Genomic DNA, 72089 nt, shown 5'->3' with positions numbered 1-72089 from the left:
ATTGATTATATATCCTATTCACTATATATCCTATTGATTATATATCCTATTGATTATATATCCTACTGATTATATATCCTATTGATTATATACCCTATTCACTATATATCCTATTCACTATATATCCTATTGATTATATTTCCTATTCACTATATATCCTATTGATTATATATCCTATTGATTATATATCCTATTCACTATATATCCTATTGATTATATATCCTATTGATTATATATCCTATTGATTATATATCCTATTGATTATATATCATATTGATTATATATCCTATTCACTATATATCCTATTGATTATATATCCTATTCACTATATATCCTATTCACTATATATCCTATTCACTATATATCCTATTGATTATATATCCTATTCACTATATATCCCATTCACTATATATCCTATTGATTATATATCCTATTCACTATATATCCTATTCACTATATATATATCCTATTGATTATATATCCTATCCACTATATATCCTATTCACTATATATCCTATTGATTATATATCCTATTCACTATATATCCTATTCACTATATATCCTATTCACTATATATCCTATTCACTATATATCCTATTGATTATATATCCTGTTGATTATACATCCTATTGATTATATATCCTATTGATTATATATCATATTGATTATATATCCTATTCACTATATATCCTATTGATTATATATCCTATTCACTATATATCATATTCACTATATATCCTATTGATTATATATCCTATTGATTATACATCCTATTGATTATATATCCTATTGATTATGTATCATATTGATTATATATCCTATTCACTATATATCCTATTGATTATATATCCTATTCACTATATATCCTATTCACTATATATCCTATTGATTATATATCCTATCCACTATATATCCTATTCACTATATATCCTATTGATTATATATCCTATTCACTATATATCCTATTCACTATATATCCTATTCACTATATATCCTATTGATTATATATCCTATTCACTATATATCCCATTCACTATATATCCTATTCACTATATATCCTATTGATTATATATCCTATTCACTATATATCCTATTCACTATATATCCTATTCACTATATATCCTATTGATTATATATCCTATTCACTATATATCCTATTCACTATATATCCTATTGATTATATATCCTATCCACTATATATCCTATTCACTATATATCCTATTGATTATATATCCTATTCACTATATATCCTATTCACTATATATCCTATTCACTATATATCCTATTCACTATATATCCTATTCACTATATTTCCTATTCACTATATATCCCATTCACTATATATCCTATAGATTATATATCCTATTCACTATATATCCTATAGATTATATATCCTATTCACTATATATCCTATTGATTATATATCCTATTCACTATATATCCTATTCACTATATATCCTATAGATTATATTTCCTATTCACTATATATCCCATTCACTATATATCCTATAGATTATATATCCTATTCACTATATATCCTATTGATTATATTTCCTATTCACTATATATCCTATTCACTATATATCCTATAGATTATATATCCTATTCACTATATATCCTATTGATTATATATCCTATTCACTATATATCCTATTCACTATATATCCTATTGATTATATATCCTATTCACTATATATCCTATTGATTATATATCCTATTTATTATATATCCTATTCACTATATATCCTATTGATTATATATCCTATTGATTATATATCCTATTCACTATATATCCTATTCACTATATATCCTATTGATTATATATCCTATTGATTATTAGTCTGTCTGAAGAGAAGTTGCACTGACTCAACACACAGTCAACACGGAGAGGTAGTGTAGATGAATGGCAGTAAACTAGTTGTTGTCAACTTGGAGAGGCAGTATAGATGAATGGCATTAAACTAGTTGTTGTCAACTTGGAGAGGCAGTATAGATGAATGGCAGTAAACTAGTTGTCAACATGGAGAGGCAGTATAGATGAACAGCAGTAAACTAGTTGTCAACTTGGAGAGGCTGTATAGATGAGGCTGTATAGATGAATGGCAGTAAACTAGTTGTTGTCAACTTGGAGAGGCAGTGTAGATGAACGGCAGTAAACTAGTTGTTGTCAACTTGGAGAGGCAGTATAGATGAACGGCAGTAAACTAGTTGTTGTCAACTTGGAGAGGCTGTATAGATTAACAGCAGTAAACTAGTTGTTGTCAACTTGGAGAGGCAGTATAGATGAATGGCAGTAAACTAGTTGTCAACTTGGAGAGGCAGTATAGATGAACAGCAGTAAACTAGTTGTTGTCAACTTGGAGAGGCAGTATAGATGAATGGCAGTAAACTAGTTGTTGTCAACTTGGAGAGGCAGTATAGATGAATGGCAGTAAACTAGTTGTCAACTTGGAGAGGCAGAGTAGATGAACAGCAGTAAACTAGTTGTTGTCAACTTGGAGAGGCAGTATAGATGAACGGCAGTAAACTAGTTGTTGTCAACTTGGAGAGGCAGTATAGATGAACAGCAGTAAACTAGTTGTTGTCAACTTGGAAAGGAAGTATAGATGAACAGCAGTAAACTAGTTGTTGTCAACTTGGAGAGGCAGTATAGATGAATGGCAGTAAACTAGTTGTCAACTTGGAGAGGCAGTATAGATGAATGGCAGTAAACTAGTTGTCAACTTGGAGAGGCAGTATAGATGAACAGCAGTAAACTAGTTGTCAACTTGGAGAGGCAGTATAGATGAATGGCAGTAAACTAGTTGTTGTCAACTTGGAGAGGCAGTATATATGAATGGCAGTAAACTAGTTGTCAACTTGGAGAGGCAGTATAGATGAATGGCAGTAAACTAGTTGTCAACTTGGAGAGGCAGTATAGATGAATGGCAGTAAACTAGTTGTCAACTTGGAGAGGCAGTATAGATGAATGGCAGTAAACTAGTTGTCAACTTGGAGAGGCAGTATAGATGAATGGCAGTAAACTAGTTGTCAACTTGGAGAGGCAGTAGAGATGAACAGCAGTAAACTAGTTGTCAACTTGGAGAGGCAGTATAGATGAATGGCAGTAAACTAGTTGTCAACTTGGAGAGGCAGTATAGATGAACAGCAGTAAACTAGTTGTTGTCAACTTGGAGAGGCAGTATAGATGAATGGCAGTAAACTAGTTGTTGTCAACTTGGAGAGGCAGTATAGATGAATGGCAGTAAACTAGTTGTCAACTTGGAGAGGCAGAGTAGATGAACAGCAGTAAACTAGTTGTTGTCAACTTGGAGAGGCAGTATAGATGAACGGCAGTAAACTAGTTGTTGTCAACTTGGAGAGGCAGTATAGATGAACAGCAGTAAACTAGTTGTTGTCAACTTGGAAAGGAAGTATAGATGAACAGCAGTAAACTAGTTGTTGTCAACTTGGAGAGGCAGTATAGATGAATGGCAGTAAACTAGTTGTCAACTTGGAGAGGCAGTATAGATGAATGGCAGTAAACTAGTTGTCAACTTGGAGAGGCAGTATAGATGAACAGCAGTAAACTAGTTGTCAACTTGGAGAGGCAGTATAGATGAATGGCAGTAAACTAGTTGTTGTCAACTTGGAGAGGCAGTATATATGAATGGCAGTAAACTAGTTGTCAACTTGGAGAGGCAGTATAGATGAATGGCAGTAAACTAGTTGTCAACTTGGAGAGGCAGTATAGATGAATGGCAGTAAACTAGTTGTCAACTTGGAGAGGCAGTATAGATGAATGGCAGTGAACTAGTTGTCAACTTGGAGAGGCAGTATAGATGAATGGCAGTAAACTAGTTGTCAACTTGGAGAGGCAGTATAGATGAATGGCAGTAAACTAGTTGTCAACTTGGAGAGGCAGTATAGATGAATGGCAGTAAACTAGTTGTCAACTTGGAGAGGCAGTAGAGATGAACAGCAGTAAACTAGTTGTCAACTTGGAGAGGCAGTATAGATGAATGGCAGTAAACTAGTTGTCAACTTGGAGAGGCAGTATAGATGAATGGCAGTAAACTAGTTGTCAACTTGGAGAGGCAGTATAGATGAATGGCAGTAAGCTAGTTGTCAACTTGGAGAGGCAGTATAGATGAATGGCAGTAAACTAGTTGTTGTCAACTTGGAGAGGCAGTATATATGAATGGCAGTAAACTAGTTGTCAACTTGGAGAGGCAGTATAGATGAATGGCAGTAAACTAGTTGTCAACTTGGAGAGGCAGTATAGATGAACAGCAGTAAACTAGTTGTTGTCAACTTGGAGAGGCAGTATAGATGAACAGCAGTAAACTAGTTGTCAACTTGGAGAGGCAGTATAGATGAACGGCAGTAAACTAGTTGTCAACTTGGAGAGGCAGTATAGATGAATGGCAGTAAACTAGTTGTTGTCAACTTGGAGAGGCAGTATAGATGAATGGCAGTAAACTAGTTGTCAACTTGGAGAGGCAGTATAGATGAACGGCAGTAAACTAGTTGTCAACTTGGAGAGGCAGTATAGATGAACAGCAGTAAACTAGTTGTTGTCAACTTGGAGAGGCAGTATAGATGAACAGCAGTAAACTAGTTGTCAACTTGGAGAGGCAGTATAGATGAACGGCAGTAAACTAGTTGTCAACTTGGAGAGGCAGTATAGATGAATGGCAGTAAACTAGTTGTTGTCAACTTGGAGAGGCAGTATAGATGAACGGCAGTAAACTAGTTGTCAACTTGGAGAGGCAGTATAGATGAATGGCAGTAAACTAGTTGTTGTCAACTTGGAGAGGCAGTATAGATGAATGGCAGTAAACTAGTTGTTGTCAACTTGGAGAGGCAGTATAGATGAACAGCAGTAAACTAGTTGTCAACTTGGAGAGGCAGTATAGATGAACAGCAGTAAACTAGTTGTCAACTTGGAGAGGCAGTATAGATGAACGGCAGTAAACTAGTTGTTGTCAACTTGGAGAGGCAGTATAGATGAACAGCAGTAAACTAGTTGTCAACTTGGAGAGGCAGTATGGATGAACAGCAGTAAACTAGTTGTTGTCAACTTGGAGAGGCAGTGTAGATGAACAGCAGTAAACTAGTTGTCAACTTGGAGAGGCAGTATAGATGAACGGCAGTAAACTAGTTGTCAACTTGGAGAGGCAGTATAGATGAACAGCAGTAAACTAGTTGTTGTCAACTTGGAGAGGCAGTATAGATGAACAGCAGTAAACTAGTTGTCAACTTGGAGAGGCAGTATAGATGAACGGCAGTAAACTAGTTGTCAACTTGGAGAGGCAGTATATATGATCGGCAGTAAACTAGTTGTCAACTTGGAGAGGCAGTATGGATGAACAGCAGTAAACTAGTTGTTGTCCCACACAGTCAACTAGAAGAGAATGACCGTAGCCAGAACCTCCACATGGTGTGAAACCGGAACAGGGTTGGAGTGCAGCAGATTGGGTAACAGAAGACCAATAGAATTCAGGTGATGCTGGACCCAGCAGCACCTCGTTAAAGTGGAGTGGGCTGAACCATCCATCTGCACGACTTGCTTTTCCACTCCAGCACCAGTCTGATCTGGAAACACCTAACAGTGTCACAATTGACGCAATCAGACCCACCAGCCAGATAGACACCGACACACCAGACACACCGGAGACACCAGAAAAAACGGAGAGACCAGAAACACCGGAGACACCAGGAACACCGGAGACACCAGACACAAGGACACACCGGAGACACCAGACACACGGACACACCGGAGACACCAGACACACGGACACACAGACACACCAGACACACGGACACACTGGAGACACCAGACACACTGGAGACAGCAGACACATCAGAGACACCAGACACACCGGAGACAGCAGACACACAGGAGACACCAGACACACAGACACACCGGAGACACCAGACACACAGACACACTGGAGACACTAGACACACCAGACACACCAGACACACCAGGCACACCAGAGACACCAGACACACCGGAGACACCAGACACACCAGACACACCAGACACACAGACACACCAGACACACCAGACATATGGACACACCAACACACCAGACATATGGACACACCAGACATATGGACACACCAGACAGAGGCAGTATAGATGAACAGCAGTAAACTAGTTGTCAACTTGGAGAGGCAGTATAGATGAACAGCAGTAAACTAGTTGTTGTCAACTTGGAGAGGCAGTATAGATGAATGGCAGTAAACTAGTTGTTGTCAACTTGGAGAGGCAGTATAGATGAATGGCAGTAAACTAGTTGTCAACTTGGAGAGGCAGAGTAGATGAACAGCAGTAAACTAGTTGTTGTCAACTTGGAGAGGCAGTATAGATGAACGGCAGTAAACTAGTTGTTGTCAACTTGGAGAGGCAGTATAGATGAACAGCAGTAAACTAGTTGTTGTCAACTTGGAAAGGAAGTATAGATGAACAGCAGTAAACTAGTTGTTGTCAACTTGGAGAGGCAGTATAGATGAATGGCAGTAAACTAGTTGTCAACTTGGAGAGGCAGTATAGATGAATGGCAGTAAACTAGTTGTCAACTTGGAGAGGCAGTATAGATGAACAGCAGTAAACTAGTTGTCAACTTGGAGAGGCAGTATAGATGAATGGCAGTAAACTAGTTGTTGTCAACTTGGAGAGGCAGTATATATGAATGGCAGTAAACTAGTTGTCAACTTGGAGAGGCAGTATAGATGAATGGCAGTAAACTAGTTGTCAACTTGGAGAGGCAGTATAGATGAATGGCAGTAAACTAGTTGTCAACTTGGAGAGGCAGTATAGATGAATGGCAGTGAACTAGTTGTCAACTTGGAGAGGCAGTATAGATGAATGGCAGTAAACTAGTTGTCAACTTGGAGAGGCAGTATAGATGAATGGCAGTAAACTAGTTGTCAACTTGGAGAGGCAGTATAGATGAATGGCAGTAAACTAGTTGTCAACTTGGAGAGGCAGTAGAGATGAACAGCAGTAAACTAGTTGTCAACTTGGAGAGGCAGTATAGATGAATGGCAGTAAACTAGTTGTCAACTTGGAGAGGCAGTATAGATGAATGGCAGTAAACTAGTTGTCAACTTGGAGAGGCAGTATAGATGAATGGCAGTAAGCTAGTTGTCAACTTGGAGAGGCAGTATAGATGAATGGCAGTAAACTAGTTGTTGTCAACTTGGAGAGGCAGTATATATGAATGGCAGTAAACTAGTTGTCAACTTGGAGAGGCAGTATAGATGAATGGCAGTAAACTAGTTGTCAACTTGGAGAGGCAGTATAGATGAACAGCAGTAAACTAGTTGTTGTCAACTTGGAGAGGCAGTATAGATGAACAGCAGTAAACTAGTTGTCAACTTGGAGAGGCAGTATAGATGAACGGCAGTAAACTAGTTGTCAACTTGGAGAGGCAGTATAGATGAATGGCAGTAAACTAGTTGTTGTCAACTTGGAGAGGCAGTATAGATGAATGGCAGTAAACTAGTTGTCAACTTGGAGAGGCAGTATAGATGAACGGCAGTAAACTAGTTGTCAACTTGGAGAGGCAGTATAGATGAACAGCAGTAAACTAGTTGTTGTCAACTTGGAGAGGCAGTATAGATGAACAGCAGTAAACTAGTTGTCAACTTGGAGAGGCAGTATAGATGAACGGCAGTAAACTAGTTGTCAACTTGGAGAGGCAGTATAGATGAATGGCAGTAAACTAGTTGTTGTCAACTTGGAGAGGCAGTATAGATGAACGGCAGTAAACTAGTTGTCAACTTGGAGAGGCAGTATAGATGAATGGCAGTAAACTAGTTGTTGTCAACTTGGAGAGGCAGTATAGATGAATGGCAGTAAACTAGTTGTTGTCAACTTGGAGAGGCAGTATAGATGAACAGCAGTAAACTAGTTGTCAACTTGGAGAGGCAGTATAGATGAACAGCAGTAAACTAGTTGTCAACTTGGAGAGGCAGTATAGATGAACGGCAGTAAACTAGTTGTTGTCAACTTGGAGAGGCAGTATAGATGAACAGCAGTAAACTAGTTGTCAACTTGGAGAGGCAGTATGGATGAACAGCAGTAAACTAGTTGTTGTCAACTTGGAGAGGCAGTGTAGATGAACAGCAGTAAACTAGTTGTCAACTTGGAGAGGCAGTATAGATGAACGGCAGTAAACTAGTTGTCAACTTGGAGAGGCAGTATAGATGAACGGCAGTAAACTAGTTGTTGTCAACTTGGAGAGGCAGTATAGATGAACAGCAGTAAACTAGTTGTCAACTTGGAGAGGCAGTATGGATGAACAGCAGTAAACTAGTTGTTGTCAACTTGGAGAGGCAGTGTAGATGAACAGCAGTAAACTAGTTGTCAACTTGGAGAGGCAGTATAGATGAACGGCAGTAAACTAGTTGTCAACTTGGAGAGGCAGTATAGATGAACAGCAGTAAACTAGTTGTTGTCAACTTGGAGAGGCAGTATAGATGAACAGCAGTAAACTAGTTGTCAACTTGGAGAGGCAGTATAGATGAACGGCAGTAAACTAGTTGTCAACTTGGAGAGGCAGTATATATGATCGGCAGTAAACTAGTTGTCAACTTGGAGAGGCAGTATGGATGAACAGCAGTAAACTAGTTGTTGTCCCACACAGTCAACTAGAAGAGAATGACCGTAGCCAGAACCTCCACATGGTGTGAAACCGGAACAGGGTTGGAGTGCAGCAGATTGGGTAACAGAAGACCAATAGAATTCAGGTGATGCTGGACCCAGCAGCACCTCGTTAAAGTGGAGTGGGCTGAACCATCCATCTGCACGACTTGCTTTTCCACTCCAGCACCAGTCTGATCTGGAAACACCTAACAGTGTCACAATTGACGCAATCAGACCCACCAGCCAGATAGACACCGACACACCAGACACACCGGAGACACCAGAAAAAACGGAGAGACCAGAAACACCGGAGACACCAGGAACACCGGAGACACCAGACACAAGGACACACCGGAGACACCAGACACACGGACACACCGGAGACACCAGACACACGGACACACAGACACACCAGACACACGGACACACTGGAGACACCAGACACACTGGAGACAGCAGACACATCAGAGACACCAGACACACCGGAGACAGCAGACACACAGGAGACACCAGACACACAGACACACCGGAGACACCAGACACACAGACACACTGGAGACACTAGACACACCAGACACTCCATATACTGCCTCTCCAAGTTGACAACAACTAGTTTACTGCCATTCATCTATACTGCCTCTCCAAGTTGACAACTAGTTTATAGAGGTAGTTTATAGAGGTAGTTTATAGAGGTTTACTAGAGGTAGTTTATAGAGGTAGTTTAGAGAGGTAGGTTATAGAGGTAGGATATAGAGGTAGGTTATAGAGGTAGATTATAGAGGTAGATTAGAGAGGTAGCAAATAGAGGTAGGATATAGAGGTAGGATATAGATTTAGGAAATAGAGGTAGGTTATAGAGGTAGTTTAGAGAGGTAGGTTATAGAGGTAGGATATAGAGCTAGGTTATAGAGGTAGGATATAGAGGTAGTTTAGAGAGGTAGGTTATAGAGGTAGGTTATAGAGGTAGGATATAGAGGTAGGTTATAGAGGTAGATTAGAGAGGTAGCAAATAGAGGTAGGATATAGAGGTAGGATATATAGGTAGGTTAGGAGGTAGGTTATAGAGGTAGGATATAGAGGTAGTTTAGAGAGGTAGGTTATAGAGGTAGGTTATAGAGGTAGGTTATAGAGGTAGTTTAGAGAGGTAGGTTATAGAGGTAGTTTATAGAGCTAGGTTATAGAGGTAGGATATAGAGGTAGTTTAGAGAGGTAGGTTATAGAGGTAGGTTATAGAGGTAGGTTATAGAGGTAGTTTAGAGAGGTAGGTTATAGAGGTAGGTGATAGAGGTAGTTTAGAAAGGTTATAGAGGTAGGTTATGGAGGTAGGTTAGAGAGGTAAGTTATATAGGTATGTTATAGAGGTAGTTTAGAAAGGTTATAGAGGTAGGTTATAGAGGAAGGTCTGGTGTCTCCGGTGTGTCGGTGTGTCGGTGTGTGTGTGTGTCTGGTGTGTCTGGTGTGTCGGTGCCTGGTGTGTTGGTGTGTTGGTGTGTCGGTGTGTCTGGTATGTCGGTGTGTCTGGTGTGTCGGTGTCTGGTGTGTCTGGTGTGTCTGGTGTGTCGGCTTCTGGTGTGTCTGGTGTGTCGGTGTGTCCATATGTCTGGTGTGTTGGTGTGTCCATATGTCTGGTGTGTCTGGTGTGTCTGGTGTGTCTGGTGTGTCCATATGTCTGGTGTGTCTGGTGTGTCCATATGTCTGGTGTGTCTGGTGTGTCCATATGTCTGGTGTGTCCATATGTCTGGTGTGTTGGTGTGTCCATATGTCTGGTGTGTCTGGTGTGTCTGTGTGTCTGGTGTGTCTGGTGTGTCTGGTGTCTCCGGTGTGTCTGGTGTCTCTGGTGTGCCTGGTGTGTCTGGTGTGTCTGGTGTGTCTAGTGTCTCCAGTGTGTCTGTGTGTCTGGTGTCTCCGGTGTGATAAATGAAATGGAAATGACACTCTCTAGTTGTTTTATATTTTTGACATCTTGTCAGGAAATGCAGCTCCGTCTCAGGTTCTGCTGTGGTGCAGTGGTTGCACAGCCTTTCCTCTACAGGGAGCCAGGTTTTCCTGTGTCTACCCTTCTCAATGGCAAGACTGTGCTCACTGAGCCTGTACTTTGTCAAGGTTTTTCTAAGGTTTTGATCAGTAACCATGGCCAAATAGTTAGCCACGGTGTACTGTTGATTTAGGGCCAGATAGCACTGCATTTTGTTTTGTGTTTGTACTTGTGTTTCCCAATAAGTAATGTAGTTTTGTTTTGACTGTGTTGTAATTTGTTTTATTCTAGTTGATTGGATGTTCTGGTCCTGAGGCTTCAGTGTGTTAGTAGAGCAGGTTTGTGAACTCAGCCCCAGGACCAGCTGGATGAGGGGACTCTTTTCTTTGCTCTCTCTCTCTCTCTCTCTCTCTCTCTTTCTCCCTCTCTCTCTCTCTCTCTCTCACTCTCTCTCCCTCTCTCTCTCTCTCTCTGATACAGCTTAGTGTAGTAGGCAAAGAGATGGAATACAAACTGGTATAAATAGACTGAGGAGACGTAGAGGGGCTGCTAGCGTTTACAGGCTCAGCTCACCTAAACAAATGACGTCTAGAAAACTGTGAAAGTGTTTGAGTTGATGGAAAAATAGACACTTAAACATCTGTCATGTTCACTTATCCCTGATAGATCCAAGACCACAAGGATTTACAGGAACGTCTGATTCCCAGTACCTCTACTTGAAGTCTGTTATTTGTCCTCCTTTCTGATTGAGGGAACATGGCGTTCCCAGCGGTCAACTGTCAGGAACACATCAGATGGAAAATGTACTGCAACATGCATTATGAGCAGAGATAGTTAGTAGTTATGTTGGCCAGACTGTCCGTGTGTCCTAAACAGCACTCTATTCCCTGTGTCGTGCACTACTTTAGACCCGGGAATCTGATCAGATGTAGTGCACTACTTTAGACCCGGGAATTTGATCAGATGTAGTGCACTACTTTAGACCCGGGAATCTGATCAGATGTAGTGCACTACTTTAGACCCGGGAATCTGATCAGATGTAGCGCACTACTTTAGACCCGGGAATTTGATCAGATGTAGCGCACTACTTTAGACCCGGGAATCTGATCAGATGTAGTGCACTACTTTAGACCCGAGAATCTGATCAGATGTAGTGCACTACTTTAGACCCGGGAATCTGATCAGATGTAGTGCACTACTTTAGACCCGGGAATCTGATCAGATGTAGTGCACTACTTTAGACCCGGGAATCTGATCAGATGTAGTGCACTACTTTAGACCCGGGAATCTGATCAGATGTAGTGCACTACTTTAGACCCGGGAATCTGATCAGATGTAGTGCACTACTTTAGACCCGGGAATCTGATCAGATGTAGTGCACTATATAAAGAATCGGATGGTATTTAGGACCAATCCTGTTTCTACTATCGAGGGACTCTGTAAACATTTGGGTATCCCTGCGAGGGGTCGGAGGTCAGCTTTCAGGACGTAGCAACAACAACATTTGTAAAGTGGTTAACGTTACGCAACGCCCTGTTGTCAAGGAGACAACAGGACGTCTCCTCACAACTTCTAAAAGGACAACACATAGAAACACGAGAAATAGAGCATGGGTAAACTGTACAGTGTGTTTCCTAGACTGTTGAAGGCTGAAGGAGCTGTGTGGTGTGTTTCCTAGACTGTTGAAGGCTGAAGGAGCTGTGTAGTGTGTTTCCTAGACTGTTGAAGGCTGAAGGAGCTGTGTGGTGTGTTTCCTAGACTGTTGAAGGCTGAAGGAGCTGTGCAGTGTGTTTCCTAGACTGTTGAAGGCTGAAGGAGCTGTGTAGTGTGTTTCCTAGACTGTTGAAGGCTGAAGGAGCTGTGTAGTGTGTTTCCTAGACTGTTGAAGGCTGAAGGAGCTGTGTAGTGTGTTTCCTAGACTGTTGAAGGCTGAAGGAGCTGTGCAGTGTGTTTCCTAGACTGTTGAAGGCTGAAGGAGCTGTGCAGTGTGTTTCCTAGACTGTTGAAGGCTGAAGGAGCTGTGTGGTGATCCAACATGATATCATAGGAAAACGTCCTCATGGTACGTTTTTGCATAAAAGGTGTTTGTCACAGTAGCTGACGTTTTTCTCAATTTATTGTATACAACGGGAAAATATATATGTCACAGGGTTGACGATTATGTCAATACATTGTATTCAATGGGAAAAGATGCCACAGACCTTTTTTCTAATTTATCTCATCTTCCTCTCCATCTCCCTCCTCTAATCTCTCTCCCTCTCCTCTCTCCCTCCTCTCCCTCCCTCTTCTCTCTCCCTCCTCTCCCTCCTCTAATCTCTCTCTCCCTCTCCTCCCTCCCTCTTCTCTCTCCCTCCTCTCCCTCCTCTAATCTCTCTCCCTCTCCTCTCTCTCTCCCTCCTCTCCCTCCCTCTTCTCTCTCCCTCCTCTCCCTCCTCTAATCTCTCTCTCCCTCTCCTCTCTCCCTCCTCTCCCTCCCTCCCTCTTCTCTCTCCCTCCTCTCCCTCCTCTTATCTCTCTCTCCCTCTCCTCCCTCCCTCTTCTCTCTCCCTCCTCTCTCTCTCTCCTCCCTCCCTCTTCTCTCTTCCTCCTCTCTCTCCCTCTTCTCTATCCCTCTTCCCTCACCCTCCTCTAATCTCTCTCCCTCTCCTCTCTCCCTCCTCTCCCTCCTTCTTCTCTCTCCCTCCTCTAATCTCTCTCTCCCTCTCCTCCCTCCCTCTTCTCTCTCCCTCCTCTCTCTCCCTCTTCTCTCTCACCTCTGTCTGTCTGCCTGTCAGTTTCAAGTCAATATAAAGAAATGTGATCAATATCCTCTTCAGAATTCATTCAAGAATTCATAACAAGGCTCTTAATATCTAAAACTGCAAGACCATTGTGTTCAATGGGGGGTCAAAACTGCAAGACCATTGTGTTCAATGGGGGGTCAAAACTGCAAGACCATTGTGTTCAATGGGGGGTCAAAACTGCAAGACCATTGTGTTCAATGGGGGGTCAAAACTGCAAGACCATTGTGTTCATTGGGTGGTCAAAACTGCTTTTAGGTTGACTGACGTCAAATTACATATGCCAGGTCATGACGGTCCCCAGGTCACAAATATGTACAATTTGGGAACACCTTTTAAACCCTTCAAAACCCCCCATTTAAGTCAGTTCCTGAAAAGGCAGGAAGATGAAATCCCACGTATAGCCTCCAGGGGACACTCTTTAATGATGTCCTGAGTTTCAATGTTTAAGAATTAACTTTTTTTCACAGAGGATGGAAGACTGTGTTTTTTGTGTAACTGCAGGGAGAGAATGAAGCACCACTTTGAGGATGAATTAAAAACACTTCCTGTTGCCACAGGAAGCTCAACCTCAACACAGGGCTATTCCTATAAGGTCACGATCGGTTGTGAGCAAGGCCCGGTTAGCTAACTCAATCCCAGTTAACGGGGGTCGTCATGAGAGCGCGAGAGACCCTCTCCAATTCGCATACCGCCCTGACAGATCCACTGCCAATCGCCACGGCCATTGCACACTGCCCTCACCCACCTGGACAAAAGGATTACATATGTGAGGATGTTGTTCATCGACTACAGCTCGGCCTTCAATACCATAGTGTCCTCTAAGCTCGCAACAAAGCTCACGGCCCCGGGATCTGAACTCCTTCCTATGCACCTAGGTGGTGAAGGTAGGCAACAACAACAACAACAAGGTAGGCAACAATTCTATCCTCTACACTGATTCTCAACACGGGGGTTCCACAAGGCTGCGTCCTCAGTCCCCTCCCGAAGTCCCTGTATACCCACGACTGCGTGGCTTCACACAGTTCCCCGACTACTTCGTCAAGTTCGCTGACGACACGATAGTAGTAGGTCAGATACAGGTTTACACTGTGAAGAGTTCACTCCACATGGTCAGATGCAGGTTTACACTGTGAAGAGTTCACTCCACATGGTCAGATGCAGGTTTACACTGTGAAGAGTTCACTCCACATGGTCAGAAACAGGTTTACACTGTGAAGAGTTCACTCCACATGGTCAGATGCAGGTTTACACTGTGAAGAGTTCACTCCACATGGTCAGATGCAGGTTTACACTGTGAAGAGTTCACTCCACATGGTCAGATGCAGGTTTACACTGTGAAGAGTTCACTTCACATGGTCAGATGCAGGTTTACACTGTGAAGAGTTCACTCCACATGGTCAGATGCGGGTTTACACTGTGAAGAGTTCACTCCACATGGTCAGATGCGGGTTTACACTGTGAAGAGTTCACTCCACATGGTCAGATGCAGGTTTACACTGTGAAGAGTTCACGTCACATGGTCAGATGCAGGTTTACACTGTGAAGAGTTCACTCCACATGGTCAGATGCAGGTTTACACTGTGAAGAGTTCACTCCACATGGTCAGAAACAGGTTTACACTGTGAAGAGTTCACTCCACATCGTCAGATGCAGGTTTACACTGTGAAGAGTTCACTCCACATGGTCAGATGCAGGTTTGCACTGTGAAGAGTTCACTTTACATCGTCAGATACAGGTTTACACTGTGAAGAGTTCACGTCACATGGTCAGATACAGGTTTGCGGTTATTGGGAGCGTCTGTTGAACAATCCCATACCTGAATTTTGTTTCTAGCCTCAGCCGTCCTGCCGATGTCACTCAAAAGCACATTAACTCTAGGTCAGGCTGCAAGTGAGGCCTACCTTTCTGCCATGTAATGGGAGGAGGAGCATGTTCATTAATTTGTATATTGGATTGAGGTTAGGGTTGTGTCTAGTGTTGAGACCCTAAACCCACACTCAACTCTGACCCTGACCCTAACCCCACACTTCATGTCCACTCTCAGCTCAACTCTGACCCTGACCCTAACCCCACACTTCATGTCCACTCCCAGCTCAACTCTGACCCTAACCCCACACTTCATGTTCACTCCCAGCTCAACTCTGACTCTGACCCTGACCCCACACTTCATGTCCACTCCCAGCTCAACTCTGACCCTGACCCTAACCCCACGCTTCATGTCCACTCCCAGCTCACCTCTGACCCTGACCCCACACTTCATGTCCACTCCCTGCTCAACTCTGACCCTGACCCTGACCCCACGCTTCATGTCCACTCCCTGCTCAACTCTGACCCTAACCCCAAGCTTAATGTCCACTCCCAGCTCAACTCTGACCCTGACCCTAACCCCACACTTCATGTCCACTCCCAGCTCAACTCTGACCCTGACCCTAACCCCACGCTTCATGTCCACTCCCAGCTCAACTCTGACCCTGACCCTAACCCCACACTTCATGTCCACTCCCAGCTTTACTCTGACCCTAACCCTAACCCCACGCTTCATGTCCACTCCCAGCTCAACTCTGACCCTAAACCCAAGCTTCATGTCCACTCCCAGCTCAACTCTGACCCTAACCCTAACCACACGCTTCATGTCCACTCCCAGCTCAACTCTGACATTAACCCCACACTTCATGTCCACTCCCTGTTCAACTCTGACCCTGACCCCACGCTTCATGTCCACTCCCAGCTCAACTCTGACCCTGACCCCACGCTTCATGTCCACTCCCAGCTCAACTCTGACCCTAACCCTAACCCTAACCCCACACTTCATGTCCACTCCCAGCTCACTTCTGACCCTGACCCCACGCTTCATGTCCACTCCCAGCTCACCTCTGACCCTAACCCCAACCCCACGCGTCATGTCCACTCCCAGCTCAACTCTGACCCTAACCCTGACCCTAACCCCAAGCGTCATGTCCACTCCCAGCTCAACTCTGACCCTGACCCTAACCCCACGCTTCATGTCCACTCCCAACTCACCTCTGACCCTAACCCCAACCCCACGCGTCATGTCCACTCCCAGCTCAACTCTGACCCTAACCCTGACCCTAACCCCAAGCGTCATGTCCACTCCCAGCTCAACTCTGACCCTGACCCTGACCCTAACCCCACGCTTCATGTCCACTCCCAGCTCAACTCTGACCCTAACCCTAACCCCACGCTTCATGTCCACTCCCAGCTCTGAACCGTTGTTTGATGATGTTGTCGGTCTGATACTGGGCTGGGTGATGAAGGGTGAGGACTGGAGGACAGCTGAACTGTTGTTTGCTGTGGGAACGCATCGTGACAGAGAGAGAGAGAAAGACAGAGAGAGAGAGAGAGGGAGAGAGAGAGGGAGAGAGAGAGTGAGAGAGAGAGAGAGAGGGTGACTGGCTGGACTCACAAATCACCAGGGAAAGCTGATTGTATAAGACTCTCTGACCCTCAAACTCTCTGAAATCCCCCCCCCCCCCCCCCCTGTCCTCCTCGTCCGCTGGGCCACACATGGCATCGCACATCGCCAATACTCTAGGAAACACGAGGCTGCCCAGCACTGGGCCCTGGCTCGGTATGGGTCCCATTATGCCCTGGCTCGGCATGGGTCCCATTATGCCCTGGCTCGGTATGGGTCACATTATGCTCTGGCTCGGTATGGGTCCCATTATGCCCTGGTTCGGTATGGGTCCCATTATGCCCTGGCTCGGAATGGGTCCCATTATGCCCTGGTTCGGTATGGGTCCCATTATGCCCTGGCTCGGTATGGGTCCCATTATGCCCTGGCTCGGTATGGGTCACATTATGCTCTGGCTCGGTATGGGTCCCATTATGCCCTGGTTCGGTGTGGGTCCCATTATGCCCTGGTTCGTTATGGGTCCCATTATGCCCTGGCTCGGTATGGGTCCCATCATGCCCTGGTTCGTTATGGGTCCCATTATGCCCTGGCTCGGTATGGGTCCCATTATTTCCTGGCTCGGTATGGGTCACATTATGCCCTGGCTCGGTATGGGTCTCATTATGCCCCGGCTCGGTATGGGTCCCATTATGCCCTGGCTCGGTATGGGTCCCATTATGCCCTGGCTCGGTATGGGTCCCATTATGCCCTGGCTCGGTATGGGTCCCATCATGCCCTGGCTCGGAATGGGTCCCATTATGCCCTGGCTCGGTATGGGTCACATTATGCCCTGGGCCCTGGTTCGGTATGGGTCACATTATGCCCTGGGCCCTGGCTCGGTATGGGTCACATTATGCCCTGGACCTGGCTCGGTATGGATCACATTATGCCCTGGCTCGGTATGGGTCACATTATGCCCTGGGCCCTGGTTCGGTATGGGTCACATTATGCCCTGGGACCTGGCTCGGTATGGGTCCATTATGCCCTGGCTCGGTATGGGTCCATTATGCCTGGTTTGGTATGGGTCCCATTATGCCCTGGCTCGGTATGGGTCCATTATACCCTGGGCCCTGGTTCGGTATGGGTCCCATTATGCCCAGGTTTGGTATGGGTCCCATTATGCCCTGGCTCGGTATGGGTCCCATTATGCCCTGGCTCAGTATGGGTCCCATTATGCCCTGGCTCGGTATGGGTCCATTATGCCCTGGGCCCTGGCTCGGTATGGGTCACATTATGCCCTGGGCCCTGGCTCGGTATGGGTCACATTATGCCCTAGGCCCTGGCTCGGTATGGGTCCCATTATGGGCACATCGCCAACACCCTAGGAAACACGAAGCTGCCCAGCACTGGGCCCTGGTTCAGTATGGGTCCCATTATGCCCTGGCTCGGTATGGGTCCCATCATGCCCTGGTTCGTTATGGGTCCCATTATGCCCTGGCTTGGTATGGGTCCCATTATGCCCTGGTTCGTTATGGGTCCCATTATGCCCTGGCTCGGTATGGGTCCCATTATGCCCTGGCTCGGTATGGGTCCCATTATGCCCTGGTTTGGTATGGGTCCCATCATGCCCTGGCTCGGTATGGGTCCCATTATGCCCTGGCTCGGTATGGGTCCCATTATGCCCTGGCTCGGTATGGGTCCCATTATGCCCTGGCTCGGTATGGGTCACATTATGCCCTGGCTCGGTATGGGTCACATTATGCCCTGGGACCTGGTTCGTTATGGATCCCATTATGCCCTGGTTCGGTATGGGTCCCATTATGCCCTGGCTCGGTATGGGTCACATTATGCCCTGGGACCTGGTTCGTTATGGGTCCCATTATGCCCTGGCTCGGTATGGGTCCCATTATGCCCTGGGCCCTGGTTCGGTATGGGTCACATTATGCCCTGGGACCTGGTTCGTTATGGGTCCCATTATGCCCTGGCTCGGTATGGGTCCCATTATGCCCTGGGCCCTGGTTCGGTATGGGTCACATTATGCCCTGGGACCTGGTTCGTTATGGGTCCCATTATGCCCTGGCTCGGTATGGGTCCCATTATGCCCTGGTTCGGTATGGGTCCCATTATGCCCTGGTTCGTTATGGGTCCCATTATGCCCTGGTTGAAAACCAAACACTGCATTCTACAGTAAGAACCTTAGAACTACGGTAAAGCATGGTGGTGGTGGTAGTGGGATGGTTTAGGTATGCTTTGCTGCCTCAGACCCTGGACGACTTGCCTTAATTGAAGAAACCATGAATTCTGCTCTGTGTCAGTGTGTTGTACAGGAGAATGTCGGGCCCATCTGTCTGTGAGCTGACGCTGAACAGCAGCTGGGTCATGCAGCAAGACAATGATCCAAAACATACAATCAAGTCTACATGAAAATGGCAACAACATGTTTTTTTTTTATTGCGATGTTGTGGCGGGACTTGAAAAGCTCAGCTCATGTTTTGAAAACCCACTAAATGTTTCTGAGTTAAAGCAGCTCTGCATGGAAGTGTGGGCCAAAATTCCTTCACAGCGACTTGAGAGACGGATCAACAACTACAGGAAGTGTTTGTTTTTGAGTCATTGCAGCTAAAGGTTAGTTAGTGTAAGGGGGGAAATTACTTTTTCACACAGGGGCATTTGGTGTCGCATAACTTTGTTTATAAAATAAATGAAATAAGTATGTCATTGTTGTGGTATTTGTTCACTCAGGTTCCCTTTATCTAATATTAGGCTTTAGTTGAAGATCTGATAACATTTAGTCTCAAAAATATGGAAAAGTAGAGAAAATTATAAAGGGGAAAATACTTTTTCACAGTACTGTATATACATGTAACTATGGTAACCTACTGTAAATACATGTAACTACTGTATCCTACTGTAAATACATGTAACTACTGTATCCTACTGTAAATACATGTAACTACTGTAACCTACTGTAAATACATGTAACTATGGTAACCTACTGTAAATACATGTAACTACTGTATCCTACTGTACATACATGTAACTACGGTAACCTATATACATGTAACTACGGTAACCTACTGTAAATACATGTAACTACTGTAACCTACTGTAAATACATGTAACTACTGAAACCTACTGTAAATACATGTAAATACTCTAACCTACTGTAAATATATGTAAAAACTGTAACCTACTGTAAATACATGTAAATACTGTAACCTACTGTAAATACATGTAACTACGGTAACCTACTATAAATACATGTAACTACGGTAACCTATATTCATGTAACTACAGTAACCTACTGTATATACACATAACTACTGTAACCTATATACATGTAACTACGGTAACCTACTGTAAATACATGTAACTACGGTAACCTACTATAAATACATGTAACTACTGTAACCTATATACATGTAACTACTGTAACCTACTGTAAATACATGTAACTACCGTAACCTACTGTAAATACATGTAACTACGGTAACCTACTGTATATACATGTAACTACTGTGACCTATATACATGTAACTACTGTGACCTATATACACGTAACTACGGTAACCTACTGTATAACTACTGGTAACTACTGTAACCTACAGCTTAATATACATGTAACTACGGTAACCTATATACATGTAACTATGGTAACCTATATAAAATGTTTGGATAGAACAGTGAGTAGAGCACAGTAGAGTACACCACAATAGATTACACCACAGTAGATTATACCACAGTAGAGTACACCACAGTAGATTACACCACAGTAGATTACACCACAGTAGAGTACACCACAGTAGATTACACCACAATAGATTACACCACAGTAGATTACACCACAATAGATTACACCACAGTAGATTACACCACAGTAGATTACACCACAGCAGATTACACCACAGTAGATTACACCACAGTAGATTACACCACAGCAGATTACACCACAGTAGATTACACCACAGTAGATTACAGCACAGTAGATTACACCACAGTAGAGTACACCACAGTAGATTACACCACAGTAGATTACACCACAGTAGATTACACCACAGTAGATTACACCACAGTAAATTACACCACAGTAGATTACACCACAGTAGATTACACCACAGTAGAGTACACCACAATAGAGTACACCACAATATATTACACCACAGTAGATTACATCACAGTAGATTACATCACAGTAGATTACACCACAGCAGATTACACCACAGTAGAGTACACCACAATAGATTACAAAACAGTAAAGTACACCACAATAGATTACATCACAGTAGATTACATCACAGTAGATTACACCACAGTAGATTACACCACAGTAGATTACACCACAGTAGCTCAGTACAGTAAAGTCAAGTACAGTATATTCTACTGTACTCTGCTATGTTGTACTCTACTGTTCTGTACTCTACTGTATTCTACTCTACTGTGTTCTACTCTACTGAGCTCTACTCTACTATGTTCGACTCTACTGCATTCTACTCTACTGTGTCCTACTATACTGTGTTCTACTCTACTGTGTTCTACTCTACTGTGTTCTACTCTACTCTACTGAACTCTACTGTGCTCTAATCTACTCTACTCTACTGTTCTCTACTCTACTGAACTATACTGTGTTCTACTCTACTGTGTTCTCTAATCTACTGATTTCTACTCTACTGTGTTCTACTCTACTGTGTTCTACTCTACTCTACTGTGTTCTACTGTACTCTGTGTTCTACTCTACTTAACTCTACTGTGTTCTACTCTACTGTTCTCTACTCTACTCTACTGTGTTCTCCTCTACTATGTTCTACTCTACTCTACTGAACTCTACTGTTTCTACTCTACTGTGTTCTCCTCTACTATGTTCTACTCTACTCTACTGAACTCTACTGATTTCTACTCTACTGTGTTCTACTTTGTTCTACTGTACTCTGCTGTGTTCTACTTTGTTCTACTCTACTCTACTGTGTTCTACTCTACTCTACTGTGTTCTACTCTACTGGAATTAAGAGAATGGAATTATTATCTGTGCTCTACTGTGTTCTACTCAACTCTACTGTGTTCTGCTCTACTCTGTTCTGCTCTACTGTGTTCTGCTCTACTCTGTTCTGCTCTACTGTGTTCTACTCTACTCTACTGTGATCTGCTCTACTCTGTTCTGCTCTACTGTGTTCTCCTCTACTATGTTCTACTCTACTCTACTGAACTCTACTGTGTTCTACTCTACTGTGTTCTACTCTACTGTTCTCTAACCTACTCTACTGATTTCTACTCTACAGTGTTCTACTCTACTGTGTTATAATGTGTTCTACTCTACTCTACTGTGTTCTACTGTACTCTGCTGTGTTCTACTTTGTTCTACTCTACTCTACTGTGTTCTACTCTACTCTACTGTGTTCTACTCTACTGGAATTAAGATAATGGAATTATTATCTGTGCTCTACTGTGTTCTACTCTACTCTACTGTGTTCTGCTCTCCTCTGTTCTGCTCTACTGTGTTCTGCTCTACTCTACTGTGTTCTGCTCTACTCTGTTCTGCTCTACTGTGTTCTACTCTACTCCACTGTGTTCTGCTCTACTCTGTTCTGCTCTACTGTGTTCTGCTCTACTGTGCTGCACTGAGATGTCCAAAGTTGTGAAACATGAGGATGACATTCATATCCATAATTATGCATTTCTGTGTAGTGCAGATTAGGGACCCATGATGTAATTCCGTTAGCGGGTGTAATCTAATTCACTTATCGTAGTTCAACAACCTAAACAGATTGTTTCTAACTCAAGGTTCCGTGTCATATTTCACATACCATTCTTTCTGCAGACAGCTTAGAATCTTAATTTGGAGCAGATATTTAATTAAGAGATTTTTTGGGAGAAAACGTGGTCGCATTAAAAACGTGAGAGAGATTTGATCGTAATTGCATCTGCACAGTTCTTCCACAATTTTCTTTTTTTTTCAATTTTCTGTGGAATTTCTCAGAAGTACTCCTTGTCTATAGAACTATCTCCAAATATATACAGTATTTCCATCATTTAAAAAACAATACTGGTCCCGTGGACCTTCAGACGAGTCTTGTGAGGCTTGTGGTTGTCCCACAAGAAGAACATCATGGTGAGAGTGTCACCACTCCACAGAGGGGTCGTATTAGTTTGTAGCCCAAACTGTTCGGACGTTACAGACAGAAGTTGGCAGATCAGCTGTATTCTGAGGCTTGTGGGCATCCTGGTGCAAAACGGAGAACAACATCGAGTTCGTGAGAGTCTCATTTTTTTCCATAGAGTAAAAATAATAGTTTGTAGATAAAAAAAAAACCTTTGGACTCAACAGACTTTTTTCGTGAGAACATACATTTTCTGGATATCTCATGGTCTGACAAAACACCGCTCTGGTTCTAACACCTTTCACCGCAATGAGGAAGGGAGATATCAAAGGATACGGTGGATTGAGATACAGCCCACCGCAATGAGGAAGGGAGATATCAAAGGATACAGTGGATTGAGATACAGCCCATGTAAATATCTCCAGCTTAAACAGACGCATCTCCAGGGGATTTTTTTATTACGTCACTTAGATGTCCGCTTAGGTGTCCACACAGACAGACAGCATTCTGGGTACAGGACTGAGAAACACTGTCAGTAAGGCTTCACCACACAGACAGACAGCATTCTGGGTACAGGACTGAGGAACACTGTCCGTAAGGCTTGACAACACAGACAGACAGCATTCTGGGTACAGGACTGAGAAACACTGTCTGTTAAGACTTCACCACACACACAGACATACAGACAGACAGACAGCATTCTGGGTACAGGACTGAGGAACACATCTTCATGTGGCTTCACCACACAGACAGACAGCATTCTGGGTACAGGACTGAGGAACACATCTTCATGTGGCTTCACCACACAGACAGACAGCATTCTGGGTACAGGACTGAGGAACACATCTTCATATGGCTTCACCACACAGACAGACAGCATTCTGGGTACAGGACTGAGGAACACATCTTCATGTGGCTTCACCACACAGACAGACAGCATTCTGGGTACAGGACTGAGGAACACATCTTCATATGGCTTCACCACACAGACAGACAGCATTCTGGGTACAGGACTGAGGAACACATCTTCATGTGGCTTCACCACACAGACAGACAGCATTCTGGGTACAGGACTGAGGAACACATCTTCATATGGCTTCACCACACAGACAGACAGCATTCTGGGTACAGGACTGAGGAACACATCTTCATGTGGCTTCACCACACAGACAGACAGCATTCTGGGTACAGGACTGAGGAACACATCTTCATATGGCTTCACCACACAGACAGACAGCATTCTGGGTACAGGACTGAGGAACACATCTTCATGTGGCTTCACCACACAGACAGACAGCATTCTGGGTACAGGACTGAGGAACACATCTTCATGTGGCTTCACCACACAGACAGACAGCATTCTGGGTACAGGACTGAGGAACACATCTTCATATGGCTTCACCACACAGACAGACAGCATTCTGGGTACAGGACTGAGGAACACATCTTCATATGGCTTCACCACACAGACAGACAGCATTCTGGGTACAGGACTGAGGAACACATCTTCATATGGCTTCACCACACAGACAGACAGACAGACAGACAGCATTCTGGGTACAGGACTGAGGAACACATCTTCATATGGCTTCACCACACAGACAGACAGACAGACAGACAGCATTCTGGGTACAGGACTGAGGAACACATCTTCATATGGCTTCACCACACAGACAGACAGCATTCTGGGTACAGGACTGAGGAACACATCTTCATGTGGCTTCACCACACAGACAGACAGCATTCTGGGTACAGGACTGAGGAACACATCTTCATGTGGCTTCACCACACAGACAGACAGCATTCTGGGTACAGGACTGAGGAACACATCTTCATGTGGCTTCACCACACAGACAGACAGCATTCTGGGTACAGGACTGAGAAACACATCTTCATATGGCTTCACCACACAGACAGACAGCATTCTGGGTACAGGACTGAGAAACACTGTCTGTTAAGACTTCACCACACACACAGACAGACAGACAGACAGACAGCATTCTGGGTACAGGACTGAGGAACACTGTCAGTAAGGCTTGACCACACAGACAGACAGCATTCTGGGTACAGGACTGAGGAACACATCTTCATGTGGCTTCACCACACAGACAGACAGCATTCTGGGTACAGGACTGAGGAACACTGTCCGTAAGGCTTGACCACACAGACAGACAGCATTCTGGGTACAGGACTGAGAAACACTGTCAGTAAAGCTTCACCACAGACAGACAGCATTCTGGGTACAGGACTGAGGAACACATATTCATAAGGCTTCACCACAGACAGACAGCATTCTGGGTACAGGACTGAGGAACACATATTCATGTGGCTTCACCACACAGACAGACAGCATTCTGGGTACAGGACTGAGGAACACTGTCCGTAAGGCTTGACCACACAGACAGACAGCATTCTGGGTACAGGACTGAGGAACACATCTTCATATGGCTTCACCACACAGACAGACAGCATTCTGGGTACAGGACTGAGAAACACTGTCTGTTAAGACTTCACCACACACACAGACAGACAGACAGACAGACAGCATTCTGGGTACAGGACTGAGGAACACATCTTCATGTGGCTTCACCACACAGACAGACAGCATTCTAGGTACAGGACTGAGAAACACTGTCTGTTAAGACTTCACCACACACACAGACAGACAGACAGACAGACAGCATTCTGGGTACAGGACTGAGGAACACATCTTCATATGGCTTCACCACACAGACAGACAGCATTCTGGGTACAGGACTGAGGAACACATCTTCATGTGGCTTCACCACACAGACAGACAGCATTCTGGGTACAGGACTGAGGAACACATCTTCATGTGGCTTCACCACACAGACAGACAGCATTCTAGGTACAGGACTGAGAAACACTGTCTGTTAAGACTTCACCACACACACAGACAGACAGACAGACAGACAGCATTCTGGGTACAGGACTGAGGAACACATCTTCATGTGGCTTCACCACACAGACAGACAGCATTCTGGGTACAGGACTGAGGAACACTGTCCGTAAGGCTTGACCACACAGACAGACAGCATTCTGGGTACAGGACTGAGGAACACATCTTCATATGGCTTCACCACACAGACAGACAGCATTCTGGGTACAGGACTGAGGAACACTGTCCGTAAGGCTTCACCACACAGACAGACAGCATTCTGGGTACAGGACTGAGAAACACTGTCAGTAAAGCTTCACCACAGACAGACAGCATTCTGGGTACAGGACTGAGGAACACATATTCATAAGGCTTCACCACAGACAGACAGCATTCTGGGTACAGGACTGAGGAACACATATTCATGTGGCTTCACCACACAGACAGACAGCATTCTGGGTACAGGACTGAGGAACACTGTCCGTAAGGCTTGACCACACAGACAGACAGCATTCTGGGTACAGGACTGAGGAACACTGTCCGTAAGGCTTGACCACACAGACAGACAGCATTCTGGGTACAGGACTGAGGAACACATCTTCATATGGCTTCACCACACAGACAGACAGCATTCTGGGTACAGGACTGAGGAACACTGTCCGTAAGGCTTGACCACACAGACAGACAGCATTCTGGGAACAGGACCTGCTGGAACCGCGTTTCCCAGTATCACCATGCAAACCAAAGGCATGTGTCTGACTCAGCCCTGTATCCTTCCTTAACCACTAATTGGTGGGATTTGTAGTCCTAACTGGCAGAATCCTGGATTCCATTACATATCAGCATCGGGCCTCTTTAAAACGTCTGTTTCTGAAATGTAGATGACATTCCATAATAAAAACCCAGGGTTGGCGGAAACTGCTCTGGCAGACGTATCAAATGGCACCCTTATTCCCTATTTAGTGCCCTATTTTTTTTTACCTCACCGGTCTAGAGTAGTGCACTATGTAGGGAATAGGGTTCCGTTTGGGACATGCGGCCTCTGTTTCACATAAACTTAGAGGCCTGGCTCTTGTATGGAACCTTGCGGTGCTGGGGGTTATGTTTTTTTAGGTTGTTTTTTTTTTTGCCGTTGCGCAGGAAATACTGATAGAGACGCTAACTCAAAGTGATCCTTTGCTATAACTGCATCCTCATTGTATTTTTATTTTGCTATTTCAATCTACCAATATAGAACTCTGGATGGTTGTAAAACATAATGTGGGACATGCGTTCTGTAGCTGAATGTTTTGCTATTCCTTATTGGGCCTTATGCACAGATACATGTTTAACTCAGGGCAAACTGTAACTAAGAATTCATTTGATGTCGGTGAATGAGCGGTTTGATGCTGGCAAGCAGCTTGGTGAGAAGGCAACAACTGTTGGTGCAATTATTAGAAAAAGGAAGAAGTTCAAGATGACGGTCAATCACAGCCAGCTCTAATCAACCCAGAACTTGTAACCAGTCATGGTGATGTGTCCCCCACCCAGAACTTGTAACCAGTCATGGTGATGTGTCCCCCCCTGCCCCCCCAAATGTCCCACAGCCAGCTCTAATCAACCCATAACTTGTAACCAGTCATGGTGATGTGTCCCCCACCCAGAACTTGTAACCAGTCATGGTGATGTGTCCCCCCCTGCCCCCCCAAATGTCCCACAGCCAGCTCTAATCAACCCAGAACTTGTAACCAGTCATGGTGATGTGTGTCCCCCCCCCCCCCCCCCCACCAAATGTCCCACAGCCAGCTCTAATCAACCCAGAACTTGTAACCAGTCATGGTGATGTGTCCCCCCCCTCCCCACCAAATGTCCCACAGCCAGCTCTAATCAACCCAGAACTTGTAACCAGTCATGGTGATGTGTCCCCCCCCCCCCCCCACCAAATGTCCCACAGCCAGCTCTAATCAACCCAGAACTTGTAACCAGTCATGGTGATGTGTCCCCCCCTGCCCCCCCAAATGTCCCACAGCCAGCTCTAATCAACCCAGAACTTGTAACCAGTCATGGTGATGTGTGTCCCCCCCCCCCCCCACCAAATGTCCCACAGCCAGCTCTAATCAACCCAGAACTTGTAACCAGTCATGGTGATGTGTGTCCCCCCCCCCCCACCAAATGTCCCACAGCCAGCTCTAATCAACCCAGAACTTGTAACCAGTCATGGTGATGTGTCCCCCCCCCCCCCACCAAATGTCCCACAGCCAGCTCTAATCAACCCAGAACTTGTAACCAGTCATGGTGATGTGTGTCCCCCCCCCCCACCAAATGTCCCACAGCCAACTCTAATCAACCCAGAACTTGTAACCAGTCATGGTGATATGTCCCCCCCCCCCCAAATGTCCCACAGCCAGCTCTAATCAACCCAGAACTTGTAACCAGTCATGGTGATATGTCCCCCCCCCCCAAATGTCCCACAGCCAGCTCTAATCAACCCAGAACTTGTAACCAGTCATGGTGATATGTCCCCCCCCCCCCAAATGTCCCACAGCCAGCTCTAATCAACCCAGAACTTGTAACCAGTCATGGTGATATGTCCCCCCCTCCCCACCACCAAATGTACATAATGTACATATTCTTTATCCCCTTACACTTGTGTGTATAAGGTAGTAGTTTTGGAATTGTTAGGGTAGATTACTCGTTGGCTATTACTGCACTGCCGGAACTAGAAGCACAAGCATTTCGCTACACTCGCATTAACATCTGCTAACCATGTGTATGTGACCAATAACATTTGATTTGGTTTCATCAACCCAGGCCTTCACCTCAGCCAAATGATAATTGCACCAAGAATTTGGCCAAGGAAAACAAGGCCTTTGGTCCTTTCGAGGCCCAGCCAACTGAGAAACGGTATCGTCGTGACTCTTAATTCATATCATTCCTACCAGACCCGGTTCGGAGGCCATTGTGACCATGTCAATCTAAATGGGTGGAGCCTGTTGGTTCCCAGTAATTAAACTGTTTTAATGAGGACACACTTTATTCTCTATGACATCACAAAGGAGGAAAGATCCGACTGCAGGGTGCTGACGGGACGAGGGGGAAAAAGGGCTACGGGGGTGTGTCCTAAATCGCACCCTATTTCTTTATTTGGGCCCTGAACAAAAGGAGTGCACTACATAGGGAATAGGGTTCTGGTCTAAAGTAGTGCACTACATAGGGAATAGGGTTCTGGTCTAAAGTTGTGCACTATATAGGGAATAGGGTTCCATGGGGTCCTGGTCTAAAGTAGTGCACTACATAGGGAATAGGGTTCTGGTCTAAAGTAGTGCACTATATAGGGAATAGGGTGTCATAGGGCTCTGGCCTAAAGTAGTGCACTATATAGGGAATAGGGTGCCATAGGGCTCTGGCCTAAAGTAGTGCACTATATAGGGAATAGGGTTCTGGTCTATAGTAGTACCACTATATAGGGAATAGGGCTCTGGTGTAAAGTAGTACCACTATATAGGGAATAGGGCTCTGGTCTATAGTAGTACCACTATATAGGGAACAGGACCCTGGTCTATAGTAGTACCACTATATAGGGAATAGGGCTCTGGTCTATAGTAGTGTACTATATAGGGAACAGGGCTCTGGTATATAGTAGTGCACTATATAGGGAATAGGGCTCTGGTGTAAAGTAGTACCACTATATAGGGAATAGGGTTCTGGTCTATAGTAGTACCACTATATAGGGAATAGGGCTCTGGTGTAAAGTAGTACCACTATATAGGGAATAGGGCTCTGGTCTATAGTAGTACCACTATATAGGGAACAGGACCCTGGTCTATAGTAGTACCACTATATAGGGAATAGGGCTCTGGTCTATAGTAGTGTACTATATAGGGAACAGGGCTCTGGTATATAGTAGTGCACTATATAGGGAATAGGGCTCTGGTCTATAGTAGTACCACTATATAGGGAATAGGGCTCTGGTCTATAGTAGTACCACTATATAGGGAATAGGGCTCTGGTCTATAGTAGTACCACTATATAGGGAATAGGGCTCTGGTCTATAGTAGTGTACTATATAGGGAACAGGGCTCTGGTATATAGTAGTACCACTATATAGGGAATAGGGAGCCATAGGGCTCTGGTGTAAAGTAGTACCACTATATAGGGAATAGGGCTCTGGTCTATAGTAGTACCACTATATAGGGAACAGGGCTCTGGTATATAGTAGTACCACTATATAGGGAATAGGGAGCCATAGGGCTCTGGTGTAAAGTAGTACCACTATATAGGGAATAGGGCTCTGGTCTATAGTAGTACCACTATATAGGGAACAGGGCTCTGGTATATAGTAGTACCACTATATAGGGAATAGGGCTCTGGTCTATAGTAGTACCACTATATAGGGAATAGGGAGCCATAGGGCTCTGGTGTAAAGTAGTACCACTATATAGGGAATAGGGAGCCATAGGGCTCTGGTGTAAAGTAGTACCACTATATAGGGAATAGGGAGCCATAGGGCTCTGGTGTAAAGTAGTACCACTATATAGGGAATAGGGAGCCATAGGGCTCTGGTGTAAAGTAGTACCACTATATAGGGAATAGGGCTCTGGTCTATAGTAGTACCACTATATAGGGAACAGGGCTCTGGTATATAGTAGTACCACTATATAGGGAATAGGGCTCTGGTCTATAGTAGTACCACTATATAGGGAATAGGGCTCTGGTCTATAGTAGTACCACTATATAGGGAATAGGGAGCCATAGGGCTCTGGTGTAAAGTAGTACCACTATATAGGGAATAGGGCTCTGGTCTATAGTAGTACCACTATATAGGGAACAGGGCTCTGGTATATAGTAGTACCACTATATAGGGAATAGGGCTCTGGTCTATAGTAGTACCACTATATAGGGAATAGGGCTCTGGTCTATAGTAGTACCACTATATAGGGAATAGGGCTCTGGTCTATAGTAGTACCACTATATAGGGAATAGGGCTCTGGTATATAGTAGTACCACTATATAGGGAATAGGGCTCTGGTCTATAGTAGTACCACTATATAGGGAATAGGACTCTGGTCTATAGTAGTACCACTATATAGGGAATAGGGCACTGGTCTATAGTAGTACCACTATATAGGGAATAGGGCTCTGGTATATAGTAGTACCACTATATAGGGAATAGGGCTCTGGTCTATAGTAGTACCACTATATAGGGAATAGGGTTCTGGTCTATAGTAGTACCACTATATAGGGAATAGGGCTCTGGTCTATAGTAGTACCACTATATACGGAATAGGGTTCTGGTCTATAGTAGTACCACTATATAGGGAATAGGACTCTGGTCTATAGTAGTATCACTATATAGGGAATAGGGCTCTGGTCTATAGTAGTACCACTATATAGGGAATAGGACTCTGGTCTATAGTAGTACCACTATATAGGGAATAGGGCTCTGGTCTATAGTAGTACCACTATATAGGGAATAGGGTTCTGGTCTATAGTAGTACCACTATATAGGGAATAGGGCTCTGGTCTATAGTAGTACCACTATATAGGGAATAGGGCTCTGGTGTAAAGTAGTACCACTATATAGGGAATAGGGTTCTGGTCTATAGTAGTACCACTATATAGGGAATAGGGCTCTGGTGTAAAGTAGTACCACTATATAGGGAATAGGGCTCTGGTCTATAGTAGTACCACTATATAGGGAACAGGACCCTGGTCTATAGTAGTACCACTATATAGGGAATAGGGCTCTGGTCTATAGTAGTGTACTATATAGGGAACAGGGCTCTGGTATATAGTAGTGCACTATATAGGGAATAGGGCTCTGGTCTATAGTAGTACCACTATATAGGGAATAGGGCTCTGGTCTATAGTAGTACCACTATATAGGGAATAGGGCTCTGGTCTATAGTAGTACCACTATATAGGGAATAGGGCTCTGGTCTATAGTAGTGTACTATATAGGGAACAGGGCTCTGGTATATAGTAGTACCACTATATAGGGAATAGGGAGCCATAGGGCTCTGGTGTAAAGTAGTACCACTATATAGGGAATAGGGCTCTGGTCTATAGTAGTACCACTATATAGGGAACAGGGCTCTGGTATATAGTAGTACCACTATATAGGGAATAGGGAGCCATAGGGCTCTGGTGTAAAGTAGTACCACTATATAGGGAATAGGGCTCTGGTCTATAGTAGTACCACTATATAGGGAACAGGGCTATGGTATATAGTAGTACCACTATATAGGGAATAGGGCTCTGGTCTATAGTAGTACCACTATATAGGGAATAGGGAGCCATAGGGCTCTGGTGTAAAGTAGTACCACTATATAGGGAATAGGGAGCCATAGGGCTCTGGTGTAAAGTAGTACCACTATATAGGGAATAGGGAGCCATAGGGCTCTGGTGTAAAGTAGTACCACTATATAGGGAATAGGGAGCCATAGGGCTCTGGTGTAAAGTAGTACCACTATATAGGGAATAGGGCTCTGGTCTATAGTAGTACCACTATATAGGGAACAGGGCTCTGGTATATAGTAGTACCACTATATAGGGAATAGGGCTCTGGTCTATAGTAGTACCACTATATAGGGAATAGGGCTCTGGTCTATAGTAGTACCACTATATAGGGAATAGGGAGCCATAGGGCTCTGGTGTAAAGTAGTACCACTATATAGGGAATAGGGCTCTGGTCTATAGTAGTACCACTATATAGGGAACAGGGCTCTGGTATATAGTAGTACCACTATATAGGGAATAGGGCTCTGGTCTATAGTAGTACCACTATATAGGGAATAGGGCTCTGGTCTATAGTAGTACCACTATATAGGGAATAGGGCTCTGGTCTATAGTAGTACCACTATATAGGGAATAGGGCTCTGGTATATAGTAGTACCACTATATAGGGAATAGGGCTCTGGTCTATAGTAGTACCACTATATAGGGAATAGGACTCTGGTCTATAGTAGTACCACTATATAGGGAATAGGGCACTGGTCTATAGTAGTACCACTATATAGGGAATAGGGCTCTGGTATATAGTAGTACCACTATATAGGGAATAGGGCTCTGGTCTATAGTAGTACCACTATATAGGGAATAGGGTTCTGGTCTATAGTAGTACCACTATATAGGGAATAGGGCTCTGGTCTATAGTAGTACCACTATATACGGAATAGGGTTCTGGTCTATAGTAGTACCACTATATAGGGAATAGGACTCTGGTCTATAGTAGTATCACTATATAGGGAATAGGGCTCTGGTCTATAGTAGTACCACTATATAGGGAATAGGACTCTGGTCTATAGTAGTACCACTATATAGGGAATAGGGCTCTGGTCTATAGTAGTACCACTATATAGGGAATAGGGTTCTGGTCTATAGTAGTACCACTATATAGGGAATAGGGCTCTGGTCTATAGTAGTACCACTATATAGGGGATAGGGCTCTGGTCTATAGTAGTACCACTATATAGGGAATAGGGCTCTGGTCTATAGTAGTACCACTATATAGGGAATAGGGCTCTGGTCTATAGTAGTACCACTATATAGGGAATAGGGCTCTGGTCTATAGTAGTACCACTATATAGGGAATAGGGGTCTGGTCTATAGTAGTACCACTATATAGGGAATAGGGCTCTGGTCTATAGTAGTACCACTATATAGGGAATAGGGCTCTGGTCTATAGTAGTACCACTATATAGGGAATAGGGCTCTGGTCTATAGTAGTACCACTATATAGGGAATAGGGCTCTGGTCTATAGTAGTACCACTATATAGGGAATAGGGCTCTGGTCTATAGTAGTACCACTATATAGGGAATAGGGCTCTGGTCTATAGTAGTACCACTATATAGGGAATAGGGCTCTGGTCTATAGTAGTACCACTATATAGGGAATAGGGCTCTGGTCTATAGTAGTACCACTATATAGGGAATAGGGCTCTGGTCTATAGTAGTACCACTATATAGGGAATAGGGCTCTGGTCTATAGTAGTACCACTATATAGGGAATAGGGCTCTGGTCTATAGTAGTACCACTATATAGGGAATAGGGCTCTGGTCTATAGTAGTACCACTATATAGGGAATAGGGCTCTGGTCTATAGTAGTACCACTATATAGGGAATAGGGCTCTAGTCTATAGTAGTACCACTATATAGGGAATAGGGCTCTGGTCTATAGTAGTACCACTATATAGGGAATAGGGCTCTGGTCTATAGTAGTACCACTATATAGGGAGTAGGGCTCTGGTCTATAGTAGTACCACTATATAGGGAATAGGGCTCTGGTCTATAGTAGTACCACTATATAGGGAATAGGGCTCTGGTCTATAGTAGTACCACTATATAGGGAATAGGGCTCTGGTCTATAGTAGTACCACTATATAGGGAATAGGGCTCTGGTCTATAGTAGTACCACTATATAGGGAATAGGGCTCTGGTCTATAGTAGTACCACTATATAGGGAATAGGGCTCTGGTCTATAGTAGTACCACTATATAGGGAATAGGGCTCTGGTCTATAGTAGTACCACTATATAGGGAATAGGGCTCTGGTCTATAGTAGTACCACTATATAGGGAATAGGGCTCTGGTCTATAGTAGTACCACTATATAGGGAATAGGGCACTGGTCTATAGTAGTACCACTATATAGGGAATAGGACTCTGGTCTATAGTAGTACCACTATATAGGGAATAGGGCTCTGGTCTATAGTAGTGTATTATATAGGGAATAGGGCTCTGGTCTATAGTAGTACCACTATATAGGGAATAGGGCTCTGGTCTATAGTAGTACCACTATATAGGGAATAGGGCTCTAGTCTATAGTAGTACCACTATATAGGGAATAGGGCTCTGGTCTATAGTAGTACCACTATATAGGGAATAGGGCTCTGGTCTATAGTAGTACCACTATATAGGGAATAGGGCTCTGGTCTATAGTAGTACCACTATATAGGGAATAGGGCTCTGGTCTATAGTAGTACCACTATATAGGGAATAGGGCTCTGGTCTATAGTAGTACCACTATATAGGGAATAGGGCTCTGGTCTATAGTAGTACCACTATATAGGGAATAGGGCTCTGGTCTATAGTAGTACAACTATATAGGGAATAGGGCTCTGGTCTATAGTAGTACCACTATATAGGGAATAGGGCTCTAGTCTATAGTAGTACCACTATATAGGGAATAGGGCTCTGGTCTATAGTAGTACCACTATATAGGGAATAGGGCTCTGGTCTATAGTAGTACCACTATATAGGGAATAGGACTCTGGTCTATAGTAGTACCACTATATAGGGAATAGGGCTCTGGTCTATAGTAGTACCACTATATAGGGAATAGGGCTCTGGTCTATAGTAGTACCACTATATAGGGAATAGGGCTCTGGTCTATAGTAGTACCACTATATAGGGAATAGGACTCTGGTCTATAGTAGTACCACTATATAGGGAATAGGGCTCTGGTCTATAGTAGTACCACTATATAGGGAATAGGGCTCTGGTCTATAGTAGTACCACTATATAGGGAATAGGGCTCTGGTCTATAGTAGTACCACTATATAGGGAATAGGACTCTGGTCTATAGTAGTACCACTATATAGGGAATAGGGCTCTGGTCTATAGTAGTACCACTATATAGGGAATAGGGCTCTGGTCTATAGTAGTACCACTATATAGGGAATAGGACTCTGGTCTATAGTAGTACCACTATATAGGGAATAGGGCGCTGGTCTATAGTAGTGCACTATATAGGGAATAGGGCTCTGGTCTATAGTAGTACCACTATATAGGGAATAGGGCTCTGGTCTATAGTAGTGTACTATATAGGGAATAGGGCTCTGGTCTATAGTAGTACCACTATATAGGGAATAGGGCTCTGGTCTATAGTAGTACCACTATATAGGGAATAGGGCCCTGGTCTATAGTAGTACCACTATATAGGGAATAGGACTCTGGTCTATAGTAGTACCACTATATAGGGAATAGGGCTCTGGTCTATAGTAGTGTACTATATAGGGAATAGGGCTCTGGTCTATAGTAGTACCACTATATAGGGAATAGGGCTCTGGTCTATAGTAGTACCACTATATAGGGAATAGGGCTCTGGTCTATAGTAGTACCTCTATATAGGGAATAGGGCTCTGGTCTATAGTAGTACCACTATATAGGGAATAGGGCTCTGGTCTATAGTAGTACCAATATATAGGGAATAGGGTGTCATTTGGGACATAGAAGGTACCTGATGTCCTCAGGTAAAGCATCAGTACCGGTAAGCTGCTGCTGCAGGACAGGTGGGTGGAAGAGAAAAAAGCCTCCTGCGCCAGTTGGCATCTCCTGCGCCAGTTGGCATCTCCTGCGCCAGTTGGCATCTCCTGCGCCAGTTGGCATCTCCTGCGCCAGTTGGCATCTCCTGTGCCTCTTGTCTTTTCATACAAGCGGGAATTTACACAATTACACAACACCATGAGGGTAGAGAGCAGCGTCTGTGTAAACAGTAGCCTTCCTCCTCCTCCTCCTCCTCCTCCTCCTCTCTGACCGTGTGCCCAACCTGAAACCAACCACGAGTCTACTGACAGATATGTGGCAACAGAACATCAGTGTGGTTGGCTGACAGTGGGCGTGAGAGGAGTAGAAAGGGTTGACTGTCTAAAATGTATCAAGGCGGAGGGAGATGAGCTCCACGGGTCGTGTATCTAGTCATCTTTACCTGTACGTGCCTGAAACCATTCTACTGACAGATATGTGCCAAACGAAAACTTAGAGAGTTTTTTCCCCTCCTCTCCATTACTGGCAGTGGGTGGGTTGATGACTGTATAAATACACCTGGGGAGGAACCAAGCTTCACAGGTGGTGTAACCTATTCCCTATATAGTGGTACTACTATAGACCAGAGCTCTATTCCCTATATAGTGGTACTACTATAGACCAGAGCCCTATTCCCTATATAGTGGTACTACTATAGACCAGAGCCCTATTCCCTATATAGTACAATACTATAGACCAGAGCCCTATTCCCTATATAGTGGCACTACTATAGACAGTTGCTTTGTTATTATGGCGTATTGTGATGTCATTATGGCATATTGTGATGTCATTATGGCGTATTGTGATGTCATTATGGGGTATTGTGATGTCATTATGGCATATTGTGATGTCATTATGGCGTATTGTGATGTCATTATGGGGTATTGTGATGTCATTATGGGTTATTGTGATGTCATTATGGCGTATTGTGATGTCATTATGGGGTATTGTTATGTCATTATGGGTTATTGTGATGTCATTATGGCGTATTGTGATGTCATTATGGGGTATTGTGATGTCATTATGGGTTATTGTGATGTCATTATGGCGTATTGTGATGTCATTATGGGGTATTGTGATGTCATTATGGGGTATTGTGATGTCATTATGGGGTATTGTGATGTCATTATGGCGTATTGTGATGTCATTATGGGGTATTGTGATGTCATTATGGGGTATTGTGATGTCATTATGGGGTATTGTGATGTCATTATGGGATTTTGTGATGTCATTATGGCGTATTGTGATGTCATTATGGGGTATTGTGATGTCATTATGGGGTATTGTGATGTCATTATGGGGTATTGTGATGTCATTATGGGATTTTGTGATGTCATTATGGCGTATTGTGATGTCATCATGGCGTATTGTGTGTAAATTGATGATGGGGTGGGAAAAACTATTTGATTCATTTTAGAATAAAGCTGCAACATAACAAAACGTGGAAAAAGTCAAAGGGTCTGAATACTTTACGAAAGGCCCTGTATCTACCTCAACTACCTCGTACCCCTGTACATGGCCTACCTCGAACCCCCGTACATGTCCTACCTCGTACCCCCGTACATGTTCTGCCTCGTACCCCTGTACATGGCCTACCTCGTACCCCTGTACATGACCTGCCTCGTACCCCTTTACATGGCCTACCTCGTACCCCTGTACATGTCCTGCCTCGTACCCCTGTACATGTCCTACCTCGTACCCCTGTACATGGCCTACCTCGTATCCCTTTACATGGCCTGCCTCGTACCCCTGTACATGGCCTACCTCGTACCCCTGTACATGTCCTACCTCGTACCCCTGTACATGGCCTGCCTCGTAACCCTGCACATGGTCTGCCTCGTACCCCTGTACATGGACAAGTTATTGTTACTCATTGTGTATTTATTCAGCAGGTAGCCTAGTGGTTAGAGTGTTGGACGAGGAACCGAAAGGGTGCATGATTGAATCCCCGAGCTGACAAGGTAAAAATCTGTCGTTCTGCACCTGAACAAGGCAGTTAACCTTGTTAACCAGTTAACCTGAGTTCCTTAGGCCAGTTAACCCACTGTTCCTATGGAGATCTACCATCCTGGGGAGGTTTCAGTCCAACCCTCTTCCTGGAGATCTACCGTCCTGGGGGGTTTCAGTCCAACCCTCTTCCTGGAGATCTACCAACCTGGGGGGTTTCAGTCCAACCCTCTTCCTGGAGATCTACCGTCCTGGGGGGTTTCAGTCCAACCCTCTTCCTGGAGATCTACCAACCTGGGGGGTTTTCAGTCCAACCCTCTTCCTGGAGATCTACCGTCCTGGGGGGTTTCAGTCCAACCCTCTTCCTGGAGATCTACCAACCTGGGGGGTTTTCAGTCCAACCCTCTTCCTGGAGATCTACAGTCCTGGGGGGTTTTCAGACCAACCCTCTTCCTGGAGATCTACCAACCTGGGGGGTTTTCAGTCCAACCCTCTTCCTGGAGATCTTAACACACCTGATTCTACTAATTAGCTGAATCGGATTTGTTGGGACTGAACCTACAGGACAGTAGATCTCCAGGAAAAGGGTTGGGCAGCCCTGTTGTAGACAATACAGACCAGTCAGGTATCGGGTAGACAATACAGACCAGTCAGGTATCTTGTAGACAATACAGACCAGTCAGGTATCTTGTAGACCAGTCAGGTATCTTGCAGACCAGTCAGGTATCTTGTAGACAATACAGACCAGTCAGGTATCTTGTAGACAATACAGACCAGTCAGGTATCTTGTAGACCAGTCAGGTATCTTGCAGACCAGTCAGGTATCTTGTAGACAATACAGACCAGTCAGGTATCTTGTAGACAATACAGACCTGTCAGGTATCTTGTAGACAATACAGACCAGTCAGGTATCTTGTAGACAATACAGACCAGTCAGGTATCTTGTAGACCAGGCAGGTATCTTGTAGACCAGTCAGGTATCTTGTAACAATACAGACCAGTCAGGTATCTAGTAGACAATACAGACCAGTCAGGTATCAGGTAGACAATACAGCCCAGTCAGGTATCGTGTAGACAATACAGACCAGTCAGGTATCTTGTAGACAATACAGACCAGTCAGGTATCTTGTAGACAATACAGACCAGTCATTTATCTAACACTAGGAAAGGATGTCACATGACGCTGGAGAGCCGAAGCAGGTACGAAGCAGGTACGAAGCAGGTACGAAGCAGGTACGAAGCAGGTACGGCGAGCCAAACGTTTAATAAAGAACGGACATGGAACGAGACAGAAACAGCGTCAACATAAAAGAAAAACAAAGACAGAAAACAATCAATGCATCAGCGGGGAACAGAGCAGGAAACTGATGAATAAAGGGGAGGAAATGAACAGGTGATAAGTGAGTCCAGGTGAGTCCAATATCACTGAAGCGCGTGCCGAGGGAAGGCAGGTGATAAGTGAGTCCAGGTGAGTCCAATATCACTGAAGCGCGTGCCGAGGGAAGGCAGGTGATAAGTGAGTCCAGGTGAGTCCAATATCGCTGAAGCGCGTGCCGAGGGAAGGCAGGTGATAAGTGAGTCCAGGTGAGTCCAATATCGCTGAAGCGCGTGCCGAGGGAAGGCAGGTGATAAGTGAGTCCAGGTGAGTCCAATATCGCTGAAGCGCGTGCCGAGGGAAGGCAGGTGATAAGTGAGTCCAGGTGAGTCCAATATCGCTGAAGCGCGTGCCGAGGGAATGCAGGTGATAAGTGAGTCCAGGTGAGTCCAATATCGCTGAAGCGCGTGCCGAGGGAATGCAGGTGATAAGTGAGTCCAGGTGAGTCCAATATCACTGAAGCGCGTGCCGAGGGAATGCAGGTGATACGTGAGTCCAGGTGAGTCCAATATCACTGAAGCGCGTGCCGAGGGAAGGCAGGTGATAAGTGAGTCCAGGTGAGTCCAATATCACTGAAGCGCGTGCCGAGGGAATGCAGGTGATAAGTGAGTCCAGGTGGGTCCAATATCGCTGAAGCGCGTGCCGAGGGAAGGCAGGTGATAAGTGAGTCCAGGTGAGTCCAATATCACTGAAGCGCGTGCCGAGGGAAGGCAGGTGATAAGTGAGTCCAGGTGAGTCCAATATCGCTGAAGCGCGTGTCGAGGGAAGGCAGGTGATAAGTGAGTCCAGGTGAGTCCAATATCGCTGAAGCGCGTGCCGAGGGAAGGCAGGTGATACGTGAGTCCAGGTGAGTCCAATATCGCTGAAGCGCGTGCCGAGGGAAGGCAGGTGATACGTGAGTCCAGGTGAGTCCAATATCACTGAAGCGCGTGCCGAGGGAATGCAGGTGATAAGTGAGTCCAGGTGAGTCCAATATCGCTGAAGCGCGTGCCGAGGGAATGCAGGTGATAAGTGAGTCCAGGTGAGTCCAATATCGCTGAAGAGCGTGCCGAGGGAAGGCAGGTGATAAGTGAGTCCAGGTGAGTCCAATATCGCTGAAGAGCGTGTCGAGGGAAGGCAGGTGATAAGTGAGTCCAGGTGAGTCCAATATCGCTGAAGCGCGTGTCGAGGGAAGGCAGGTGTGCGTATTTGATGGCAGGAGTACGTGATGCAGGGCAGCTTGGCGCCCTCAAGCAGCCAGGGGAGGGGAGAGCGGGAGCAGACTTGGCAAAGGGAAGGAGTTCCCAGCCCGCTTTGAAATCTTTCTTCTTTCTATTCATTCCCAGAATCTTTCAATAGCAGTGTTTTATTTATAAAGATGAATAATGCTTGTTGTTTCTATGCCAGATAGACACATGTTGTTAGAAAGGAGGCTTCATTCAGTCCTGAAGCATGGTGTACCTTCTGCTGAGTCACGGTAGGCTCCTTCAGTAAGGGATGTTTTCAATCTAGTTAACATTGCCATCTGGTGGCAAGTTTATGATGGTACCAGTCTGTTCTGGTCTTATGATGGTACCAGTCTGTTCTGGTCTTATGATGGTACCAGTCTGTTCTGGTCTTATGATGGTACCAGTCTGTTCTAGCCTTATGATGGTACCAGTCTGTTCTGGTCTTATGATGGTACCAGTCTGTTCTGGTCTTATGATGGTACCAGTCTGTTCTGGTCTTATGATGGTACCAGTCTGTTCTGGTCTTATGCTGGTACCAGTCTGTTCTGGTCTTATGATGGTACCAGTCTGTTCTAGCCTTATGATGGTACCAGTCTGTTCTAGCCTTATGATGGTACCAGTCTGTTCTAGCCTTATGCTGGTACCAGTCTGTTCTAGCCTTATGATGGTACCAGTCTGTTCTAGCCTTATGATGGTACCAGTCTGTTCTGGTCTTATGATGGTACCAGTCTGTTCTAGCCTTATGATGGTACCAGTCTGTTCTAGCCTTATGATGGTACCAGTCTGTTCTGGTCTTATGCTGGTACCAGTCTGTTCTGGTCTTATGATGGTACCAGTCTGTTCTAGTCTTATGATGGTACCAGTCTGTTCTAGCCTTATGATGGTACCAGTCTGTTCTAGCCTTATGATGGTACCAGTCTGTTCTAGCCTTATGATGGTACCAGTCTGTTCTGGTCTTATGATGGTACCAGTCTGTTCTAGCCTTATGATGGTACCAGTCTGTTCTAGCCTTATGATGGTACCAGTCTGTTCTGGTCTTATGATGGTACCAGTCTGTTCTGGTCTTATGATGGTACCAGTCTGTTCTAGCCTTATGATGGTACCAGTCTGTTCTAGCCTTATGATGGTACCAGTCTGTTCTAGCCTTATGATGGAACCAGTCTGTTCTGGTCTTATGATGGTACCAGTCTGTTCTGGTCTTATGATGGTACCAGTCTGTTCTGGTCTTATGCTGGTACCAGTCTGTTCTGGTCTTATGATGGTACCAGTCTGTTCTAGCCTTATGATGGTACCAGTCTGTTCTAGCCTTATGATGGTACCAGTCTGTTCTAGCCTTATGCTGGTACCAGTCTGTTCTAGCCTTATGATGGTACCAGTCTGTTCTAGCCTTATGATGGTACCAGTCTGTTCTGGTCTTATGATGGTACCAGTCTGTTCTAGCCTTATGATGGTACCAGTCTGTTCTAGCCTTATGATGGTACCAGTCTGTTCTGGTCTTATGCTGGTACCAGTCTGTTCTGGTCTTATGATGGTACCAGTCTGTTCTAGCCTTATGATGGTACCAGTCTGTTCTGGTCTTATGATGGTACCAGTCTGTTCTAGCCTTATGATGGTACCAGTCTGTTCTGGTCTTATGATGGTACCAGTCTGTTCTAGCCTTATGATGGTACCAGTCTGTTCTGGTCTTATGATGGTACCAGTCTGTTCTAGCCTTATGATGGTACCAGTCTGTTCTGGTCTTATGATGGTACCAGTCTGTTCTAGCCTTATGATGGTACCAGTCTGTTCTAGCCTTATGATGGTACCAGTCTGTTCTGGTCTTATGCTGGTACCAGTCTGTTCTGGTCTTATGCTGGTACCAGTCTGTTCTGGTCTTATGATGGTACCAGTCTGTTCTAGTCTTATGATGGTACCAGTCTGTTCTAGCCTTATGATGGTACCAGTCTGTTCTAGCCTTATGATGGTACCAGTCTGTTCTAGCCTTATGATGGTACCAGTCTGTTCTGGTCTTATGATGGTACCAGTCTGTTCTAGCCTTATGATGGTACCAGTCTGTTCTAGCCTTATGATGGTACCAGTCTGTTCTGGTCTTATGATGGTACCAGTCTGTTCTGGTCTTATGATGGTACCAGTCTGTTCTAGCCTTATGATGGTACCAGTCTGTTCTAGCCTTATGATGGTACCAGTCTGTTCTAGCCTTATGATGGAACCAGTCTGTTCTGGTCTTATGATGGTACCAGTCTGTTCTGGTCTTATGATGGTACCAGTCTGTTCTGGTCTTATGCTGGTACCAGTCTGTTCTGGTCTTATGATGGTACCAGTCTGTTCTAGCCTTATGATGGTACCAGTCTGTTCTAGCCTTATGATGGTACCAGTCTGTTCTAGCCTTATGCTGATACCAGTCTGTTCTAGCCTTATGATGGTACCAGTCTGTTCTAGCCTTATGATGGTACCAGTCTGTTCTGGTCTTATGATGGTACCAGTCTGTTCTAGCCTTATGATGGTACCAGTCTGTTCTAGCCTTATGATGGTACCAGTCTGTTCTGGTCTTATGCTGGTACCAGTCTGTTCTGGTCTTATGATGGTACCAGTCTGTTCTAGCCTTATGATGGTACCAGTCTGTTCTGGTCTTATGATGGTACCAGTCTGTTCTAGCCTTATGATGGTACCAGTCTGTTCTGGTCTTATGATGGTACCAGTCTGTTCTAGCCTTATGATGGTACCAGTCTGTTCTGGTCTTATGATGGTACCAGTCTGTTCTAGCCTTATGATGGTACCAGTCTGTTCTGGTCTTATGATGGTACCAGTCTGTTCTAGCCTTATGATGGTACCAGTCTGTTCTAGCCTTATGATGGTACCAGTCTGTTCTAGTCTTATGATGGTACCAGTCTGTTCTGGTCTTATGATGGTACCAGTCTGTTCTGGTCGTATGATGGTACCAGTCTGTTCTGGTCTTATGATGGTACCAGTCTTCTATAATAGCCTTATGATGGTACCAGTCTGTTCTAGCCTTATGATGGTACCAGTCTGTTCTGGTCTTATGATGGTACCAGTCTGTTCTGGTCTTATGATGGTACCAGTCTGTTCTGGTCTTATGATGGTACCAGTCTGTTCTGGTCTTATTATGGTACCAGTCTGTTCTAGCCTTATGATGGTACCAGTCTGTTCTAGCCTTATGATGGTACCTGTCTGTTCTAGTCTTATGATGGTACCAGTCTGTTCTAGCCTTATGATGGTACCAGTCTGTTCTAGTCTTATGATGGTACTAGTCTGTTCTGGTCTTATGCTGGTACCAGTCTGTTCTGGTCTTATGCTGGTACCAGTCTGTTCTGGTCTTATGATGGTACCAGTCTGTTCTGGTCTTATGATGGTAGCAGTCTGTTCTGGTCTTATGATGGTACCAGTCTGTTCTGGTCTTATGATGGTACCAGTCTGTTCTAGCCTTATGATGGTACCAGTCTGTTCTAGCCTTATGATGGTACCAGTCTGTTCTAGCCTTATGATGGTACCAGTCTGTTCTGGTCTTATGATGGTACCAGTCTGTTCTAGCCTTATGATGGTACCAGTCTGTTCTAGCCTTATGATGGTACCAGTCTGTTCTAGCCTTATGACGGTACCAGTCTGTTCTGGTCTTATGATGGTACCAGTCTGTTCTAGTCTTATGATGGTACCAGTCTGTTCTGGCTTTATGATGGTACCAGTCTGTTCTGGTCTTATGATGGTACCAGTCTGTTCTAGCCTTATGATGGTACCAGTCTGTTCTGGTCTTATGATGGTACCAGTCTGTTCTGGTCTTATGATGGTACCAGTCTGTTCTGGCTTTATGATGGTACCAGTCTGTTCTGGTCTTATATACTTGCCTTCATTGAGTATGTCATCACACTATCTTCACCATGGTACTACTGCTGGACTTCTGAAACACACAATAGGCAGAATCTCTTTTGATTCCTCACGTCCTTTCACCTTCTACTCGAAACCCACTGGATGGAAAGGGAGAGGAGCCAGGAACCAAAGGAAGAGCAACGGACAGCGTTCCATATAAGATAACTCACTACCGGCATCCATCTAGTGCCCATCGCCACTGTAGTAAGGGGACATAAACATCTGAACAGCCTTAGTCAACCATTACACTGTATTTTCATTTAAGCAAAGGTCTGTATTGTGACACTACTACGACAAATACAGTATCTCATGTGTGTAGGCTTTTATGCAAATTAACCAGTTTATTAAAGATGACCTACTGCCCAGGTTGTCTTTTCTAGTACACGGTAGTGAATAACTAGTTGATTAAAGATGACCTACTGCCCAGGTTGTCTTTTCTAGTACACGGTAGAGAATAACCAGTTGATTAAAGATGACCTACTGCCCAGGTTGTCTTTTCTAGTACACGGTAGAGAATAACTAGTTGATTAAAGATGAACTGAAGCCCAGGTTGTCTTTTCTAGTACACGGTAGAGAATAACCAGTTGATTAAAGATGACCTACTGCCCAGGTTGTCTTTTCTAGTACACGGTAGAGAATAACCAGTTGATTAAAGATGACCTACTGCCCAGGTTGTCTTTTCTAGTACACGGTAGTGAATAACTAGTTGCTTTGAACAGGCTTCTCTTTCCATATAGTATTTATTACATTTACAACTCATTTCACAAACAAGACACAGAACTCATTTTAACAGGACCGTGACAGCGAGACATGGATTTTTACATCATGCCCCAAAAAATACACAAAAAAAAAAAAAATACACAAATCATTAAAGTCATTTGGAAATATATATATAAATCCTTGTATAGTTTAAACATGACATTTTCTGTTCTCTTTCTCCATATATAACACATAACATCTATTTCAACCCAGGGTGTCATTTGCAGTAGTATCTGGACTGTTCAGGTCCAGTCATCTCATTTACAATAGGACATCATTCATATTATTTATAAAGACAGGGACCATAATCCACACACACACACACAGCTACACTGGGACTGGTTATCCATGCTGCTGGTAGGTACTATACACACTACACACACACACACGTATCATTTTCAGAGAATAACAGAACATGTTTCGGGAGGGTGAACATTATTTCAGTAAACTCTGCTCATCCATCTATGGATATTGTACATGACAGTATCTGGGGGGGGGGGGGGGGGGGGGGGGGGTCCCAAATGGAACCCTATAGAGTGCACTACTTTTGACCAAAACCATATGGGCCCACCAAGTGTACTACTACTACTGTTCCATGGTCAAACTAAGTGCACTACTTAGTGAATAGGGGTCCATGGTCAAACTAAGTGTACTACTTAGTGAATAGGGGTCCATGGTCAAACTAAGTGCACTACTTAGTGAATAGGGGTCCATGGTCAAACTAAGTGCACTACTTAGTGAATAGGGGTCCATGGTCAAACTAAGTGCACTACTTAGTGAATAGGGGTCCATGGTCAAACTAAGTGCACTACTTAGTGAATAGGGGTCCATGGTCAAACTAAGTGCACTACTTAGTGAATAGGGGTCCATGGTCAAACTAAGTGCACTACTTAGTGAATAGGGGTCCATGGTCAAACTAAGTGTACTACTTAGTGAATAGGGGTCCATGGTCAAACTAAGTGTACTACTTAGTGAATAGGGGTCCATGGTCAAACTAAGTGCACTACTTAGTGAATAGGGGTCCATGGTCAAACTAAGTGCACTACTTAGTGAATAGGGGTCCATGGTCAAACTAAGTGCACTACTTAGTGAATAGGGGTCCATGGTCAAACTAAGTGCACTACTTAGTGAATAGGGTTCCATGGTCAAACTAAGTGCACTACTTAGTGAATAGGGGCCCCATGTCAAACTAAGTGTACTACTTAGTGAATAGGGTTCCATGGTCAAACTAAGTGCACTACTTAGTGAATAGGGGTCCATGGTCAAACTAAGTGCACTACTTAGTGAATAGGGGTCCATGGTCAAACTAAGTGCACTACTTAGTGAATAGGGGTCCATGGTCAAACTAAGTGTACTACTTAGTGAATAGGGGTCCATTAGACACACACAGACGCACTTAAACTGCTGAATGTAAAGAGTTCCTTCACTTCTATAGCGACTACAAAAAAAACACTCAACCAATCAAGACAGTATTGTACATTGTCAGAACAAGCAACCAGCTAGGGACAAGATACCTTTCAACAGGGTGACGGACTCACACCGGACTCAAATAAATATCTGATCCACTCCGGCTATACAAGTCAAAAGGATGAGAGATGGAACGCATTTCTGTCTAAAGTGAACCTGCTGATGGCACGTTCACTTCCTGTGATTTTTTTAAGGGCAAAATAGACTGTGCCGATGATTGGTTAAAAACAGCAAGCAGCCATCCAATAGCCCATCATTCCTTAGTGGAGTTGGCTGGCTGGCTGGGGGAATGTCTCAGAGGAGAAACCAGTGTGCTCTTCTGAAGTCACGTTGACCCGTGTGTGTTATAGAAGTAGCAGTATCTTTCAGAAATAAATTAAAACCTTGTTAAGTTACTAGTTGAACGCCAGTGGTAGAGGATGCCTGGTATTTAGCATCTATCCATGAAGAGACAAAAACAATGGGAGTTGGAGCACATTTACCAGTTTCCAATGCAGAAGGACTAGACATGGCATCACTCAGCTATTGAAAGAAGAGGTGTCAATCTCAAATTAGAAGATACATGTGTTTGTACAGTAACTGTGGATCGGAGAGAAGCTGTGGATGGATACGTGGGATTAGAAGATAAAGATGACGTGTGTGTGTGTGTGTGTGTTCAGATCAGAATGTAGGGAGGGACTGGTGTGTGTGTTCAGATCAGAATGTAGGGAGGTACTGGTGTGTGTGTTCAGATCAGAATGTAGGGAGGTACTGGTGTGTGTGTTCAGATCAGAATGTAGGGAGGGACTGGTGTGTGTGTGTGTGTGTGTGTGTGTTCAGATCAGAATGTAGGGAGGGACTGGTGTGTGTGTTCAGATCAGAATGTAGGGAGGTACTGGTGTGTGTGTGTGTGTGTGTTCAGATCAGAATGTAGGGAGGTCCTGGTGTGTGTTCAGATCAGAAGATTGGGATGTAGTTGTCTATCTTGGCGCGGTGCCTCTGAGCGATACACTCAGCGATCCACACGATGTTCCTGCACTCCTGCTCCTTCAGCTTGACGTAGGCATAGAACACGCTGAAGTGGAACTGGTTCAGGAACGCCAGCTTGTTCAGCTTCACCTGCAGGACATCAGGGTGGTGGGTTAACGAGGACACCGGGGGGGGGGGGGGGTCTTTGAGAAACACTGGACTGTAAGTTCAGCCCATTCTAAAAAACCAATGACAGTATGAACAAAGCAAACCCTGAATAAAAACGAGTCTACACACCTTCAATAGCCTGATTTATACCATTTGCTCGTACCTAAAACACTATGATGAGGTGTGAGTGTGAGTGTGTGTGTGTGTGTGTGTGTGTATAAGTCGCACTGCTCACCTCATGCTCAAAGAACCTGTCCTCCAGTGTCTTGTCCCCTGGGTTGCTGCCTGCTCCCTCAAACAGGAGCTTGTATTCCTGAGAGGAGAGGAGAGGAGTTAGCCGGTCTGAGCTGGATCACCATATGTTTTGACTATCAATAGGATGAGGCAAGAGGGTAGATGTATTGCTGGGGGATTGAGAGCATATTTCATTGGTCCTCTGCTTTAGATCAATGGTTTTAGGAAGTGATACCATGTCCTTATAGCAGGTGTACCTCTCTAAATACAGTCAGAAGATACAGTCACAGAATACAGTCACAGAATAGAAAGAGACTTGCTGAAGGTGGTGGAGTAGGTTGATGTTCAGGGTCACAGAACAGAAAGAGACTTGGTGAAGGTGGTGGAGCAGGTTGATGTTCAGGTCACAGAACAGAAAGAGACTTGGTGAAGGTGGTGGAGCAGGTTGATGTTCAGGTCACAGAACAGAAAGAGACTTGGTGAAGGTGGTGGAGCAGGTTGATGTTCAGGGTCACAGAACAGAAAGAGACTTGGTGAAGGTGGTGGAGCAGGTTGATGTTCAGGGTCACAGAACAGAAAGAGACTTGGTGAAGGTGGTGGAGCAGGTTGATGTTCAGGTCACAGGACAGAAAGAGACTTGGTGAAGGTGGTGGAGCAGGTTGATGTTCAGGGTCACAGAACAGAAAGAGACTTGGTGAAGGTGGTGGAGCAGGTTGATGTTCAGGTCACAGAATAGAAAGAGACTTGGTGAAGGTGGTGGAGCAGGTTGATGTTCAGGGTCACAGAATAGAAAGAGACTCTGTGAAGGTGGTGGAGCAGGTTGATGTTCAGGTCACAGGACAGAAAGAGACTTGGTGAAGGTGGTGGAGCAGGTTGATGTTCAGGGTCACAGAACAGAAAGAGACTTGGTGAAGGTGGTGGAGCAGGTTGATGTTCAGGGTCACAGAATAGAAAGAGACTTGGTGAAGGTGGTGGAGCAGGTTGATGTTCAGGGTCACAGAACAGAAAGAGACTTGGTGAAGGTGGTGGAGCAGGTTGATGTTCAGGGTCACAGGACAGAAAGAGACTTGGTGAAGGTGGTGGAGCAGGTTGATGTTCAGGTCACAGAATAGAAAGAGACTTGGTGAAGGTGGTGGAGCAGGTTGATGTTCAGGGTCACAGGACAGAAAGAGACTTGGTGAAGGTGGTGGAGCAGGTTGATGTTCAGGTCACAGAATAGAAAGAGACTTGGTGAAGGTGGTGGAGCAGGTTGATGTTCAGGGTCACAGAACAGAAAGAGACTTGGTGAAGGTGGTGGAGCAGGTTGATGTTCAGGGTCACAGAATAGAAAGAGACTCTGTGAAGGTGGTGGAGCAGGTTGATGTTCAGGTCACAGAATAGAAAGAGACTTGGTGAAGGTGGTGGAGCAGGTTGATGTTCAGGGTCACAGAATAGAAAGAGACTCTGTGAAGGTGGTGGAGCAGGTTGATGTTCAGGTCACAGAACAGAAAGAGACTTGGTGAAGGTGGTGGAGCAGGTTGATGTTCAGGGTCACAGAACAGAAAGAGACTTGGTGAAGGTGGTGGAGCAGGTTGATGTTCAGGGTCACAGAACAGAAAGAGACTTGGTGAAGGTGGTGGAGCAGGTTGATGTTCAGGGTCACAGGACAGAAAGAGACTCTGTGAAGGTGGTGGAGCAGGTTGATGTTCAGGTCACAGAATAGAAAGAGACTTGGTGAAGGTGGTGGAGCAGGTTGATGTTCAGGGTCACAGAACAGAAAGAGACTTGGTGAAGGTGGTGGAGCAGGTTGATGTTCAGGGTCACAGAACAGAAAGAGACTTGGTGAAGGTGGTGGAGCAGGTTGATGTTCAGGGTCACAGAATAGAAAGAGACTTGGTGAAGGTGGTGGAGCAGGTTGATGTTCAGGTCACAGAACAGAAAGAGACTTGGTGAAGGTGGTGGAGCAGGTTGATGTTCAGGGTCACAGGACAGAAAGAGACTTGGTGAAGGTGGTGGAGCAGGTTGATGTTCAGGGTCACAGAACAGAAAGAGACTTGGTGAAGGTGGTGGAGCAGGTTGATGTTCAGGGTCACAGGACAGAAAGAGACTTGGTGAAGGTGGTGGAGCAGGTTGATGTTCAGGTCACAGAATAGAAAGAGACTTGGTGAAGGTGGTGGAGCAGGTTGATGTTCAGGGTCACAGAACAGAAAGAGACTTGGTGAAGGTGGTGGAGCAGGTTGATGTTCAGGGTCACAGAATAGAAAGAGACTTGGTGAAGGTGGTGGAGCAGGTTGATGTTCAGGGTCACAGAATAGAAAGAGACTCTGTGAAGGTGGTGGAGCAGGTTGATGTTCAGGGTCACAGAATAGAAAGAGAGTTGGTGAAGGTGGTCAGTATCACGCCCGGTTCATGTCCTTATAGCAGGTTTACCTCTCTAAATACAGTCACATACAGATCTGTCTGGTCAGGTTAGACTTAGTACCAAACCTGGCCGCAGAAGTGGAAAAAACAAAAGTGTGAGTCTTTAGGCCAAGTACTGGTGTAACACCGGGTGGTGTAACACCTGTAACACCGGGTGGTGTGACACCGGGTGGTGTAACACCTGTAACACCGGGTGGTGTGACACCGGGTGGTGTGACACCTGTAACACCGGGTGGTGTGACACCTGTAACACCGGGTGGTGTGACACCTGTAACACCGGGTGGTGTGACACCTGTAACACCGGGTGGTGTGACACCTGTAACACCGGGTGGTGTGACACCTGTAACACCGGGTGGTGTGACACCTGTAACACCGGGTGGTGTGACACCTGTAACACCGGGTGGTGTGACACCTGTAACACCGGGTGGTGTGACACCTGTAACAACGGGTGGTGTGACACCTGTAACACCGGGTGGTGTGACACCTGTAACACCGGGTGGTGTGACACCTGTAACACCGGTTGGTGTAACACCGGGTGGTGTAATACCGGGTGGTGTTAGTGACATTATTATCCAGTAGGCAGACAGACTCCCAGGTTGGCAAGGCTAGCCAGTGAGATGATTTGACTTGTAGTAAGGACCAGTAACTGACAGGGTAGTAGCCAGTAGGCTAGGCTAGTAGTAGCAGTAGTAAGGACCAGTAACTGACAGGGTAGTAGCCAGTAGGCTAGGCTAGTAGTAGTAGTAGTAGTAAGGCCCAGTAACTTACAGGGTAGTAGCCAGTAGGCTAGGCTAGTAGTAGCAGTATTAAGGACCAGTAACTTACAGAGTAGTAGCCAGTAGGCTAGGCTAGTAGTAAAGACCAGTAACTTACAGAGTAGTAGCCAGTAGGCTAGGCTAGTAGTAGCAGTAGTAAGGCACAGTAACTTACAGGGTAGTAGGCTAGGCTAGTAGTAGCAGTAGTAAGGCCCAGTAACTGACAGTGTAGTAGCTAGCAGGCTAGGCTAGTAGTAAGGCCCAGTAACTTACAGGGTAGTAGTCGGCCACAGCTTTGACCTGTTCGTAGTCGTCAGCGCGGGCAAGCTGAGCCAGCCCCTCAGGGTACAGCTTGCCACAGTGGGGGAACAGCTTGGCACGGTCCTCCTTAGACAGTTCCGTACCAAATGAGTTGATGGTGATGATGAAGGCCCTCCTGTCCGCCTCAAACTGGACACACAGAGGGAGAGGAAATAGGAAACTGACTGATTGACAGGTGAGAGATTAATATACTAGAACACACTTCAAGGTGTGGGTAAATGTTTCCTTTAAATTGGATGGTCCAGTATAAATGACTAAAGAGAACAACAACAGTGGCATTCAGAAAGTATTCAGACCCCTTGACGTTTTCCACATTTTGTTACTTTACAGACTTATTCTAATGTGGATTAAATTGTTTTCTATTCTCGTCACTACACACACACACACACACACACACACACTACCCCTAATGATAAAGCAAAAACAAGGTTGACATTTTGCAAATATATATATAATAAAAATAAATAAATAAACTCAGTACATTGTTGAAGCACCTTTTGCAGCGATTACAGCCTCCAGTCTTCTTGGGAATGATGATACAAGCTTGGCACATCTCTATTTGGGGAGTTTTTATTTTTTTACTTAACTAGGCAAGTCAGTTAAGGACAAGTTCTTATTTACAATGATGGCCTACACCGGCCAAAACCGGACGACGCTGGGCCGATTGGGAGTCCCATAGTGCGGCTCCATAAGTCTGGAGCTCTGTCACAGTGACTATCGGGTTCTTGGTCACCTCCCTGACCAAGGCCCTTCTCTCCCGATTACTCAGTTTGGCCGGGTGGCCAGCTCTAGGAAGAGTCTTGGTGGTTCCAAACTTCTTTCATTTAAGAATGATGGAGACCACTGTGTTCGTGGGGACCTTCAATGCTGCAGAAATGTTTTGGTACCCTTCCCCAGATCTGTGCCACGACACAATCCTGTCTCTGAGCTCTATGGACAATTCCTTCTACCTCATGTCTTGGTTTTTGCTCTGACATGCACTGTCCACTGTGGGAACTCATATAGACAGGTGTGTGCCTTTTCAAATAATGTCCAATCAATTGAATTTACCGCAGGTGGACTCCAAGTTGTACAAACATCAAGGATGATCGATGGAAACAGGATTCACCTGAGCTCAATTTCGAGTCTCATAGCAAAAGGTCTGAATACTTATGTAAAGAAGTTATTTATTTTTAATGCATGTGAAAATTTATAAAAACCTGTTTTTGCTTTGTCATTATGGGGTATTGTGATGTCATTATGGGGTATGGTGATGTCATTATGGGGTATGGTGATGTCATTATGGGGTATGGTGATGTCATTATGGGGTATGGTGATGTCATTATGGGGTATTGTGATGTCATTATGGGGTATTGTGATGTCATTATGGGGTGTTGTGATGTCATTATGGGGTATTGTGATGTCATTATGGGGTATTGTGATGTCATTATGGGGTATTGTGATGTCATTATGGGGTATTGTGATGTCATTATGGGGTATTGTGATGTCATTATGGGGTATTGTGTGTAGAGTGATGAGTTTCTTTTTTAATCCATTTTAGAATAAGGCTGTAACGTAACAAAAATGTGTAAAAAGTCAAGGGGTCTGAATACTTTCCCGAAGACACTTGTATATCAAGTTAACTTTCTAATAAAGGGACACGCTCACGGACCTCTAGAATAGGACACATGGTGTCACCAGTGGTTCCTCCCAGAGTGGAGCAGAACTTGTAGAAAGCCTCCAGATAAGCCTGGAAATGAATACATGGAATAAAGTCAATGACCATCTATCTTCTGATGCATCATGTTGTTTAACATTGTGAATGAAATGCCCTGCTCACCTTATACAGAGTATTACGGGTGAATGAAATCCCCTGCTCACCTCATTACAGAGTATTACGGGTGAATGAAATGCCCTGATCACCTTATACAGAGTATTACAGGTGAATGAAATCCCCTGCTCACCTCATTACAGAGTATTACGGGTGAATGAAATCCCCTGCTCACCTCATTACAGAGTATTACGGGTGAATGAAATCCCCTGCTCACCTCATTACAGAGTATTACAGGTGAATGAAATCCCCTGCTCACCTTATACAGAGTATTACAGGTGAATGAAATGCCTTGCTCACCTTATACAGAGTATTACGGATGATCTCGATGTTCATCTCATCCAGATCCTGCTCAGATATGCAGTCTTGGAAGAAAGCAGCTGAAGAAATGATCAGACATTTAAAACAGGATTTAGAAGATTACACATTTATGAGCAAAGTTGAGTTTTAGCGCCATCTAGTGTTCGCTACAGGATATAAAATCCCTCCAGTCTGTTGTTCAAAGATTCTTCTTCCTTGCATTCTCAAATCCATGAGTTCCATAAGCAAACCACCCAGGATGGGGAGGGGGGAACAGTTCCATTAGTAAACCACCCAGGATGGGGGAACAGTTCCATTAGTAAACCACCCAGGACGGGGGGACAGTGCCATTAGTAAACCACCCAGGACGGGGGGACAGTTCCATTAGTAAACCACCCAGGACGGGGGGACAGTTCCATTAGTAAACCACCCAGGATGGGGGAGGGGGGAACAGTTCCATTAGTAAACCACCCAGGATGGGGGAGGGGGGAACAGTTCCATTAGTAAACCACCCAGGACGGGGGAACAGTTCCATTAGTAAACCACCCAGGACGGGGGAACAGTTCCATTAGTAAACCACCCAGGATGGAGGAACAGTTCCATTAGTAAACCACCCAGGACGGGGGAACAGTTCCATTAGTAAACCACCCAGAATGGGGAACAGTTCCATTAGTAAACCACCCAGGACAGGGAACAGTTCCATTAGTAAACCACCCAGGACGGGGGAACAGTTCCATTAGTAAACCACCCAGGACAGGGAACAGTTCCATTAGTAAACCACCCAGGACGGGGGAACAGTTCCATTAGTAAACCACCCAGGACAGGGAACAGTTCCATTAGCAAACCACCCAGGACGGGGGGGGAACAGTTCCATTAGTAAACCACCCAGGACGGGAAGGGGGGGAACAGTTCCATTAGTAAACCACCCAGGATGGGGGGGAACAGTTCCATTAGTAAACCACCCAGGAAGGGGGGGGGGGAACAGTTCCATTAGTAAACCACCCAGGATGGGAACAGTTCCATTAGTAAACCACCCAGGTTTGGGGGGGAACAGTTCCATTAGTAAACCACCCAGGTTTGGGGGTGAACAGTTCCATTAGTAAACCACCCAGAAGGGGGAACAGTTGAGAAAAGCGATCCACACTACAAAGCAGTACTAGTGCATCAGTAAATCAACCCAATAGTGTGTGTAGCACTGCCAGAATGTGTCCCAAATGGCACCCCATTTCATTGTGCATTACTTTGGATCAGAGCCCTTTCTGTGCATTCAAAAGTAATGCAGTACAGGGGGTATCATTAGTATTCATCCTCTTGGATGTACATCTACAGTACATACAGTGGGTATCATTAGTATTCATCCTCTTGGATGTACATCTACAGTACATACAGTGGGTATCATTAGTCAGCCCCTTGGGTATACAGTGGGTATAATTAGTATTCATCCTATTGGATGTACATCTACTGTACATAGTGGGTATAATTAGTATTCATCCTCTTGGATGTACATCTACTGTATATACAGTGGGTATAATTAGTATTCATCCTCTTGGATGTACATCTACTGTATATACAGTGGGTATCATTAGTATTCATCCTCTTGGATGTACATCTACTGTACATACAGTGGGTATCATTAGTATTCATCCTCTTGGATTTTTTGTATATATTTCTTTGAGTTACAAAGTCAAATTGATATTGATTCAATTGTGATTTTTGGTCATTGATCTCCACAAAATACTCTAATTTTAAAGTGGAAGAAAAATGCTAACATTCTTTACACAATTAATGAAAAATAAGACAAATATACGTTAGATTAGGTAAGTATTCAACCCTGAGTCAATACGCTTATTTAGATAAGTAAGCACTATATAGGGAATAGGGCTCTGGTCTATAGTAGTACCACTATATAGGGAATAGGGCTCTGGTCTATAGTAGTACCACTATATAGGGAATAGGGCTCTGGTCTATAGTAGTACCACTATATAGGGAATAGGGCTCTGGTCTATAGTAGTACCACTATATAGGGAATAGGGTTCTGGTCTATAGTAGTACCACTATATAGGGAATAGGGCTCTGGTCTATAGTAGTACCACTATATAGGGAATAGGGCTCTGGTCTATAGTAGTACCACTATATAGGGAATAGGGCTCTGGTCTATAGTAGTACCACTATATAGGGAATAGGGCTCTGGTCTATAGTAGTACCACTATATAGGGAATAGGGCTCTGGTCTATAGTAGTACCACTATATAGGGAATAGGGCTCTGGTCTATAGTAGTACCACTATATAGGGAATAGGGCTCTGGTCTATAGTAGTACCACTATATAGGGAATAGGGCTCTGGTCTATAGTAGTACCACTATATAGGGAATAGGGCTCTGGTCTATAGTAGTACCACTATATAGGGAATAGGGCTCTGGTCTATAGTAGTACCACTATATAGGGAATAGGGCTCTGGTCTATAGTAGTACCACTATATAGGGAATAGGGTTCTGGTCTATAGTAGTACCACTATATAGGGAATAGGGCGCTGGTCTATAGTAGTACCACTATATAGGGAATAGGGCTCTGGTCTATAGTAGTACCACTATATAGGGAATATGACTCTGGTCTATAGTAGTACCACTATATAGGGAATAGGGCTCTGGTCTATAGTAGTACCACTATATAGGGAATAGGGCTCTGGTCTATAGTAGTACCACTATATAGGGAATAGGGCTCTGGTCTATAGTAGTACCACTATATAGGGGATAGGGCAGCAGTCAGTCCTGCCTTACCCAGAGGGGTGTCAACCAGGATGGCGTTATAAAGTTCAGCTGGGGTCTGGGCGATGTTGACTGCCTCCATCTGCTCAAAGCTGCCCAGAGGGTGGCACTTAGGTACCAGCTCAGAGATGGCCCGCTGGTGCAGGGTGCCCGTGATCAGCAGGATCACATTGTCTATCATGTAGCTGTACCTGTGAGGATGGGAGGAGAGCGCGTGTTTCAGTGATGACTGGGTAGTTAAGAGCATAGCAAATATTACATTTCATTTTGCAAGATGGTGAGAGCCGGTACGAGGGTTCTCTCTCAGGCTAGAATGAAAGGCGGCCGGTGAGAGCAGGTACGAGGCTTCTGTCTCAGGCTAGAATGAAAGGCGGCCGGTAAGAGCCGGTACGAGGCTTCTGTCTCAGGCTAGAATGAAAGGCGGACGGTACATGGGAGACAAAAAAAACATATGTAGAGTTCAAAAAGTCCTGGGAATCAAAATCACGAAGAGGAATTCATGTCTCATGTCTTCATCAATACTGTACTAACACATGAACAACACACATACTGAAGACCCATACTGGACATAACAGACCCAAACCTCATGTCTTCATTAATACTGTACTAACACATGAATAAGACCCCTGCTGGACATAACAGACCTCTACAGGTGCAAGCAGATAGTCAGAGACTGGCGAATAGGGAGTCAAAATAAATATATAGGGAGTCAAAATAAATAAATATATATATATATATATATATAAATAAGAGTATGAAACATGGACCATTCAGATGTCACATAACTGAAAAGAGATGGGAGACGGACAAACACAGTTTAACCAATAGCTGATTTGTTCCGGGCAATAATAAGACAAGGTGATGTTCTAAGCCTAAATCCCCCCCCCCCCCCCCACCCCAAAAATGCATGGGAAAGACATGCTCAATTTAATTAGACAACATGGGCACCCACTTTGCCCCTTCATTTGGGATTAGAGGCTTGGCAGACACCAGAGAGAGCCTGTGAATGACTCTTACGTGATGAAGTCCATGAAGCTTGCCAGCGGTTCGTAGGACTGGTTTCTCATGTGCCGGAACTCCACCACCATCTTCTCTTTGAGCTTGTCGTCGATGACGGACACGGTGAGGGGGGACGGCTCGTTGGCCAGGAAACTGCCATAGTCCGTGCTCTGCAGATGGAGTTTCAGGTCTGCATGAGGGGGGGGCGGGGGAGGGGGGGGCAAGACGTCTTCAGATACTAGGTAACAGCGGCTTTCAACAAGACACAATAATGACATGCACAGGACAAGTACAAGCTCATATGAAATGCTGCTGTGAGAGGGCATGATGCTAACGGTACATTAGAGAGCCATGCACAAGGGAAGAGGCTAGCTAGCTGTGTGTGTCTAGAATGCTTCCATTTTACATGATGTGTAAAGCGAATTGAGCAATACTTTGAGCAATAGTTTCAGTTCCTCATAGAAATCCCGCTGTTGATCAATCTAATGTGATTTATTGAACCTTTTATGTAGGCAGCCTGGTAATGAATAGCTGCTAATGGTTCTTGCTAACGGTTCTTCAAGAAATACTAGCTTGTTAATACTAGCTAGCTACTAGCTTGTTATTACTAGCTAGCTACTAGCTTGTTATTACTAGCTAGCTACTAGCTTGTTATTACTAGCTAGCTACTAGCTTGTTAATACTAGCTAGCTACTAGCTTGTTATTACTAGCTAGCTACTAGCTTGTTATTACTAGCTAGCTACTAGCTTGTTATTACTAGCTAGCTACTAGCTTGTTATTACTAGCTAGCTACTAGCTTGTTATTACTAGCTAGCTACTAGCTTGTTATTACTAGCTAGCTACTAGCTTGTTAATACTAGCTAGCTACTAGCTTGTTAATACTAGCTAGCTACAGCGGTCAATGCATTGTAATAACCAGGGCCTGGTTTCCCAAAAGCATCTGAAGGCTAAGTTTATCTTTAGATTCTTCTTATGAGCAATGGGAAAATCTCAGAGCTTCTTTCCTGAAACCAGTGTTACTTAGGTTAACCTTGCAAGCCAGGCAACAAAAACATTTTCAGTTCTGCCCACAAATTTTCTATAGGATTGAGATTAGGGTTTTGTGATGGCCACTTCAATACCTTGACTTTGTGGCAAAATGGCTTAAAGACAACTTTGGAAGATTGCTTGGGGTCATTGTCCATTTGGAAGACCCATTTGCGACCAAGCTTTAACTTCCTGACTGATGTCTTGATGTTGCATCAATATATTCACAATTTTACTTCCTCGTGATGCCATCTATTTTGTGAAGTGCATCAGTCCCTCCTGCAGCAAATCACCCCCACAGCATGATGCTGCCACCCCATGCTTCACGGTTGGGATGGTGTTCTTCAGCTTGCAAGCCTCCCCCTTTTTCCTCCAAACATAACGATGGTCATGATGGCCAACATTTCAGGTTATGTCGATATAGGACTCGTTTTACTGTGGATATAGATACCTTTGTACCCGTTTCCTCAGCATCTTCACAAGGTCCTTTGCTGTTGTTCTGGGATTGATTTGCACTTTTCACACCAAAGTATGTTCATCTCGAGGAGACGGAACGAGTCTCCTTCCTGAGCGATATGACAGCTGCGTGGTCCCATGGTGTTTATACTTGCGTACTATTGTTTGTACAGATGAACGTGGTACCTTCAGGCGTTTGGAAATTGCTCCCAAGGATGAACCAGACTTGTGGAGTTCTACCATTTTTTCCTTTTGATTTTCCCATGATATCAAGCAAAGAAGCACTGAGTTTGAAGGTAATGAAATACACCCACAGGTACACCTCCAATTTACTCAAATTATGTCAATTAGCCTATCAGAAGCTTCTAAAGCCATGACATTATTTTCTGGAATTTTCCAAGCTGTTTAAAGGCACAGTCAACAACTTCTGACCCACTGGAATTGTGATAGTGAATTAAATGAAATAATATGTCTGTAAACAATTGTTGGAAAAATTATTTGTGTCATACACAAAGTAGATGTCATAACCTACTTGCCAAAACTATAGTTTGTTAACAAGACATTTTGAAGTTGAAGTCGGAAGTTTACATACACTTCGGTTGGAGTCATTAACTCGTTTTTCAAACACTCCACAAATGTCTTGTTAACAAACTATAGTTTTGGCAAGTCGGTTATGACATCTACTTTGTGTAGATAGCCGACATCGTCTTAACTTTCGCTGCTTTTTATTTATTATGACAGAAAAATAAAGCCACAACAACAACATTTACAAGGTGAGGTTAATGGTGAACTGACAGAAAACCACTTCCTGTCAGTGTGACGAAATAAAATTCTCAGGTAGAATAACCTACTTTTAACACTCCTGCATCATGTTACAGTAGGATTTGGTCTGGTTGCTGTGACGTTGCCACAGTCGCAGATAGATATATTATTGTATGTCTGTGCGACAGGAAACTGACAGTCGCGTGTCGTTCAAACAATTATAAAACGGTCCTTAAGAGTAACGTCAGGCTCCTTTAGTCCACTATTGGGCTAACTGGCACGCTAGCTTCCCAGCTAATTAAATGTAGCTAGGTAAATTAACGTTAGCTAACTAATTCAAAGAATAATATCGGTTTTGAGAGACCCAATTTCATCTCGAAATCTAGCGCCCAGCCCATTTAACTCGAATTACCTACATCCATATACAAAACTGATCATTAATAAGCTACTATTCATGACAGAGTAACCTTATATAGCTAACGTTACCGAAATTGATAATACAAGGACCCATCATGAGATATTAGTTAGTAACCTACTGTTATAGCTGGCTAGAGTGGAAACGCCACATGTTTTTTTTAAATCCAGTAACGTTTATTAAACGTTAACAATACCATTTGAAGAGCCACTGTGTACATTTGACAACATAGTTAGCCAGATGACCAGCTGGTTAGCTAGCACGCTAACGTTAGCTCCGACTCACCTTCCAGGGTTTCACACTGGACGAGATTTAGATAGTCTCCCTGTGAAAGAATTCCAGCCTTAAAACCCCTGACCAACCCTTCCAAGTAACCATTATCCACATTAAAATACAGCTCCGAGAATATAGGCATATTGAGGCCTCAAAATATATCCGTATATTGATGAAATACAACCGTTTTAGGAGGAAAATAAATTCTAGACAGGGCTGAGCTACAGATTACCCGGCTGTAAAAAAAGACACGTGATCACTCGCCACCGATATCATGTGACTCAACATCTGCTTTCGATAACCTTGAGCGCAAGACCGAATGACGCGTTCATATCAACTGGGAACTCGGAAATATCCGACTTCAGCCGCGTTCAAGATTACTGGGAACTCGGGAATAAACGAGCTCCAACTGGGAAAAATCGTTTTGAAGGACATGAAGGGCACTGACGTCATGATTTTACCTCCTTTTTTTTTAGGTCCCAGTTGTCTTGAAAGCGCCAGGAGGAGGAGCTGTGGAGAGGGCTTGACAACATGCTCGGGTTGGAAATGGCAGCAAGTAGTGTGGACGAAATGGAGAAAAGGGTTGGAGAAGGAACAGCTGTGCTGGAATGCCAACAACATGGCTGTCAGTTCTGATGATATGGAGGGGAGGATGAGGGTCAAGGACCTGAATGGTCAGTACTGGAAAGACACAGGAAGAAGAGAGATCATGATACTGAAAGACACAGGAAGAAGAGAGATCATGATACTGAAAGACACAGGAAGAAGAGAGATCATGATACTGAAAGCAGTGGAGCGTCTAGTGAAGAAAGCATAAAGAGGGTCGGAAGCAGGAGATAGGAAGCAGGAGATAGGACGCAAGAGTAGTGATGTGTTGGTGGGAAGTGGTGATGGTGGTTTGATGAGACCACAGGGCCTCATTTACACCCTATCTGACCAAACACTCCCGTAGAGAAAGAGGTAGGTGAAGTCTAACTAGCTCGGTTCATTGGAAATGTCAAAGTCGTGTGTGTATAGGTGGCAGGGAAGTCAGGCGCAGGAGAGTCAAACGGAGTGTAAATGGAGTCTTTTAATATAAGTCCACTTTAACATGCTCTAAATACATACATACATACATACATACATACATACATACATACATACACACACACACACACACACACACACACACACGTGGTGCTTATGCCAGGTGGAGGGGAGTCCTCCCTGGTGTTTATGCCAGGTGGAGGGGAGTCCTCCCTGGTGCTTATGCCAGGTGGAGGGGAGTCCTCCCTGGTGTTTATGCCAGGTGGAGGGGAGTCCTCCCTGGTGTTTATGCCAGGTGGAGGGGAGTCCTCCCTGGTGTTTATGCCAGGTGGAGGGGAGTCCTCCCTGGTGTTTATGCCAGGTGGAGGGGAGTCCTCCCTGGTGTTTATGCCAGGTGGAGGGGAGTCGTTCCTGGTGCTTATGCCAGGTGGAGGGGAGTCGTCCCTGGTGCTTATGCCAGGTGGAGGGGAGTCGTCCCTGGTGCTTATGCCAGGTGGAGGGGAGTCGTCCCTGGTGCTTATGCCAGGTGGAGGGGAGTCGTCCCTGGTGCTTATGCCAGGTGGAGGGGAGTCGTCCCTATTGCTTATGCCAGGTGGAGGGGAGTCGTCCCTGGTGCTTATGCCAGGTGGAGGGGAGTCGTCCCTGGTGCTTATGCCAGGTGGAGGGGAGTCGTCCCTGGTGCTTATGCCAGGTGGAGGGGAGTCGTCCCTGCTGTTTATGCCAGGTGGAGGGGAGTCCTCCCTGGTGCTTATGCCAGGTGGAGGGGAGTCCTCCCTGGTGTTTATGCCAGGTGGAGGGGAGTCCTCCCTGGTGCTTATGCCAGGTGGAGGGGAGTCGTCCCTGGTGCTTATGCCAGGTGGAGGGGAGTCGTCCCTGGTGTTTATGCCAGGTGGAGGGGAGTCGTCCCTGGTGCTTATGCCAGGTGGAGGGGAGTTGTCCCTGGTGTTTATGTCAGGTGGATTCCTATCGAAAGTATTTCAATTTGTGTTTGAAGAGCCAAGCTGAACCACTGATAAAGTCTTTTAAGGGGGCATGTAGAATTTAATGATTTATTTTGTTTCCTTAAAACGGAGACGAGATTATATGGGTACGGTGCACACTCCAGGCCAGCTGGTGGCGCTAATGCACCTTCAAGTTGGTTGTCAACTGCCATATAAAATAAAGAGTATTTTGATATTTCAAAAACCAACTTTGACTGAGATGTGAGATACTGGTATTCAATTTCAAGATACAGACAATAGAAAATTAATTCAATTCCTCATCATATTCAATATTTGTTATTTTTTATTATGGAATTGTCTGAAATAGCCACTGAGGTGAGATCTTCATACGAGTGGTAAGGAGAAAGCAACCGACGAGGAGTCGAGGAGTGAATGTGGAGGAGGTGCATCTGCGACAGCCGAAAGTCAGACACTAATGTGGTTTTCCAACAGCAAGTCTCAGATCAACATGGCACTGTTGCCATTGTTTCTAAAATGTTTTCCAACTGGCAGCAATGGTTTCTTTGAGTAGCAGCCATATGTAGCTGCCAGGGAAACAGCTTGTTCTCACTTAGAAGATAGAACCCAATGAGCACTCAGTTCTATTCCAGAAGCCAGGTAAAGAACACCAAGGAGCACTCAGTTCTATTCCAGAACCCAGGTAAAGAACACCAAGGAGCACTCAGTTCTATTCCAGAACCCAGGTAAAGAACACCAAGGAGCACTCAGTTCTATTCCAGAACCCAGGTGAAGAACACCAAGGCGCACTCCGTTCTATTCCAGAAGCCAGGTAAAGAACACAGAGGAGCACTCAGTTCTATTCCAGAACCCAGGTAAAGAACACCAAGGAGCACTCAGTTCTATTCCAGAAGTCAGGTGAAGAACACCAAGGAGCACTCAGTTCTATTCCAGAACCCAGGTAAAGAACACCAAGGAGAACTCAGTTCTATTCCAGAACACAGGTAAAGAACACCAAGGAGCACTCAGTTCTATTCCAGAACCCAGGTAAAGAACACCAAGGAGCACTCAGTTCTATTCCAGAACCCAGGTGAAGAACACCAAGGAACACTCAGTTCTATTCCAGAACCCAGGTAAAGAACACCAAGGAGCACTCAGTTCTATTCCAGAACCCAGGTAAAGAACACCAAGGAGAACTCAGTTCTATTCCAGAACACAGGTAAAGAACACCAAGGAGCACTCAGTTCTATTCCAGAACCCAGGTAAAGAACACCAAGGAGCACTCAGTTCTATTCCAGAAGTCAGGTGAAGAACACCAAGGAGCACTCAGTTCTATTCCAGAACCCAGGTAAAGAACACCAAGGAGCACTCAGTTCTATTCCAGAAGTCAGGTGAAGAACACCAAGGAGCACTCAGTTCTATTCCAGAACCCAGGTAAAGAACACCAAGGAGCACTCAGTTCTATTCCAGAACCCAGGTGAAGAACACCAAGGAGCACTCCGTTCTATTCCAGAAGCCAGGTAAAGAACACAGAGGAGCACTCAGTTCTATTCCAGAACCCAGGTAAAGAACACCAAGGAGCACTCAGTTCTATTCCAGAAGTCAGGTGAAGAACACCAAGGAGCACTCAGTTCTATTCCAGAACCCAGGTAAAGAACACCAAGGAGCACTCAGTTCTATTCCAGAACCTAGGTAAAGAACACCAAGGAGCACTCAGTTCTATTCCAGAACCCAGGTAAAGAACACCAAAGAGCACTCAGTTCTATTCCAGAACCCAGGTGAAGAACACCAAGGAGCACTCAGTTCTATTCCAGAACCCAGGTAAAGAACACCAAGGAGCACTCAGTTCTATTCCAGAACCTAGGTAAAGAACACCAAGGAGCACTCAGTTCTATTCCAGAACCCAGGTAAAGAACACCAAGGAGCACTCAGTTATATTCCAGAACCCAGGTGAAGAACACCAAGGAGCACTCAGTTCTATTCCAGAACCCAGGTGAAGAACACCAAGGAACACTCAGTTCTATTCCAGAACCCAGGTAAAGAACACCAAGGAGCACTCAGTTCTATTCCAGAAGTCAGGTGAAGAACACCAAGGAGCACTCAGTTCTATTCCAGAACCCAGGTAAAGAACACCAAGGAGCACTCAGTTCTATTCCAGAACCCAGGTAAAGAACACCAAGGAGCACTCAGTTATATTCCAGAACCCAGGTGAAGAACACCAAGGAGCACTCAGTTCTATTCCAGAACCCAGGTGAAGAACACCAAGGAACACTCAGTTCTATTCCAGAACCCAGGTAAAGAACACCAAGGAGCACTCAGTTCTATTCCAGAACCCAGGTAAAGAACACCAAGGAGAACTCAGTTCTATTCCAGAACACAGGTAAAGAACACCAAGGAGCACTCAGTTCTATTCCAGAACCCAGGTAAAGAACACCAAGGAGAACTCAGTTCTATTCCAGAACCCAGGTAAAGAACACAGAGGAGCACTCAGTTCTCTTGTTCTCACTTAGAGGATAGAACCCAGCCTGAGTGTTGTTTATCTGAATGCTGAGAACCTGAGAACAACAGTTATTTTGCTCGACTACAGCTTGAAATAAGTTGTGTTTCTTTGAAAAGATGGACATTTTTCTTTTTTAAATTTATTAACCTTTATTTTAAACTAGGCAAGTCAGTTAAGAACAAATTGTTATTTACAATAACGGCCTACCAAAAGGCAAAAGGCCTCCTGTGGGGACGGGGGCCGGGTTACCATTTAAAAAAAAAATATATATATATATAGGACACAACACAGATCACGACAAGAGACACACCACAACACTACATCAAGAGAGACCTAAGACAACAACATAGCATGGCAGCAACACATGACAACACAGCATGGTAACAACACAATCTAATTAGCATAGTAATAAATACAAAAAAATCACCATAAAAATCTGTCTGTTAAAGCTAGAGATATCTGCATGGGCTGCATCACAATCCATCACGTCCACCACATGTCGGCCTTCCGAGTCTGCGACTGAAGGTGGCAGAACTTCAGTGGTGTTTCTCAGACCAGGAAAATCGGTCTTCTCACAAAAACTTCTGTAGCGTCCGAACGGTTTGTCCGAACGGTAAACTATTATTTACCCCTCTGTGGACGAGACTCACAAACACCACGTTGTCTCTGTTTTGCTCTACGACCTGTCACCGATCTCGTCTGAAGTCGATACCGCCGATCTGCCAACTTCTGTCCTGTAGTGTCGGGAACACGTACATGACTTCTATGACTGGAAGTCTATGGGTATCTGCTAGCGTTGAAAAGCATGCTAACAGAAACCCATAGACTCCGGTCTCTGCGCTAACGCTAGTTAGCATTGAATCGCGAAACTATCTCTAACTTCCTTCGTACTGGACACAGAAACATGAAAATTGTATCCACGAGTTAATCTGACTCTGGGTCAGTAGATAAAGGGCCTCATCTGACTCTGGGTCAGTAGATAAAGGGCTTCATCTGACTCTGGGTCAGTAGATAAAGGGCTTCATCTGACTCTGGGTCAGTAGATAAAGGGCCTCATCTGACTCTGGGTCAGTAGATAAAGGGCCTCATCTGACTCTGGGTCAGTAGATAAAGGGCCTCATCTGACTCTGGGTCAGTAGATTAAGGGCCTCATCTGACTCTGGGTCAGTAGATTAAGGGCCTCATCTGACTCTGGGTCAGTAGATAAAGGGCCTCATCTGACTCTGGGTCAGTAGATTAAGGGCTTCATCTGACTCTGGGTCAGTAGATAAAGGGCCTCGTTGCTAGCATCTCTTTATCACCACCCCAGTGCTCCTTTCAGAGGCGCCGTGCTCCGGAGTCACAGGTCTTGTCCCGAGGGATGTGACTCATAGTACCTGCTCCGGAGTCACAGGTCTTGTCCCGAGGGACGTGACTCATAGTACCTGCTCCCTCTGGAAGAAAAAATACTGCATATGGATCAGCCAAAAGGAAGGAATTCAATTTTCTTCAAAAAATGTCACTCCCATCGGAGCTAGAATCATTCTCTGCGTGACCATCGGGGCGAGGCTCGGACTCTGAGGTCTTCATAGTGTGGACCTACTGTATAAAACACAGTTTTTTTTGTTATGCACTGGGCCTTTTAAGAATCTCCATTAGCATCATAGCATTTTGTGCAATATTTCTCAACATGGAAATGTTAATGCATAGTTCTACTGTAGGCCTTTCCACTGAGCAGAACCTCCCCCCGCCCCATGCTGATGCATAGTTCTACTGTAGGCCTTTCCACTAAGCAGAACCACCCCCCGCCCCATGTTGATGCATAGTTCTACTGTAGGCCTTTCCACTGAGCAGAACCTCCCCCCGCCCCCGCCCCATGTTGATGCATAGTTCTACTGTAGGCCTTTCCACTGAGCAGAACCTCCCCCCGCCCCATGCTGATGCATAGTTCTACTGTAGGCCTTTCCACTAAGCAGAACCACCCCCCGCCCCATGTTGATGCATAGTTCTACTGTAGGCCTTTCCACTGAGCAGAACCTCCCCCCGCCCCCGCCCCATGTTGATGCATAGTTCTACTGTAGGCCTTTCCACTGAGCAGAACCTCCCTCCCCCCCGCCCCATGTTGATGCATAGTTCTACTGTAGGCCTTTCCACTGAGCAGAACCACCCCCCCCCCCCCCTGCCCCATGCTGATGCATAGTTCTACTGTAGGCCTTTCCACTGAGCAGAACCTCCCCCCGCCCCATGTTAATGCATAGTTCTACTGTAGGCCTTTCCACTGAGCAGAACCTCCCCCCACCCCATGCTGATGCATAGTTCTACTGTAGGCCTTTCCACTGAGCAGAACCTCCCCCCGCCCCATGTTGATGCATAGTTCTACTGTAGGCCTTTCCACTGAGCAGAACCCCCCCCGCCCCATGTTAATGCATAGTTCTACTGTAGGCCTTTCCACTGAGCAGAACCTCCCCCCGCCCCATGTTGATGCATAGTTCTACTGTAGGCCTTTCCACTGAGCAGAACCCCCCCCCCCCCCCGCCCCATGCTGATGCATAGTTCTACAGTAGGCCTTTCCACTGAGCAGAACCACCCCCCCCCCCCCACCCCATGTTGATGCATAGTTCTACAGTAGGCCTTTCCACTAAGCAGAACCACCCCCCCCCCCCCGCCCCATGCTGATGCATAGTTCTACAGTAGGCCTTTCCACTGAGCAGAACAACCCCCCCCCCCCGCCCCATGTTGATGCATAGTTCTACTGTAGGCCTTTCCACTAAGGAGAACCACCCCGCCCCTGCCCCATGTTGATGCATAGTTCTACAGTAGGCCTTTCCACTGAGCAGAACCACCCCCCCCCCCCCCCCGCCCCATGTTGATGCATAGCTCTACTGTAGGCCTTTCCACTAAGCAGAACCACCCCCCCCCTCCCCATGCTGATGCATAGTTCTACTGTAGGCCTTTCCACTAAGCAGAACCACCCCGCCCCTGCCCCATGTTGATGCATAGTTCTACAGTAGGCCTTTCCACTGAGCAGAACCTCCCCCCGCCCCATGTTGATGCATAGTTCTACTGTAGGCCTTTCCACTGAGCAGAACCTCCCTCCCCCCCCGCCCCATGTTGATGCATAGTTCTACTGTAGGCCTTTCCACTGAGCAGAACCACCCCCCCCCCCCCCGCCCCATGCTGATGCATAGTTCTACTGTAGGCCTTTCCACTGAGCAGAACCACCCCTCCCCCCGCCCCATGTTGATGCATAGTTCTACAGTAGGCCTTTCCACTGAGCAGAACCACCCCCCGCCCCATGTTAATGCATAGTTCTACTGTAGGCCTTTCCACTGAGCAGAACCTCCCCCCGCCCCATGCTGATGCATAGTTCTACTGTAGGCCTTTCCACTGAGCAGAACCTCCTCACCCCCCGCCCCATGCTGATGCATAGTTCTACTGTAGGCCTTTCCACTGAGCAGAACCTCCCCCCCCCCCGCCCCATGTTGATGCATAGTTCTACTGTAGGCCTTTCCACTGAGCAGAACCACCCCCCCCCCCCGCCCCATGCTGATGCATAGTTCTACTGTAGGCCTTTCCACTGAGCAGAACCTCCCCCCACCCCATGCTGATGCATAGTTCTACTGTAGGCTTTTCCACTGAGCAGAACCTCCCCCCGCCCCATGTTGATGCATAGTTCTACTGTAGGCCTTTCCACTGAGCAGAACCCCCCCCGCCCCATGTTAATGCATAGTTCTACTGTAGGCCTTTCCACTGAGCAGAACCTCCCCCCGCCCCATGTTAATGCATAGTTCTACTGTAGGCCTTTCCACTGAGCAGAACCTCCCCCCGCCCCATGCTGATGCATAGTTCTACTGTGGGCCTTTCCACTGAGCAGAACCTCCTTACCCCCCGCCCCATGCTGATGCATAGTTCTACTGTAGGCCTTTCCACTGAGCAGAACCTCCCCCCGCCCCATGTTGATGCATAGTTCTACTGTAGGCCTTTCCACTGAGCAGAACCACCCCCCCCCCCGCCCCATGCTGATGCATAGTTCTACAGTAGGCCTTTCCACTGAGCCGAACCACCCCCCCCCCCACCCCATGTTGATGCATAGTTCTACAGTAGGCCTTTCCACTAAGCAGAACCACCCCCCCCCCCCGCCCCATGCTGATGCATAGTTCTACAGTAGGCCTTTCCACTGAGCAGAACCACCACCCCCCCCCCCCGCCCCATGTTGATGCATAGTTCTACAGTAGGCCTTTCCACTGAGCAGAACCACCCCCCCCCCCCGCCCCATGCTGATGCATAGTTCTACAGTAGGCCTTTCCACTGAGCAGAACCACCCCCCCCCCCGCCCCATGTTGATGCATAGTTCTACAGTAGGCCTTTCCACTAAGCAGAACCAACCCCCCCCCGCCCCATGCTGATGCATAGTTCTACAGTAGGCCTTTCCACTGAGCAGAACCACCCCCCCCCCCCCGCCCCATGTTGATGCATAGTTCTACAGTAGGCCTTTCCACTGAGCAGAACCACCACCCCCCCCCCCCCCGCCCCATGTTGATGCATAGTTCTACTGTAGGCCCTTCCACTGAGCAGAACCACCCCCCCCCCTCCCCATGCTGATGCATAGTTCTACTGTAGGCCTTTCCACTAAGCAGAACCACCCCGCCCCTGCCCCATGTTGATGCATAGTTCTACAGTAGGCCTTTCCACTGAGCAGAACCTCCCCCCGCCCCATGTTGATGCATAGTTCTACTGTAGGCCTTTCCACTGAGCAGAACCTCCCTCCCCCCCCGCCCCATGTTGATGCATAGTTCTACTGTAGGCCTTTCCACTGAGCAGAACCACCCCCCCCCCCCCGCCCCATGCTGATGCATAGTTCTACTGTAGGCCTTTCCACTGAGCAGAACCACCCCTCCCCCCGCCCCATGTTAATGCATAGTTCTACTGTAGGCCTTTCCACTGAGCAGAACCTCCCCCCGCCCCATGTTAATGCATAGTTCTACTGTAGGCCTTTCCACTGAGCAGAACCTCCCCCCGCCCCATGCTGATGCATAGTTCTACTGTAGGCCTTTCCACTGAGCAGAACCTCCTCACCCCCCGCCCCATGCTGATGCATAGTTCTACTGTAGGCCTTTCCACTGAGCAGAACCTCCCCCCGCCCCATGTTGATGCATAGTTCTACTGTAGGCCTTTCCACTGAGCAGAACCACCACCCCCCGCCCCATGCTGATGCATAGTTCTACTGTAGGCCTTTCCACTGAGCAGAACCTCCCCCCGCCCCATGTTGATGCATAGTTCTACTGTAGGCCTTTCCACTGAGCAGAACCACCCCCCCCCCCCGCCCCATGCTGATGCATAGTTCTACAGTAGGCCTTTCCACTGAGCAGAACCACCCCCCCCCCGCCCCATGTTGATGCATAGTTCTACAGTAGGCCTTTCCACTGAGCAGAACCACCACCCCCCCCCCCCCCGCCCCATGTTGATGCATAGTTCTACTGTAGGCCTTTCCACTGAGCAGAACCACCCCCCCCCCCCTCCCCATGCTGATGCATAGTTCTACTGTAGGACTTTCCACTAAGCAGAACCACCCCGCCCCTGCCCCATGTTGATGCATAGTTCTACAGTAGGCCTTTCCACTGAGCAGAACCTCCCCCCGCCCCATGTTGATGCATAGTTCTACTGTAGGCCTTTCCACTGAGCAGAACCTCCCTCCCCCCCCGCCCCATGTTGATGCATAGTTCTACTGTAGGCCTTTCCACTGAGCAGAACCACCCCCCCCCCCCCCCGCCCCATGCTGATGCATAGTTCTACTGTAGGCCTTTCCACTGAGCAGAACCACCCCTCCCCCCGCCCCATGTTAATGCATAGTTCTACTGTAGGCCTTTCCACTGAGCAGAACCTCCCCCCGCCCCATGTTAATGCATAGTTCTACTGTAGGCCTTTCCACTGAGCAGAACCTCCCCCCTCCCCATGCTGATGCATAGTTCTACTGTAGGCCTTTCCACTGAGCAGAACCTCCTCACCCCCCGCCCCATGCTGATGCATAGTTCTACTGTAGGCCTTTCCACTGAGCAGAACCTCCCCCCGCCCCATGTTGATGCATAGTTCTACTGTAGGCCTTTCCACTGAGCAGAACCTCCCCCCGCCCCATGTTGATGCATAGTTCTACTGTAGGCCTTTCCACTGAGCAGAACCACCCCCCCCCCCCGCCCCATGCTGATGCATAGTTCTACAGTAGGCCTTTCCACTGAGCAGAACCACCCCCCCCCCACCCCATGTTGATGCATAGTTCTACAGTAGGCCTTTCCACTGAGCAGAACCACCCCCCCCCCCGCCCCATGTTGATGCATATTTCTACTGTAGGCCTTTCCACTAAGCAGAACCACCCCCCCCCCCCCCCCCGCCCCATGCTGATGCATAGTTCTACAGTAGGCCTTTCCACTGAGCAGAACCACCCCCCCCCCCCGCCCCATGTTGATGCATAGTTCTACTGTAGGCCTTTCCACTAAGCAGAACCACCCCGCCCCTTCCCCATGTTGATGCATAGTTCTACAGTAGGCCTTTCCACTGAGCAGAACCTCCCCCCGCCCCATGTTAATGCATAGTTCTACTGTAGGCCTTTCCACTGAGCAGAACCTCCCCCCGCCCCATGCTGATGCATAGTTCTACTGTAGGCCTTTCCACTGAGCAGAACCTCCTTACCCCCCGCCCCATGCTGATGCATAGTTCTACTGTAGGCCTTTCCACTGAGCAGAACCTCCCCCCGCCCCATGTTGATGCATAGTTCTACTGTAGGCCTTTCCGCTGAGCAGAACCTCCCTCCCCCCCGCCCCATGTTGATGCATAGTTCTACTGTAGGCCTTTCCACTAAGCAGAACCACCCCCCCCCCGCCCCATGCTGATGCATAGTTCTACTGTAGGCCTTTCCACTGAGCAGAACCACCCCTCCCCCCGCCCCATGTTGATGCATAGTTCTACTGTAGGCCTTTCCACTGAGCAGAACCTCCCCCCACCCCATGTTAATGCATAGTTCTACTGTAGGCCTTTCCACTGAGCAGAACCTCCCCCCGCCCCATGCTGATGCATAGTTCTACTGTAGGCCTTTCCACTGAGCAGAACCTCCTCACCCACCGCCCCATGCTGATGCATAGTTCTACTGTAGGCCTTTCCACTGAGCAGAACCTCCCCCCGCCCCATGTTGATGCATAGTTCTACTGTAGGCCTTTCCACTGAGCAGAACCACCCCCCCCCCCGCCCCATGCTGATGCATAGTTCTACAGTAGGCCTTTCCACTGAGCAGAACCACCCCCCCCCCCACCCCATGTTGATGCATAGTTCTACAGTAGGCCTTTCAACTGAGCAGAACCACCC

The 72089-nt window shown here is 45.7% G+C and overlaps 1 protein-coding gene across 1 annotated transcript; it reads right to left on the bottom strand.

Annotated features, from left to right (window-relative positions):
• Positions 1-45156: 45156 nt before the first annotated feature.
• Positions 45157-60724, bottom strand: atp6v0d1 (ATPase H+ transporting V0 subunit d1). Its single transcript, XM_090223409.1, has 8 exons — positions 60306-60724; positions 57379-57550; positions 56374-56552; positions 53598-53677; positions 53139-53216; positions 51440-51616; positions 48013-48090; positions 45157-47759 (listed from the first exon to the last, which is right to left on the bottom strand). The coding sequence occupies exons 1-8, from the start codon at positions 60433-60435 to the stop codon at positions 47598-47600; spliced, it is 1056 nt and encodes a 351-aa protein (XP_090079535.1). The 5' UTR covers positions 60436-60724; the 3' UTR covers positions 45157-47597.
• Positions 60725-72089: the final 11365 nt, after the last annotated feature.

Source organism: Oncorhynchus mykiss, chromosome 26 (assembly GCF_057628025.1).
Source record: "Oncorhynchus mykiss isolate SJ-2025 chromosome 26, ASM5762802v1, whole genome shotgun sequence".
Lineage (NCBI taxonomy): Eukaryota > Metazoa > Chordata > Actinopteri > Salmoniformes > Salmonidae > Oncorhynchus > Oncorhynchus mykiss.
Note: the sequence above shows the minus strand (reverse complement) of the source record. Positions and strands in the feature narration are given on the sequence as shown.

Coding starts and splice junctions, on each gene's coding strand:
- atp6v0d1 (XM_090223409.1), bottom strand. CDS start 60,435: ATGCCTATATTCTCGGAGCTGTATTTTAATGTGGATAATGGTTACTTG. Junction 56,553..57,378: donor AGCTTCATGGACTTCATCAC/GTAAGAGTCATT, acceptor CCATCCTCACAG/GTACAGCTACATGATAGACA. Junction 53,678..56,373: donor CCTGGTTGACACCCCTCTGG/GTAAGGCAGGAC, acceptor TCATTTCTTCAG/CTGCTTTCTTCCAAGACTGC.